Raw genomic sequence first — 71,235 nt, forward strand, 5'->3', positions numbered from 1 at the left:
GAGGCAATCTTAAAAGTAACTGGATTTAAATGCCCATTTGGATTCAAAGGGGTCTGAAAGGCCCTTTGCAGGAGCAGAGTGCACCTATTATTTATCTTGCTTGTCTTTGACTCTTCAACATCAAGGAGAGACAGGCCTTGAGCTTCTGCATCTCAAATGCCCTGTTCTCAGGAAAGAAAAGCTAAGCAACTTCGTACAGCCATCAGCCTGCAACCCTCTAGCTCGTCTAAATAAAAGACCTCTATGAAGAGATGAATCAGATATGATAAAATAATAGTTACAAGCTGTGAGAGACAAACTTGACTGTCCGTTATTCCTTCAAGACTGTCCTTTCAGTTTATGAAATCTGATATTTTCCGTGGTAAACATCTGAGGAAAGAGTGAGAAATTTAGTCTCCAGAACATTGGAGAGTCACTGCCTCCAGAAGGCAGACTTCCTGTTAAGTCATGAGACCCTGAAACTGGAACAGGGAAAGCCCCAGGCATGATATTTCTGTTGTTTTGTTTTGTTTTTGTTGTTTTTAATGTTAGGCAAATAGCTATAAGAAGAGCATTCAGTGATAGGTCTTTTTTGGTTGGTTGGTTGCTTGGTTGCTTGGTTGCTTGGTTGCTTGGTTGGTTTTTGAGACTGGGTTTCTCTGTATAATCCTGACTCTCCTGGAACTTACTCTGTAGTTTGAGGCTGGCTTTCAAACACAGAGATGTGACTGCCTCCTGAAAGCTGAGAATGAAGGTGTGTGCCACCGTGCTTGGCTTTATCCAGTGATTTAACACGGAACACTGAAACTAGCAACTATGAAACTATGAGGCAAGTCGGATGCTCACTTTATATCAAGATGGCACTAAATCTCTAAGCTCATCAGATTCACACAACTGCTCTCCTGAAGCTATGTCTCGTAACCCAAAGCCTCAATTTCTGCTCTAGCTTGAACAGGTTCTCCACAGTCCATGTGTAGAAACCATGTATCCTAATGTGGTTATGTGAAAAATGGTGAGGTCTTTAAGGGTGGAGCCTGGTGCATGGTCCTTGAGGGCACCAAACTCAAAAAAAGGTCAGCATAATTCTCCTGGTTAGTTTAGTGGTCCCTCTCCATTATCTGGCTTCCTATCTTATCTTGCCATTTGAGCTTTCTCGTGTGTTCACCACCATGATGTCATCTGTCATGATGTAATGTAGCCAGGGGGACTATCACCAAAGTCAATACAGGCTCTTTCAATCTCAGCCTCCAAAACTACAAACAAAATAATCTTGTTTTCTTCATAAGTTGTCCATGCTCCAATATTTTGTTACAATAGTGTAAAAAGGACTAACACAGCTCCGGTCTGGAAGCCCTATCAAAGAGACCTCTCTAACTACGATGGTTTGTATATGCTTGGTCTAGGGAGTGGCACCATTAGAGGTGGCCTTGTTAGAGTAGGCATGGCATTCTTGGAGTAGGTGTGTCACTGTGGACGTAGACTTTAAGACCCTCATCCTAGCTGCCTGGAAGCCACTCTTCTCCTAGCAGCCTTCAGATAAAGATGTAGAACTCTCAGCTCCTCCTGCACCATGCTTGCCTGGATGCTGCCATGCTCCCACCTTGATGATGATTGACTGAACCTCTGACCCTGTAAGGCAGCCCCTATTAAATGCTGTCCTTATATGAGTTGCCTTGGTCATAATGCCTGTTCATAGCATCTATCCCTTCACCTCCAGGGCTACTGCTTACTCAGTTACCAACCTAGACTGCTATCATGAGATAGCTCACGGGTGTTCTTATCCCCTGCCTGCATTTCTGCCAGTTGTTCTCTCTCTCTCTCTCTCTCTCTCTCTCTCTCTCTCTCTCTCTCTCTCTCTCTCTCTCTCTCTGTGTGTGTGTGTGTGTGTGTGTGTGTGTATGTGTGTGTGTGTGTCTGTGTGTGTGTGTCTGTGTGTGTGTGTCTGTGTGTGTATCTGTGTGTGTGTATATATATATATATATATATATATATATATATATATATATGTCAGTATATGTTTGTGTTGGTGCACATATGTGTGCATGTGTATGGAGAAGCCAGAGGTCAACCTCGGTGCCATTTCTCAAGAGACATCACCCTGGATTTTTTTGGTTGTTTACTTGTTTTGTGTTTTGTTTTGTTTTATTGGGAGACGGTCAATATCTCAAAACTCTCTGGCCAGCCAGAGAACCCCAGGGACCTGCCTATCTCTGCCACCTCAGCTCTGGGGTTGCAAGCATGTGCTATCAAGACTATATTTTTAAAAATAAATGTAGGTTTTGAAGATTAGAGTCAGTTCTTCATGTTTTTACAATTTGCATTTTACTGACTACGCAAACTATTCACCTAGGCACCCTAAAATGTTCCTTATTCAACTCTCTCCTCACCCCACTCTTAAATTGAGTGTGTTATATATGTCCTGGAAGCCTGGATGACTGGAGAAGGTGGGTTCGAAGGAGAAGGTGAATATGTTGATATGGTTTTTTTTTTTATTATTTTAGCCTTTTGAAGAAATAGCCTTATTTAGAAATAGCTAGCAATAGTTAAAGGTACACATAGTCCATGGTCCAGAAACACCATTTCTACAAAACTCACATGGTCCGTACACTGGAGAACAAGTACATGAATGTTCACAACAGAATGCAGTGAATTACTAGAGACAACCTACACATCTGCATTCATATCCACACACTGAGAAAATACATCAGACCATAGGAACACTGCACTCCACCCAACTGTGTCCTCACAAATGGCTCTCCCAAACACAGAAAGAAAAGAAAGTGATTTGGAAGGAAGAGCATGTAACATGCTACCCTGTCTATCCACAGGCTTGAAGTGTGCAAGCCAGGATACCCACTGCTTAGGAATGCATACCTGCACCAGGAAGGGATAAACACCAAAATGGAGCTAACACTTGCCTGTGACAGGAGAAGGGCACACATTGAGGCATCTGTGGAGGTTTTAACTACTTCCTGACTAACTGATTGACGGAGTTGTTGAATTATGAACTTTTTTTGAGACAGGATCTCACTGTGTAATGCTGGCTAGCATCGAGTTCATAATCTTCCTACCCCAGCCTCCTGATTGGTAGGATTACGGGGGCACACAACACACCTGACTTAGTCAGGGTTTCTATTCCTGCACAAACATCATGACCAAGAAGCAAGTTGGGGAGGAAAGGGTTTATTTGGCTTACACTTCCATATTGCTGTTCATCACCAAGGAAGTCAGGACTGGAACTCAAGCAGGTCAGGAGGTCAGGAAGCAGGAGCTGATGCAGAGGCCATGGAGGGATGTTCTTTACTGGCTTGCTTTCCCCGGCTTCCTCAGCCTGCTCTCTTATAGAACCAAGACTACCAGCCCAGAGATGGTCCCACCCACAAGGGGCCTTTCCCCTTTGATCACTAATTGAAAAAACGCCTTACAGTTGGATCTCATGGTGGCATTTCCTCAACTGAAGCTCCTTTCTCTGTGATAACTCCAGCTGTGTCAAGTTGACACAAAACTAGCCAGTACAACACCCAATAGTGTTTTTTATATTTTGAACTGTGTGGTTGGTACCTCGGTTTTAGTTTATTATTCTTTGTACCTTCTGCATATCTCAAGGAAGGTGGCAATGGTTCTAGATGTTTCTGGAGAAATAAGGGGCTCTGTGCCCAGAGTTTGATTCACTTCTTACACTTTTCTCATCCTTTGTCACTCAAAGTCACTCAGACTATCCCAGGTTTCTGAACTTCTCTGAGTCAAGGTTCATTTGGTGGCAAAGAGGTTTCCATGTGCCAAATCCCAACCCTGAAATGGCAGCAGCAGCACCACTGGGAGTCATGCCAAGAAAGCAATTAAGAGAATAGGTTTCCTAGGAGGAGACGTTACAGGAATCCTGGGCAAGTCCAGGGTGTGTTGATGGGCGCTTCGGGAACCACAGAGGCTAGTCTCAGGATCCTGCTCCCTATAAGCAACTCTTCAGGGCAAAGCAATGGGTTGCATAAATGACTCCCTGCCTCTTTAAGAGACAGACAACTAAAGAACACTGATGGGCAGCTGGAAGGAGGCCCCTCCGACGCCCCAGCCCACCCCCACCCCTGCCCACCTGGCACACCTCACCAAAAGAGGGCACTCCAAGAGATTAATATCCTGACCACACTTCCCTGGGACACCCAAAGGCTGCCCTTTCATCAGCAAACCTGCCATGTTTGCTGACTCTCTGTGAGAACGGTCTTCCTGTGGTGACTACAGACTCAGGGCCCTGGTTCATCAAAATAGTTGGTCAGCATCAAGGACTGAGGGTCCAAGGCCCTATATTTTGTATGGGCTGTAGCAGGGTGGGAAGGGGACAGGGAAGCAAAAACAGGATTTAAGATATATCTCTGATATCACCAGGCTCCCACTGTTCACCGGGACTATCTTCAGTCCATGTTTCCCAAAGTACAATTTTTCGTTGTTTTTGTTTGTTGTTTTGTTTGTTTTGTGTTTTCAGATTCCTGTATCTGACCATCTCCTTCTCATTTTTTCCTTTCCTCCCAAACAGCTCTTTTTAGGATAGAGGCAAACTGTTCTGATTCTTCCTTGGGGAATGCCTCCTATCTTCTTTACCACATTTCTGTCCATTCTTAGAACTTGATCTGCATTACTGACCATAGCCCAGAACAAGACAATGAAAGGGCCTCCTACTAAGGCTCCAGAGGAAGATCCGGGTGGGGCAGGTCACCCAGGGCCTGGGGTGGGAAGACAGCGTGAGAAATGAGTTTGCTCTATGCAGGGCTCGGCTTAGCAGCCTATCCTGCTTGGGATCTGTGAACATTTCATTATAACCTCCTCAGAGCTGTGTGGCTTGGGAGGTGACACGGTGGCATCTGACAGGCCCAAAGGAGTTTGTTGCCAGGATTGCAGCTTGAAGGCTGACTCACCCAGGGAGGGCTGGGTACAAGCCAAGGATCAATGGAAAGACTCTAGGGTCATGCACGATGCCCTTGGCTCTGCCAGCTCAGCCTGCTGGGGGCCTGCCAGGACTCACTAGGCATGCATGGAGAGCTTAGCTCAGGGAGTCAAAACTCTTCTGCAAAACTATCCCAGCTTCTACACACACACACACACACACACACACACACCTCCTTACTAGGATAAAGATGTACTTTCTTCCTACAGAAGCATCACAAAGCAAACTGTTCTTACCCTTCATTAAAAGCCAGAAAAGTTAGGACACTGCTCCTTCCTTCACTAGAAAGCTTAGAAAAACACACAGCAGGCTTGTCCGTTCCTGAAGGCAGCTTTCATGGCCACTTGACTCGATGTTACCTTGGCCGTTCTCCTGAGACTCCAGGCCTGGTTGCACAGCAGAACCAAACCTCTTCTGTTTCCTCCATTGCTGACACCCCACCCCACCCCCAAAACCAGTTCACATGAACTTTACCTTAGATAAGTCCTACTAGCAATTGCTGCGATGGAAACCAGAGAGCAAACAAAAACTACCCCCAAGAAGATAACCATGTCGTGGGTAATATTATAAAGTTATCACAGTATGAAGTTATTACAGGAATCAATTAAGCTTAGGCATTGACCCAAACCCCTCAATGTCCTTCCCAGGCCCCTGGTAGCCCATAGAGTCTTGTAGGTTCTTCTGCCCTTTCCCAGAACCCCTAAGTGCTGAAGCTTTGTGCAAACCTCCTGTCTGTCCTCCTCATCAGTTGTCCAGAAGGGGCTGTCCAGCTCACGGAGAAATTAGTCCCCATGGCCTTGCTCAGCCAGAAAGTCAAAAAGACAAAGCCATTTTAATATTCAGAGTTCTCTAGAGTCACAGAACGTAAGGAATGTCTGTATATTAAGGGAATTTATTGTAATGACTTATAGTCTGCAGTCCAACTAACCCAACCATGGGCAGCTGTGAATGGGAAGTCCAAGGATCTAGCAGTTGCTCAGTCCCACAAGGCCAGTTGTTTCAGCTGCTCTTCTGTGTAAGCTAGAAACCTGAAGAGGTAGGTTCCAACAGATGTGCTGGCAAGTAAGTACAAGCAAGCAAAAAAAAAAAAAAAAAGTGAGCCTTCCTTCTTCCATTGTCCTTATGTAAGCCTCCAGAAGAAGGTGTGGCCCAGATTAAAGGTATATACCACCACCCTGGATTTGGAACTTGCTTTGTCCCAGGCTGGCCTTGAATTTAGATCTGCTTGCCTCAGTCTCCTGGGACCAAAGGCATGTACAACCTTGGCTGAGCCTGAACTTTTCATAGCCACTATGCCTCAAGATCTGGATTAAAAGTGTGTGTCATCCCATGTCGAGATCCAGATGAGAAGTCTGTGTCTTCCAGCCTCAAGTTCTGGATCACAGGTATGCCTTCCATTTCTGGATTGTAGTTCATTCCAGATGTAGTCAAGTTGACAACCAGGAATAGCCATCACACCATCTACTTGTGATTCTAAACTAAAATAAGATAGTCACCAACATCTCAACTACAGCTGTGCCTACACACCAAAAGACTGCTGGATTTCAGGGCACCATAAAGGATAATTTAAACTATGCTTCTCACTTTGTACATAGAAAATGAGGTTCTAAGAAAGGACCTCAGGTTTCTAAATGTTTTGGGGGGGGTTGTTTGTTTGTTTGTTTGTTTGTTGTTTGAGACCTAGCCAAGGACTGCATATTTGCTGAAATTGTCAACCCAACATGGAACTGGGAAAAGGTAAATATTCTGCCAATACGATGAATCTTTTCCTTAGGAAACAAGGTTTTCCCTAATGTGAGTAGCAGAAAGTCCTGTATAGTGGATATGCTGACCTGTCCTTGTGACTCATCCCCCACCCACCAAATACAGACCAAGAAGTCCTCTCTAAGACCCCAGCCTGGACCTGAACTCCTCTTCTGTAAGACTCATGACTTGTTATATACTATCCACCACTCACAAACACTGGGACCAGGGTCTCTTCGTTAGCATTGGTTGGCTTTCTTCTTCACACATGCAGATTCTCAGGACACTGTCCCTTTGCTTTTTGGCCTAAGCTCTACCTCCTCATCATCTGAGATTCCACGCAGTGGGGTGACGCTACCATTGGCCCTGTTGCCCCTGACACCCCACCACAGCATGAAGAATGTGCCCGTGGATGAGATACAGAGACAGACACAAGATGCAAGTTTTAAATATATCCAACTTTATTAGGAGGAGGTTGCTGTCACCTCAGCAGCCAGCTCCCATGTATACACAGTATACACACTCAGCCAGTCACCAGACCCTCTCATCCTTCTGCAGTACACGAAATGCAAAAGAAGCAAGCCCAAGGGGGAAAAGGCTCTAGCAACAGTATCTAGAGTCTCCAGGAGCCGACTTCCACGCTGGGCTCCTTCCAGCCTCCTCCCCAACATGATGAGCTCCATAAGAGGAGGGTATTTAGGTCCAAACCCTCCGATCAGTGCACACAATAGGCAGAAGAGACTAGGGGATCCCTAACCCAAAGTCTTACTGGTCCATAACCCAATGAAGATACTCCTGGAGCCCCCAGAACATCCTTCTCCATAAGTGTGAGACATCACTTTGACTTTTTATTCCATCATTAGAAACCTGTGCCTCCACCTCAGCTCTGCTCAGCACAGGTTGACAGAAAATGTTCAAAAGCAAGACAAACTTCCCAAGTTGTCTTCGTCATAGTTCTTTTCAAAAGAAGAAATTTTAAAACAAAAATAAAAACTATTGTGACAGGAAAAAGAGTGTGGATACCTGGCATGTGTCAGGGAAAAGAGTGGCCATCCCTCCTTGAAATGACTTGTAAAACAGCTGACAGCAATGCTGTTAGAGGCCAGTCACCTCAGTGAGAGCACCTCACTGCCCACCTGCCTGTACCTCGACCCTTTCCACTCAGCCCAGCAGTGCCTCTCTTCACAGGGATAGAATGCCCCAAGCACAGGGCACCATGTTCTCATCAGCAAGCAAGGCTCCCGTTCAGCCTCAGGCCCTGGGGACCTTTTGTCACTACAACTCTGAAGTACTCATTTTGTCGCTATAAATCCGAAGTATGATGTCCTTTGCCAGTGATGGCATCCCAGTCTCAGAGGGTCGCATGCCCTTCCCCCACTGTAGGAGTTCTGTTCTAGGTCTACAGCCCAGAGACAGACCAGGGTTAAAATAACAGTCTAGAGTAGTCGTTCTCAGCCTGTGGGTAGCGGTACCTTTGGAGGTCAATCTACCCTTTCATAGGGGTTGCTTAAGACCATTGGAAAACATAGAAATTTACAGTATGATTCATAACGGTGGAAAAATTAGTTATGAAGTAGCAATGAAACTACTTTTATGGTCGGGGGTCACCACAACATGTGGAACCATATTAAAGGTTGCAGCATTAGGAGGCTGAGAACCACTTCTCTGGGGGCTAAGCTGGTATGTGGATTCTGACTACTAGGGAACATGTTGTAAAAGGACTGACAAAGACCCTCCTCCTCCACAGTGAAGACAAGGGTTTTGGTCTTGTCTCCATCTAGTCCTCCGCTGAGGTCCTGGATGTACTGCCGAGTCTCTGGAGATGTCCTATATACATTGGAGCTTCCAAGTCTTCAAGAATTACCCTGCTATAAGAAACACCTGGATTTCTTTTTGACTGCCATGTCTACAAGAATGACAGATGGGTCTCCAGTGTCCCAAGGTCAGGGTACTGATTCTTAGTGTTTCCTAAAACCTGATCCCAAGGAACCTGAGGAAGAAGATACCCTACCCGACTCTGTCTTTGTATTTAGAGCCCCAGCTGATAGCCAGGCTATGGGAATCAGGAAAGCCACGCACAGACTTATTTCCGTGGCTGGGCACATCCAGCTGAGACTGGTGAGAGCACCAGGTTACTTCTGTCCTAGAGAGCATGATCTGAGGTAGCAAACAATGAAGCCCGTTTACCTACCAGAGAGCTGAAGGCCGGGAGACATAATGTAGCATGCCCACAGGAGACAGCAGGAGCTGCCAGAGTAGAAGGCTGACTTGCCAGCATGTGGGTTCTCAGCACCTCACCCTCCCAGGCACAACCACTCCCTCTCAGTGAGTACCGGGCTATGGTCACTTTGGAAGGTCCCTAGGGCAGTGCATGCTCTTCATCATCAGCCTCTCTTACATGTTCCTTTCTAGATGGCCAAAGTGTCAGAACTCCTTTTCGCTATACCAGGATGACATTCTTCCAGGTCAGACCCCACAGCTCCATACCTACTCATCCTAACCCTACTGAGAGCAGAACCCTCTAGAGCTTTTGTGTTCTCTGCTTCAGCCACCAAATCGTCTCCCCTTTGACGTGGCAAGCATCTGTTTGTCATAGTTGCTCTCTCTTGATCAACAAGTGGTCCCTGTAGTTTCTCTGGCTGCCTTCGAAGCACCAGGGGCCACATCAAGGCTTCCCCAGCTGCTCTAAAGTCTTAACCATCCAGGTTGCAAAATGTTGGTCTTTCAAGGAGGACCAAGATGGAAGATGAGCAAACAGAGAAGTTGCACCCAAATGAACCCAGTCTCATTGTCCCTTTGGCTTCTAGTAACCCCTGAACAGTTTTACTCTTAGGTCCACATCAGTCAAAAAGAAAGAAGGCAGAAGGCACCACCAGACCCCTGCCTTGTTCAGGGACAGCTCAGAGCTCCCGGGACCACCTGAGGGTGCCAAGCTGCAGGCCATGGCTCTTCCAGCAGCCTGTGACCTCCATTATGGGGGCCAAGGTCCCTGAAGTTCTACACTGGAGGCACCCAACTTCCTGGTTCCTTGGAAGCTGGCCTTCAGCACCTTCTGCCCAGCACCCTTCTGTTGAAGCCTCTCCCCACAACTGGCCCGAGGAGCAGGGCATGAGGTAGACTGTGCATTAGTTAGCTTCCCCCTGCCCAGTCCAAGGAGGAAGGAACCTCTCACCCAGACCCATGGTCCTTGTTCTGGATGTGAGTGACACTGTGACACAGACCACTGGCTGCTGTCCTCTGCTCCAGCTGACCACAGCACCAGCACAACAGCGGGTGGAGACTAAAGGAGTAGAAGAGACACCGAGTACCCCTCAGCAGGGTCTCAAGACGCAGAAGTCTAATTCCTGGGGCTTGCGGCGTAAGTCACACTGGTCCCGAGCCAGCAGCCTGCCTCCGTGGACCACACACTTGAGCGGACGCCTCTTAAATCCACGGCCACAGCTTTTAGAACAGGGCGACCAGTTGCCGAGCTCCCAAGTTGGGCAGGGTTCCCCACAGGCTCGCTTCTCCAATGGCCGATGGTCTACATCACAAGCAGAGGCTCCTTGCTGCCCTGGGGAGTCCCGGCAGTCCACTGCTCGCTTCTGTAGGCCACTGCCACAGCTCACCGAGCAAGGCCCCCAGCTGCCTGCCACCCAGCGCGCAGGAGGTCTGTTGTCTGGCTGCTCTACTTGGTTGGAAAGGCTGAGAACACTGTTGCGCAACACGGGGGAACCCCGAGGGTCCTTGGGGCGAGTGGACTTGTCCTCCCGAGGTTCTTTGGGCAGATAGAAGGAATAACGCACACGGGGCGGTGTCATCTTCCCCACGGACAGGACCTCCACGGTGAGTGGCTCCAGGATGGGTCGAGAAGCCTGCAGGCTCTCCACTGCAGTGCCAGTGCCACTATAGCGTAGTACACTGCCTTTTACCACCAGGTCCCGCTCTACAGCAGATACCACAAAGTGCCCATTGAGCAGGTATTTGCCTTGGCTGTTCTTCAAAGCAAGGTAGTTGTCATCTCCAATGAGCCCCTTGTAACCACGCTGACGGATGTCAATGCTGGAGGCGCCAGCAGGGATGGCCACTACAAAATTGTAGCCGTGCCTGGAGAAAAGAGATTGTACATTATACAGATGCCTGAGCTAACGCCCTTCGTCTCCTTTAAAGTAATAACTGCTTGTGGGTTTGGGATACACCACAAAAACAGTGGCAGAGCACAAAGCTGATTGATTAACCAACACCTTCCAAGGGTCAAGGAGGCAGAAAGCTGAAAGTTAGGCCTGAGGTAAGCTGAATGACAAGGCTGTAGGACCTTGTGATCTTTTAGTCTTCCTGTAAATTTGTCTTTTTGAGTGAATCCGAAGTATAATAAAATCATAAGTTTGAAGCTACCATTCCTCCTTGTCTCGTTATTGGTCTTGGAAAAGTCTCAGCATCTCTAAGTCTGTTCCCTCGCCCACTAAAATTCTCGAGCTACACTGTGCTAGCTAGTTTTATGTCAACTTAACTCAGGTTAGAGTTACCAGAGAGGAGAGAACCTCGGCTGAACAAATACCCCCTAAGATCAGGCAGTAGGGAAGGCTGAAGGGCTAATTGTTCTTAATTAGCAATTGATAGAGGAGGGCCCAGTTAAAAATAGAGCCCATAACCACACACACCCCAAAATTGGTGGGGTGGGGGATGTAAAGAAGCCCACAGAACATAAATCACAGAGCGTAGCCCCTGACCCAGAAGACTTGCTAGGCATCAGCTATTGAGTGACGACCAAAAAGGACAACACTCAAGTTCAAAGTTGGTTATTGGATGCATTTCGAGTGATGACCTTGGAGTCAGGGTCAGACATCTTGACTCAGATACCAATTCCCTGTAAGTAAGTCAGCTAGTTGCTGTGGGTTACTTGCATCCTCATCTACACAGGGTGTTAAGGCTCCATCAAGTTCCTCTAACTCCAGATGTATCCATCCCTCTCTCTGCATGTCCCTCAGAACAACAGCAAAAGAAAAACAAAAACAAAACAAAAATAAAACAAAATCCTGTATCTGCAACAACTGAGCTCTGAGAAAAGGAGCTGGGGGACCGCCCTATGCATCACCCCTAGGGGCTGAGTAGAGGATGTCATGTCTAGAGGGGACAGTCCCACTTCAGAAAGATCATCTGGTCTTTCTAACTTCAGCACTTGGACCCAAGAAAGTCAGGACAGGAACTCAAGCAGGACAGGAACCTGGGGACAGGAGCTGATGCAGAGGCCATGGCGAGGTGCTGCTTACTGGTTTGCTCAGCCTGCTTTCATAGAACCCAAGATGACCATGCCAGGTGGCTGGGCCCTTCTCCATCAATTGCTAACTAAGAACATGCCCTTCAGCCTTCCCTACCACCTGATCTCATGGGGGTATTTGTTCATTCAAGAGTCCCTCCTCTCTGACAACTCTAACTTGAGTCAAGTTGATATAAACCTAGCTTGCACAGTATATCTCAAGAATGCTAGACAGATGTTAACAACATTTCAATCCCCCTGAATCTCATCTCCTGTTGAGACTTGTCTTCATGCATTCATCTTGGTATTCATCTTTGTTTGCTGGCTGGCTGGCTGGATGGATGGATGGATGAATGGATGGATGGATGGATGAATGGGTGGATGGATGGACACATAAACAAATGGACGGATTATCCTCCTAAACAGAATATGAGTGGCCAACAGTGATAGTATGTGCATTCTTATATTCACTCTACTCTAACCCAAGCTTTCAATGCCTAGGAGTAACTCCACTTCCACCACCCCCACCCATTGCCCTTGCCTGTATCCTCCAGGCCCCAGAGCTTACTTACATAGGCTTGGTGAAGAGTCCTGTCACCCTCTTACAGCTCTTATTGTCTCCACCACACACACCACATTTGTCAAATTTCTTCTTGGAGCCCAGATTCCCGTCGCAGCCAGCCTTGATGCACTTGCCTTGGACACAGACCGAGGTGGAGTCAGGAGTACACAGCGTACCATCCACCACCTACAGCATCCCCAAAAAAGAAGAGGGAGGTAGCTCAGTGAGAGGCTCCTCTGAAGCCTAGACGCTGCCCAGGTCTATGGGTCTCCTGTCCCTGCATACTCACCTTAGGTGCTAGTACATAGAAGTAGCCAGTCCCATTGGCTCGGCAGATGAGCTTACACTTGTCGCGTGGTGACACGCCTGAGTACTTGGGTACCCATGCCACAGCTAAAGTGAGCCGGTTGGTGCTGTGGTTGTAGCCATTGAAAGCTTCACATTGCTCTTCCCGGAAGCTCTTGCCAGAGGCTGGACAGGGAGAACACACATAAAGACAGCTGAAAAGAGGAGCCCGGAAGGTACAAAAGACAGCATCCTCCCAAGGAAGCTCAGCTCTGAAATCCCCTCTGCCTCCATGACAGTGTGGAGTCATCCCCCACCTCCCAAGATTTAAGCATCCTGGAACACGCCATAAGCAATATGTCTCCACCTCCAGTTATCTAGTCTCAACTCCCCTCTCTAACAGGTGTCCTGAACATTTTTTTTTTTGATGATGAAACCCTTCAGCAGCCTATTAAGTCTCTTCTCATTACATTGTTAAATGCCTTACACAAAGTAACAAGAATTAAACAACTACTGATATACTTTGAAACATACTTCTGATGGATGTATTCTTTGTAATTCCTTTTTAAAAGAGACAATATTCAATGATGGTGCAAATAATTTCTGTGATCTTGACGTAAGGAGGAGCATAATGGCATTTTGAGAATTCTTCAACAATTGAAGTACCATGTAAGAAAATACTCATAGTTTCAATTTATGACAAAGTCACAGATATTTCTACTTCTACTGTCCTTTGTTGCCTAAGTGAAGGAAATATTGGTCTTTAGAGGAAAAGATTAATTTAAAAGTGCTGGGCTGCATGTGGTAGTGCATGCCTCTAATCGCAGATCTCCATAGGCAGATCTTTGTGAGTTCAAGGCCAGCCAGGGGGATACACAGTGAAACCTTGTTTCCAAAAAAAAAAAAAAAAAAAAAAAAAAAAAAAAAAAAAGTGCTAAATTTCTAATTGGAGGGGAAACTAAGTTTTAGACAGAAGCATCATTGAAAATTAAAATGTAAAAATTTCCCATCCTGTTCATGGACTCTGGATTCCTGCTTAAAAGGTGGGCTTGTCAAAAAAGAAAAAGTAGTAATGTAAAAACTATGAAGACTTCTAAAGGCCCACCCCTCCATTCAGTTGGTCTCCCAGTCTGAGCACCAAAAAGCAAACACCTTTGCCAGAGTTGAGTGGCTAACGGAATGATGCCAAGAGCAGTCTGCACTTTTCTCATTCCAGCTCTTTCCTGGGAATTAGGATCCTGACAACAGTATTTGTGACCAAGGGTAACCTCCAGGCACACGGCCCAGAGAGGCCCAGGCTACTGCTGCCCTGTGTCTCACCTGAGCTGGGGCAGGACTCCAAGTTGCAAGATCGGTATTTCACTCTTACTCCCTCGCAGTACTTTCCACCGTTGGCAGGGGTAGGATTGCTGCATTGCCTCCGGGCCAGCTGCACGCCCCCACCGCAGGTGCGCGAGCAGGAACTGTAAGGCTCCCACTTGGCCCAAGAGCCGTCCACCTGTGTGGAAGAGCAGGTTACAGTCTGGCAGGGCCCAGGTGTCAGGTGCCACACCCAGCCCCTCACCTACGGAAGCTCCCAGAAAAACCTATCCGTTCCCAGCCCACCTTACTAGAATGAAGTCCATCTTGTATCATGAGATAAAAAAGAAAGGAGGGAGGGACGGAGGGAGGGAGAGTGAGACAGAGAGAGAGAGAGAGAGAGAGAGAGAGAGAGAGAGAGAGAGAGAGGCAAACAATCTGTTTTAAGATCCACCCAACATTTCGATTGATTTATCAGTCAAACACTACCTGTTCCCAGTTACAAATGAGAGTGCTGAGAAGAGACATCTTAGGTTGTGAGCCCAGAGACCCAAGTTTTACACCTGCCTCTGCCTGCTCCACAGGAGTGCGCTTAGCTGATGGCCAAACCCCCTAGCTCTCACCCTTGACCTGCAGAAAATGAGGCCAGAAAATGAGGCAGAAAATGAGACTGAAATTGGGTGGTCTGGATGAGAGCCTCTGGCCCGCCTCTAAGCAGGTTTCCTGAGTCCTGCCCCTGTGTGCATTTAGTATAACTACAGTCCTCTCCAAACCTTGGTTAGGTGCAAGCACCAGCCAGACCAGTATACAATGTTACCATGGGTGTTCATTCTTACTAGTAAATGTTCTATAGTCTGACTTTTTACCAAACTGATTCTGATCTCCATCAGGAGCTGCCTATGAGGAAGTTTAAGCAGCAGCCTTATGTTAGTTAACCTTCCTAATGTGTGTGCCCAGAGAATGTGTTAGAGAGAACGGAGCAACCCCAAGCCACTGTCCAGTTTTGGAATAAATTATGAAGTGAGTTTGTGTTCATTGTCATTTGCTCATAAGAGGAGAGAAGATTTATAATCTTTGCCATATTTTTTGTAGGATGCTAGTATAATGTCGTCTCGCCCCCTGAACACATGTCAGTGGGGCATAGAGAAGCAGCTGAGCTGTACAGCCCAGCAATACCGCTCTCACTCACAGAGCATGTATATCTACAGAGTGACCAAACTGCATGGACCTATGAAGTATAAACGCTCCCTCCTTCATCCTGAGAGTCCTCTCTGTCTGTTCCTCCCCGATCCGAGCTCCTCTGAAGCCTGCATAAGGGTAACCACCAGCTAAAGTGCTCTCTCTAAGGTCAGCAGTGACCATCTGAAGATCGAGTGACCATGTCCAGGCCTTCTTATCTCAGCCTCTCTTCAGTATACAACACTGCATCTGCAGCTTCTAAGCCAAAACCTATTTGATACAATGTTTCCATATATTTGAACAAAAGCTTTCACTGTGAGTCTTCCAGTCATTCACTCCTTCACTGAATATTTGCTGACTTTCTACTGCATACATGCCATAGGTGCAGCAAGTCCCTGTCCTAAACGCCAGGACAGTCCAGCAAGGGGGACATAAAAAATGAGCTGGAGTTTGTGCATATCTGCTGGGGTTAAAAGCAGGTGGCAGTAGTGGTAACAGAAGTCTTCATGTAAGAGGCTTCTGGGTTCCCAGACACACATCTGCCTAAAAGAGCAATGGGTATGAGCCAGGTAGGTATTACGGAGCGAGCATTCCAAGCAGAGGGAGCAAGGGATGTGGCTAAGAAAGTATGTGCCCGACATGGAGGGTCCAGGGTCATCATAGCAGAACCAATAGGATGCCAGAAGCAGCTGTCTCCCGCCAAGCTAAACATAAAGGCCCTATAGGGTGCAAACAGAAAAGTGGCAGAGTCTAACTCCTATTTAAACTGATCCCACTGGCTGCTCTGTTCATTGCAGTCTGTAAGATCAGAAACACAGAGAGCCGCTGGGGAAAGACTGCCAAATTCCAGGCAAGAGGGAATGTGGCCTGGAACGGTTTGACAGCAGGGAAGCAGTGAGAAATGAGGTTCCGAGTCAATTTTGAACACAGGGTCAATGGGAATTGCTGAGATATCAGATGTTAAGTGTATGAGAAAATGGGTTTTGGCATAAACAAGTGGAAGGTACAGTTGCCAAAGCAGGTTTAGGGGATGTGGTGAGGAGCCCATTTTTATAGCTGCCATGTTTAAAATGTTTATCAGGTGTCCAAATGGACTTGCCAAGATTCATTTAAACATAGAAGTAGTTCAGGGCTGGAGACGTGGCTCAGCGGTACACAGCTTATCTGGTGTGCACAATGCATAACACCTGAGGTTGACCTCTGCCCCCCCTTCTGAGTCTTCAGGGTTTTCATTTAAACTGAGACCAGTGAGCACAATCATACATTTGACTCCAGCCACATTCACCTATGTAGACACACATGTGGCGAAAGAACTGGACTGAGCCAAGGTGGTGACTAATCTGAGAGACTATGACCCAGAGAGACGGGGAAGGGGTCAAAGGTGATTTTTGACAATGGACTGCAGTCTCTTGGCACAACAAGGAAGAAGTGGGGGGTCATGAGAAGCAAACAGAGAAAGACAGTTATGTGAGCAACTATAGGTCCAGACTGAAGAATTGCTGGAATCCAAAATGCTAGATAGAAATAAGTGGAACAATATGCTACCAGGACAGACAGATGTTATGAACGAGGATGCTGAAGGAGTCCCTCAACGTTGTAGTCACTTATAGGGTAACCCACTGGGCTTTGGCTGTACAAGGTAATGTTCCCTATGACAGGGGACTAGACTTCAGTCTACCTGGCGACCTGAGTTATATTTTGTTTTCTCATCATGAATATTTCTTAAAGTCCCAAATTTAGATTTGCCCTGGTAAGGAGGTACAGGTTTGGTTAACTATATGTTCTCAGGTCAAAGAAAAGAATTTTGAGAAAATAATTCCGCACCACACCCATTTCCAGACAGTGGATGGGTTGGGTACTTGGAAAACATTTGTTTGTAATGTTGCCACTTTGCACCTGACCTCTGCACTGTGTCTTCTGCCAACCATGGATGAGGGCAGGAGAGGGGCACTCGTCCCCAGGGGCAAGGATGGTCTTCTGGTTCCTGCTGAGAAAGTACGGAAGCCTTTGCTTCCCTAATACAAAGTCTAAAGAACATAAACTCTGAGTTGCATTCAAATAAGACTTGGGTGCTGCTGGTCCAGATTAATTAATTGCTAGTCTTGTTTATCTGGAAGGAAACTTTGGTTCAATTATATTTCATCTAAAAAAAAAAAGAAGCACAACTGTATCTGAGTTCAGGATGTGTCCGATCACTGAGGTACATGCTTAGTGTTTGCTGCATCTCTTTCCTATGCTTGGCTCATCTGTGTGATCCCACCTCCCTGGGAATGGAAGGGGTTGATGCGGGAAGAAAAGACAGAGCGGAAGAGAGAGCTACTCACGTTAAGACTTTCATCTCTATGCCAGAGCTCCTCCCTGCACAGGAAAGCCCAGGGCTTAGAACTGAGAATCCCAGTCCTGCCCAAAGACTCATCTCCTGTATGCAAAGCCTCATGACATTATCTAGCCTGCTACAGTGTTTCTCCAGTCTTACTGTTAAAAAGAAGATAGGGGACTGGGGGTGGCATGGGGGTTTCGTGGATAAAGTGTTTGCTGTGCAAGTACAGGACCTATATTCAGACCTCCAACACCCACGTAAGTTTGGTGTGGTTGGTGCCTGTGACCTCAGAGCTACAGAACAGAGATAGGTGTAACCCATGGGCTCACTAGAAAGTTCTAGATTCAGTGAGAGTCCCTGTCTCAAAAAAATAAAGTGAAAACCCAGTTGAGGAAAACAACCTGACATAAATCTCTCGCAAATGTACTTGGACAGGCACACACACGTATCTCACACACGCATACAACACACACATACATCATACACACAAATACATACATGCATATCACACATACACATTCACACACATACATCACACATAAGCATACATCACACACATACATCACACTCATGCATACAACACACACACACACACTCATACACACTTGCATATCATACAGTCATACACACACATACATCACACATAAGCAAACCACACACATAACACATACACAGGAGAGAGACAGAGACAGAGAGACAGAGAGAGAGACAGAGAGAGAGATTGGACCATAGACAGCACTGGAGTCATTGCAATGCAATGTGGCAGTCATAGTGTGACCAGCAACTTCCATCAAAACCAAGGCAGTAAGGCAGTGAGGTCCAGGCCCATCCCTCTCCCAGCATTCCCTGACACAAAAGCTCACCCGGTACTTGTTTGGGTTGTGTCTCTCCACGCAGGCTCCCTTGAGGCAGAACTTGCCCTCCCCACAACTGGTGCCATCAGCCCAGGGGAAGTGGCGAGTCTGGCACACCATCTGCCCCTTGGCCTTGCCAGTGCACCACAGCTTTGTACAGTACTGCATATATGGGCAGGGCTTAGAGCCCACCCCAAAGGCCAGCTCGCACTGCTGGCTCAAACTGTAGCTTGTGCCCGGCAGGTCCTCAGGCAGGGTGATGGGCTTGCTGGGCTGGTCCAGGAGGCAGTCACCTGCATAGATCCAAGGACATTTGCTGGGACAAGATGGAAAAGGTGAGGCCTGGCTGGCTGGCTGGCTTATAATGTAAATGGTAGGGAGAAAGTGAAGCAAGGGATGACTAAAATAGATCTGAGTCAGAACCCAAGTCCTTGTCACCTTTCAGGTACAGAGGACATCTAAGGGGGTAGTAAGCATTGCCACCGAGCCCTTCCCACCCAGCCCTGCTCCTCTCCACCACCTGGCTTACCATGCCCACTGTCCAGGAAATCAGTAATAATGGCAGCGCTGCAGGCTGACCAGGGGTTGGCACGGTCAATCTGGATGAGGGTCGGAGACATCATGTGGTTGGCTCTGAGCTTCCCAAACACCTCCTCACACACCTTCACGTTGTCATGGGGCATGTTGAACACATGGCCTGTGGGATGGAGCAAAATGATTCAGGAGGCAGGAGCAAAGATCTGAGAAGAGGCAGGAGGGGTTGCCGGAGGCAGTGGGAAAAGCGAGGAAGCCCTCTGATGGTTTTCAGTATTGTCTGCTTTGTAGATGTCCTACAGACCCCGTGCTCATGTCTCCCATCTCCTCCATCAGGCTGTGAGCTAGGTAAGGATGAGAGTGTGTCACCTTGTCTTGAATGTATTCTCCCCGAAGTACCCAAGTGTCATCCTGGCTACAGCAATTAGAAAAGAATTAAAGCCCATCCCAAGGCAGTTGCTGGCCCTAAGAAAGGATTCTGACATCTCCAGCAGAACGGTCCCCTCCCACCAAAGCACCCAGCACAAATCCAGATCAGCCCAGAGGTAAGCTTCCTTCCCTCCCTCCCGGCCTTACCCAGCTCATGGGCAGTGGTGAAGGCTGACGGAAGCCCATCGTCCTCGATGACAGAGCAGCTTCTCTTGGGATCACACATGGTGCCCACATCAGCCATACCCAAGGTGTCACAGGTGGTAGCCCCGCATAGGTCCTGCCAGGTGGAAGAGACAAAACACCAGACTAAGGTTAGAAATGGTGACAGAAGGGGCCCGAAGAAAAGGAAGGGCATCCAAGGGGCATTTACAGTTGCCAGCCGGCCAGAGCTTTCGAGCTAAAGGCTCGTGGAACTATTCATGGAATCAATCCAGGCCAAAGGAGATGGCCCCAAGAAGAAAGCTGTGTGGTTCACAAAGAAGAATGTACCCTACCCAGGGAAGTCCTGTGGGCGGAAATTAGGAGGTTCAAAATTAAACTACAAGGGCCACATCTTTATATAGAGAAAGTCAAAAAAAAAAAAAAGTGACTCCCACAGAAGGATGAGGTTGTGATCAGGGCTCCAGGAGGCGTGCTGGGGTAAGAAGCAACCACATTCTCCATCCGCAGGCAGCTCTGAGCAGTCTCTATTTTTGTGGAGTGACTGACTTTTGGACAACTATGAATTAAGTTCAGATTCCCAGCCATAGGTTGGTCAGCCAAAGATCTACCCCCGCCAGAGACTTGGCTTCCTTGGGCTGACAAGGAAGCAGAAAGAGGTGGACCTGAGCCACTGTGTACACACAGTTAATGAGCTACCACAGCTCAAGGGGAACACGGACTCAAGGGTTGCTAGGGATAGAAGGTAGAGATCATCATCTAAGCAGAAGGGTCTCTCCTTTGTATCTAGAGGCCTGATGCTACAGAAGCTGGGCCTCCCAGCAGCACACTGCATTAGCAAGTACTTCCAGGGGATGCTAAAGCGATTTCCAGGGATGGAGATCCCAAAGACCTTATTCAGCACTATAGGCCATGGATTCGCCTAATAACCTTGAGAACTAAGAAGCTGGAAATGGGGTAAAACACTCATGCACAAATTGTCCCCCTGAGAAGATGGATGTTAACTCTTTTCTATGCTGTTGTCTTTAAAAGATATGGAGATTTGGTCCTCGAATCAGCCTTAGGAGGCAGATATATTATCTTATCTATTTGCAAACTAAGGTGCATAATTAATGATGGATGGGCATTGTTCACGAAGTGCCAGCACCATGCCTGCCTTTCACATGCGTGACCCCATCTAACCCTCACTGGCTAATTATCCCCTCCCAGAGACGAAGAAGGTGATGCTTCGGGAGTCTCACATCACATATAAGAGTCATGAGCTGAGGGTCTGTGTGACGGGATTTGGATGTCCCCACCAGTGGCTCAGCAATACTTGAGAATAAGATGTCATGTTCTCCTGTGAAATCTAGGTGAGTATGCATGCAGAAGTCTACTCAATTTTGTTCCGTATGTGTGTATGTGTGTGTGTGTGTGTCTGTGTGTGTGTGTGTGTATGTGTGTGTGTGTGTGTCTGTGAGTGTCTGTGTGGTTCTCTGTGTGTGTGTCTATGTGTGTGTGTGCCTGTGTGTCTGTGTGTGTGTGTGAGTGTGTGTGTATGTCTCTATGTGTATGTGTGTATACATGTGTATGTCTCTGTGTGTGAGTGTGTGTGTGTATGTATGTCTCTATGTGTATGTGTGTCTCTATGTGTGTGTCTGTGTGTGTGTGAGTGTGTGTGTGTGTGTGTGTATATGTCTCTATGTGTATGTGTGTATGCTTGTGTGTGTAAGTGTGTGTTTGTATACATATATATGCTATCCTGGGGAGAGATGGGAAGCAAAGGGTTAGTGGGGCCAGAAGGCATGGGTCATAGTACAAAAAGAATCAGCAAAGTTTAATCCAGAGCACTCAGAAGTTTACCACCCGAGCAGTCAAACAGGCAGATGATAGTCACACCTCCTAATGAGTTAATTGTTTTTCTGGCCGGAGAAAACCATGAGGGTGACCAGCCTGAACCCAAGCAGTCAGAGTCAGTGACAGGCACTGTGAATGCCTGACCTTTGTTTTACTGCCTGTGTGAGTGATGCACCTCTTTCACTTCCAGGAACTTCACTCGAGACTTCAAATTCACCGCCTTGCCTTGCCTTGCCTTGCCTTGCCTTGCCTTGCCTTGCCTTGCCTTGCCTTGCCTTGCCTTGCCTTGCCTTGCCTTGCCTTGCCTTGCCTTGCCTTGCCTTGCCTTGCCTTGCCTTTCCTTTCCTTTCCTTTCCTTTCCTTTCCTTCCCTTCCCTTCCCTTCCCTTCCCTTCCCTTCCCTTCCCTTCCCTTCCCTTCCCTTCCCTTCCCTTCCCTTCCCTTCCTTTTCCTTTTCCTTTTCCTTTTCCTTTTCCTTTTCCTTTTCCTTTCCTTTTCCTTTTCCTTTTCCTTTCCTTTTCCTTCCTTTCCTTTCCTTTTCCTTCCTTTCCCTTTCCTTTCCTAGTGACTTTCTCTTTTCAAAGGCTTCCTGTTCTAGAAAGCCCCTCCCTCTTCCCCAGAGCCCTGAAAACTTAAGAAATAACCACTATCAAAATATCACAGACAAACTTGGAACAGGAGAAAACATGGAAGATATGGAAGAAAAACATAGTAACGGAACAAGGGTTAGGCAAAGCATCATATGTCCCTAGACATCTAATCATAAGATCCCAGTTGGTGGAGAGGATGATCCGGGGATGTCACCCCTATGACTGAAGCCCAACGCCTATAAGACAACCACCTTCTGTGGCTCCCAGGCCACCCACACACTCAGGCAGGCCCCAAGCAAGAGAAGTGTGGAGACACAGAAATAAGAACCTAGAGAACTGGGTCTCAATGCTAAGAGGCTGTGTGTCTTTGGCCAAGTCCCTCCTTCCCTCAATGCCTCAGTTTGCTGCCCTGGGGGAGAGCCAGTTCTCAACTAGAACTTGAACTATTCAATGACTTAAGGCCTCTCTCCTTCCTTCTCCAGTCTAAGTGCTCAGCTACCTCTGGCACTGTTGCTTATGACAAGAACACAGAGCACGGCCTACTTTTAGAACCATAAGGAACCTTCGTGCTGAGCAGTTTAACTCACAGGGAAGCCCAGGCTCCTCTGCCTCAACTGTCACTGCACTGCCTGTTGCCACCCAGTCCCTCAGAAGTGACCAGAGCAGAGCCAGCACTGACATGAGATCCTAACGCCCCTGTAGCAGCCTCTGCAGCTGTGAGGTCCCCATAGCAAGACATCTTTCCTTTATAGAAAGTGGATCCTCCCTCCTACACACAAGCAACTGTAGGGCCTTCCTGGCCAGGAGCAACCTGTTCTTTCTGTCCAGCAGCCTCAGCTTTGTGGATTAAACAAAAGGAACAAGGAGAGCCAGCAAGGTCTGTGGGGAAGGGACAGAGGTCCCCCGGTCACCAGCATCCTTGGGGTTGGGTATAGCAGGGGACAGAGGTTCCCCCAGTCACCTGCATCCTTGGGGTTGGAAGACAAGCTGCTAGGGCAGAGGTTCTGTCCCCTTTCACCCAATAAAGGAAGCAAATGACAAATCTGAGATGGAGAGCTTTGAACGCCCACAGGCTCTGGGCCCAGTTGTACCTTGTTTATGGCATGGAATGTCTCCACCCTTCTTGAATGAACTCACAGCCACTTGAATTGCTTTAACCTTCTTAGCTCAGGCACTGACTCTAAAAGGCCGAGACTGTCCTATTTCTTTCTGCCCAGAAGACGGCGGCGGCATCTCTCAGCCCGGTCCCTACCTGATTCACTCTGTCTGGAACTTTGCCATTTTTCTTCACTGTCAGAGTTGCTTGTCCCAGAGGATCCAAGAACCATAATCTTAGCCAAAAACGTAATCCTCCTGTACTCCTTTCCTGGCTTTTCCTAGTTAGGTTTGGCGCTTTAAGTAAATAAGGCTGGCACTTTGTGGTGGTCAGATCCCCGTTTACCAGAGTTTCTCCCCACACAGGATTGCTGCCAAAATTCCCCTCTCACGCACTTCCTCACCTCCTCTGTTGCGCATGGGCGTACTGAGATGCTGTTTCCCAGCAGCATGAGAGAGAACGGAAGGGGAAACCATAAAAATCAAGCACGTTATTTTTTTTAATTTGGCAGGAAAAAAAATCTATGTGTTCTTATGTAACCAAGTTCATGAGCCAGGGTGCATCATGAGAGCCATATTCTAGCATCCACAGTGGTCACAGAACATCAAAACCAGCCTCTCACTCTGCTGATGAGCTGGGGTAACACACCTAAGGCCATGTACTATCAAGTGAAGCGTAGGGTTTCAAATTCATAGCTTTTGATACTGGGGTCAACACAGCAGTGCTCTTTGCTCCGAATTGTATCTTACTAGGAAGGATACCATGATCACCAATTAGCAGTGCCCCTGACTCATTTCCCACCCCAATCTGTGCCGTGTAACACCATTTTGGGGGGTGGGGTCCATAACAAAATCCATTTGTTTATCATTTCTGATTATGTATTTGCTTTTCCAGAAGTACAATCTAACAATTCAGAGCTTATCCAATTAAGTTAAAAGGGTTTTAGAGGAAAGCTGGGAAGGTGGGCTGGTACTACTAACAAATGTGGTGTGATCTTCATGTAAATCCTTCCAGATGTAGAAAATGGTATTACTGCAAGAGACCAGAATAGTCAGAGGGACAGGAATTGTCTCACTGAGGAAGAAAAAAAACCAACACTTGCAGGAAGGCTGGACCTCTCTAGAAACTAGGACTTCAAGAGGAACACTTGTCACCTCTATGATGACAGCTAGCCATCACTGAGCTGCCACGGGGTCCCAGATGCTGCTGTGGCATGAGTTCTACCTCAGTCACTCATTAAATCACCCTTTGAAGAGAGATGCCATTACTAAGGCCTGGTTTATAGAAGAGACCCACATTGCATAAGTAATTATCCAGGGGTTGCAAAGATTCCGTGGCCAGGCAGATTAGAGTGGAAAGGTAAGGAGTAGAGGCCCTGGGCTGAGCTCTACCAGGATTGTTTATCGCTTCAGGAGTACATCTACTCTGAGATGAAGATGCAGAAGGTCCTCTAGAAGGAGTAGATCACTACCCTAGGTCACCAAGTCAAGACAGTGCTGGCGACCACAGATAAGGAGATCCCCAGGGAGAGGGAACTGGCTAGAGTAAATGCTAACAGCAGCATCTGATGTAGGCCATGCTGACTGAGCAAGCTGCTGGCTCCGTGCCTCACACCTGCATAGACACACTGACCCTGTCCCGGCTCTGCACCCTGTCTACTGACTCCAGGGTGGATTAACATGCTCCTTGACGGGGCCCTACCTTTTGCTAAGGCAAAGCCTGGCGGCAGAGAGCCAAGAAGAAATGCCAGAAGAAATCAGCACTGAAGGATGACAGCCTGAAAGTTGGATTAATGGTCCTCAGGCAGAGGCAAAGTACTCAAGAACCCCGTAGCTTCAGGCAGCCCGCACTTTCCCCTGACCCCTCCATGCACTTGATGAGCCACCAGACACATGGACCTGTGTGGGGCTTCAATGATGTGATGGGATGCCTTCCTTAAAGGGATTGGCAAGAACTGGCACCCATAATCCCCACACAAACACAAGCGTATTAGTCAGGCAAGGATCATGTGCTTGCAAGGGCAATGAGATAGAAGACTTTAAATCAAGACTATCCCAAATTTACATTTTGGCAAGGGAATCTGTATGTACTTATTGAAGAACAAGAAGCCTAGCAAAAGCAGCTGCTCAGGTAATAAAAATGATAGCTGCTACCATTGGATGGCTATGCTAGATGAGAAAACAACTTATCCTCAAAATAGCCCCCACAAGTGGAGTCTCGTGCCTTCTACAGTTGAGGAAAGTGGAGTTCAAATAGCTGACTCACAGTCCATCGATAAGAAGGCCAAGTGCTGAGATTCAAACTTGGGTCTGCTCAACTCCAAGCCAGAGGCCTTTCCATTGTGACATGTGTGCGAGTCAAGAAGTCAAGACACGGTGGGAAGAGCATTGAGGTGTGGAGGGAAGAAAACAGCCACAGTGAAGTTTAAAGGAAGGTAGAGAGCAATACCTAAGGTAGGAGAAATCGCTTTTGTTAATTAACCCAGTGGCTAATTTAACAAGTTAATTAATTTGAGAGATGGCTCAGTTGTTAAGAGCACTTTCTGCTCTTGTAGATGACCTAGACTCAGTTCCCAGGACCTACATGGTGGCTGACAACCATCCAGAACTCCAGTTCCACAGGATCCAGAGCCTTCTCCTGGATTAGGAAGGTACCAAGAGCACATGTGATGCTCATACACACATGTGGCAAATGCACATAAAATAAATAATGTTTTTAATAAAAGGAGTGGGTGAAAGGAAGCCATCATTCCAACAGCTGAGACAGGAGGTTCAAGGCCAACCTGAGCTGTGTACTAAGAATATATAAAGTAAGAATCTGAAAGGTATGAGGAGAGAGAAAGTGAAGAAGGGCCCCTCTCTCCTGAGAGCTTCCAAGGTCTGACTTCAGAACAAAGCCTGATGCAGTAACAATTCCTTCTTACCATGTTGGGAGGTGGATATACACAAGTCATCATTTTACAATTCATGGCTTTCAATCTGAACCCTGAATGCAGACTACCTGCTGCAAGTGCTCCATTGTCAGGCTCTGAAGATCTAAAGATCCTGCTCTGCACAATATAGAAAACATCCCACTCCCTGCCCAACACACAGCATCTGGAAAAATGGCTTAATGGTTAAGAGCACATGCTACTCTCACAGAGGACCTGAGTTCAGTTCCCAGCTCCCAAGTCAAGCAGCTCAAAACCACCTACGACTCTAGCTCTAGGGGATCGTATATGTCTGACCTCCAGGGGCAGATACACTCATTTGCCCATATGCGTACGTACATACGTACACACACACACTCCTCCCAACAAAATATGATACCACTCAAAAAAAAATCAGTGCCAGGCTTCAGGGTTGTGAACGGGGAAAGCTGGGAGTGTGAATGAAGACCATAAGACAGTTGAGTCCACCTGGATAATCCCAAAGGAGGAAGAAAGAGAAGGTTAAAAAAGGGAGGGAGAATGGTGTGAAATGACACCAAGCAGAGAGAAATAAAATGAGTGAAAGCAGGAGGAAGACATAAAGTACAAGTCATAAAAAGGAAAATGAAGTCATGTCAAAAGAGGAAATGTCACAAATAGTGAAGGCAGATGGAGCAAAGAGAGGTCATTTATAACTCAGAAGCAGGCTTCTCTCCCCACTCCAGCACTCCCCAGCCCCCCCCCACACACACACACACAGAGCTGCCCGAAAGGAAGCACTTAACATATTATGCTGTGATTGACAGTTCTTTGCCACACTGACAGTTCCTAGGAGGCCTTGGGCCACACCTTATTAGTATGCACAGCTCCAGCCAGAATCGTACCTGGAAATCTGTTGATGCTCAAGAGGATGAATGAGCGAATGGACAAAAGCCATTTGTGCCACAAAGGGTTACTGAAGCAGCAGAGGCACTGGGCCTGAGAACAGGGAGAACTCAGCAAATCAGGGCCTAAGGAGTCACAGCAGTAAGTACCTGGCATCTGCAGCCCCCATGCAACGAGAAGCCAGAGAGAGACGTTGCACTCTTCATAGAAATAAATGAGAAAGACTCTGGCTCTGACTCTCGATCTGTTCCTGGGCTGACCTCACCCTGCTGTTATGAGCCTGGAGGCTGGCTGCTTTGCAAAATCAGATGTGCTCTCTTTGTCCACGAGCTTACTCTGAATCCTTACAGAAACTCTTCCAATTGTCAAAACACTTGCTGTATGATCAATGTATTCTCTCTTCCGGACAGCTAAGGTTCCTGGAGACCACATTTGTCTTGGTCTAGAAAGAACAGCTGTTTGCCCGTGTGCTCATCCAATACTGTACCTTCCCCGGGGAGATTTGGGGGGAGGAGGGGTTGTGCCTCAGGAATGAGATGTTCCTAGGACTCTGAGAGTACAGCAGGCCCCAAAAATCTGTGCTGGTGAGGAGGTGGAGGAGGAGCTGTTTATCCAAGCATGACACTCGAACCTTGTTGATGGGCCTGCCAACACAGACTCCCTGCTCTCTAGCTTTGCCCTCTAAATACCTAAGAGAAAAACAACTTCTCACACTCACATCTGTACATCCCCGCTCCTGAGCCAAGTGGTCATGCAGCTTTTACCCATTATGCACAGATGACATGGCCCACTGGGGGCCACCACTGAGAAACAGAAGCTGCCATGCTGTTTGATTGCATCTTCAAAAAGGCCATCTCTTCTGATGGTGTGGCCTACTTTCCCAGCGGGGACTCTTCTTCTCAGGGTGGGTTCCAAAAGTCAGCCTTAACTGGACTGAGCTCTGTTACTCCAGAGCCAGGGGGTGACCTCCACAGGGGCATCTCAGGTAGCGGATGGGACAGCAGCTGCTTTACCCATTAAGATATCCTGTTCTTGGCCTTCGCTTTCTCTCCCAGCAATCTGACTGCAGAGCTGGTCTGGGCGCAGAAGCTGAACCCTCTTCTGCAGTTTCCCGGTGACTCAAGCAGGGCTTCTAGGGCTGGGGCTGCAGCCGCTCAACAGACCTCAGTTGGAAGAATGAGCACAAGGAAACAAGGCTCAGGCCAAAGACCTCCCTAGAGAAACCAGGTGGTGGGAGGAGAAGAGGCTGGGAAAGGAGGAAGTTCCAGCGCAGGAAAGGACTAGCTGTGCCAAATGGGTTACTGTGGAAGACTCCAGCTCCAGCTCGTGGGCGCCGGACCAACTCTAAGTGGCCATTTAGAAACAAGGAGAGTGAGAGCCATGGAGGTAACAAAGAACCCTGTGCTGTGGCCAGAATGTTGTGGTTATGATAATAATTTAAAAAAAAAAAAAAAACGAGTGCTGTAGGGATTCACATCACAGCCCCCCAAAACTCAGAGAAAGCAGGGCACTTGGATAACTCTATTTCTCCAGTGTTTAAAGAATTTCAGAAATCCAGATCTTCCCAGCACCCAACTTTTAGGTCAACACGTAGGGACCTAAATGTTCACAGGTCAATGGCTTCTTAAGATAGAAGATCTGGTAAAGACACGAGGAAGGCAGGGCTCTCTTTCCACATCTGGGTCCGTCTCTCTAGTCCCATCTTCATATCTTTCCAACCCTGCAGCTAGAATGCCCAAATGCTCTTGACTAAGCTCACACCAACTTGCACAGCAAGGGCAGAGCAGGTGTCCTGCCCTTGAGGAAGGGTCTTCCGACTAGGGCACGAGCAGTCTTCCCTGCTCTTAGGATACAGCTAGCTAGCTGGACAGGTCACCATCTACCAACAAGGATCTGAGAAAACTGAAAGGCAGTTTCGCGAGCTTAGTTCTAAGTGAAGCTCCAAGCAAAATGGTTCCAGTTCCAACCAGGTGGCCTTCTAAGACTGCACGCTAGGAATCATATGGACAAGGCCCAACAGAAAAGGATGCAGAGAGAAGCGGCGGTGGAGTATATATGTAAGTCTGGCCTTTCATAGCAACTCTCAAACTATTACAATTATCCCCTCCGTCTCAGTTCAGGATTCCCAGACCCAAGACAGAGAAAGGATGACATGTTGCCCACTAGAAATGCAGCAGGCACTGACCTTGAATCACCTTCCAGGACTCCATCCAGCAAAAGTTAGCCTGTTTGGAGATGTCAGAGAAAACTTAGCCACCCACAGAGGAAAAGGGAAGGAGTTCCCATTGCCACCATCTACAACACCATCCTCATAGCGCCTCCTATCGATCTTGAAGACAAACTGCAGCTCAGGGGCGGCAACTTCCTGGGTTCCAGCCCCTCAGCGCCTGATCCAGAAGGCGCTGATTGGCTGCATCAGGACAACACCTTCGGAAAAAGCAGGATCTCCACCAACCTCCCCAGAAGCACATGAGATGGAGCTCTGCTGAGCCTAGGGAGAGGACTCTGTGTAGAACTTCCAACGTTAGAATTCGAAAGGGACCAATTTAAAGGGGGACATTGGGTGGCACAAAGGGGCTTTGGAGATCTAAACTCAATGATCCAAAAATTAAATAAATAAATAAATAAATAAATAAATAAATAAATAAATAAATAAATGGGGTTGAATCCAAAGAGGTGACAGATTAACTCACCTGTCTGGTGAAGAGGATGGCTGTGTCCCAGTACTCAGGGTGCTTGTCGCTCACTTTGTTCAGCTTTTTCTGCCAGGCACAGAAGTTGCGCAGAGTCAGGGCCGCGTTGCCTGTGACCTTGGGCCCAGTGTCACGATCCCCTAAGAGTAGCACCTTGACCACCACGATGTTGATAGGGTTGAGGATGCTGGGATGGCGGTAGAGTCGCGCCGCCGTGGCCAACAGCGTCAGCAGATAATGTTCCAAATCCGCGCCGTGAAACTTGACCATTGACTCGTCCGCCACCACCAGTGTCTCCACGTACCGTGGTATAGACACGAAGCGCTTGGCGCGCCCAGACCTGCGGCGGTTGTGGCTCTCCCCCGCGCCCGTCCGCCGTGGCTTATAAGGGTCCAGAGCCCTCAGGATGGCGGGGTTCCAGCCCGAGGCCACCCCGCAACGAGAGGTGGGGTCTCCGGAAGGCCCTACAGGAGCACCCCGGCGCTGGAGAAGGTGTGCGCCCTGGCTGTGACGCTGCGCCTCTGGCGCGCTGGTGTTAGGCAGAGGGCTAATGACATACTCCGCACCTCGGTAGCCAAAGGCTCCGCGGAGACCCCCGCATAGGCTCACAGCAGCAAAGGAGTCTGGCTCCGCGTTCACATACCCGGAATAGAAGCAGCGTCGCAGGTCTAGAGAGCTGCCAGTGAGCCTCTGCAGCGGGACACCTAGATACTCAGTAGCAAAGGCGGGAGCCAGGAACTGGGCATCCGGCGTCAGGTGTAGATAAAAGTCCTGCTGAAAAGCTGTGATCTGAAAAATGAGACCCTGATCCCCGGAGTCCTCCGTACCCCTCCTGTAGTAGTGGCGGCCATTGATGTCCGGGTCCCGTCGGATTGGAACGACCACCTCCCACTCTGGCTCGGAGCTGCCAGCAGGTCGCCAAGCGAGAGCCAGGATTGAGATGCCCAGTAGAAGCATGGCGCCGGGCCGCGCACAGATGCGCTCTGGGATGGGACTTAGCCCGGCTCCCACGGCAAGCACTGTCCCCTTGTAGCCCACACACCAACGCCCGGGACAATGGGCAGTTCCCAGAAAGGACAGCCAACCAAGTCCGCGAGACTCCTCCCAGAGCAGCGAGCGTGCACAGGGCAGCCCGCGCCTCCTACCTGTTCCTCCCTGAGCAAAGCGCGCTCTGGGAGCTTTAGTACGATCGCTGTCAAGTGCACAGGCGAAAATTTGCCGTGGAGAAGTGACGCGAGGTGGCGGGCTGCTTCGCGAACCGCAGCCGCTAGCGGTGCAGCAAACTAGGCGCTGGGCGAGCCTATTAAAGGCCCCCTCCTCTTTGGACTGCCCAGTCAGCGCCCCTCCCCTAACTCCCCTCCCAGCCTCCCAGAGCTCGCTGCCTGGAGCCTCCAGGGGCCACTGGAGAACTCGGTCCCGCCTCCTGAGCAAGAGCCACTTGGCGGGGAGGGAGTGGCGTTATGCCGAGGCAGGAGGCGTGGGCTGACCTAAGAAACGAACGCTGGAGCCTATTCACGTTTTTTGTGCTAGGTACCCCAGTGCGGAGATGCATCAGTTACTACTGCCTGGGTGGACATCTGTGAGCTCTCTGGGTCTTAGCCTTCCCAAGGCAGCTGGGTCCAGGAGTCTGGAACCAAGACAGCACTGACCTCTTTTTCCAGGCCCACCTCTTTCCTCCAGTTGCAACAACCCCCACCCTGCTTCTTAACCATCAAGTCTCCAAAAGGACCTCAAACCGAGGAGGGCCCTTTAAATATCCTAGTGTTGGGAGAACAACCTCCGAGAAACACAGCCAGCCCTTCTTGAACCCAGCCCCCACACGGGCTGCCCTGTGGGGTTAGCACTGTGTTGGATGGGCTAGACAGACTGCCAGGCTTCAGTAATTCTGCCAGGCAGATGTTAAATGCAGCCATTATTTAAAACTAAATTACATAAGCTTATAATTAAATAAATTATATTTTAAAATAAAGATGATAAACTCAAAACTCCATCTCTTCCTAATTATCTGATGGCTGTCTCTGGTCTTGAGCCACTGAGACCCTCAACCCTTCCCCCATCCCCCAAGCCCAAAGCTCCCAGAGAAGAGCAGAGGAAGATGGGAAAGCAAACAGCCTTCTACTTAGTATCTCCATCAACCCATACAGCCACATAGCAATTGGCTTTCAAAACAGGTCCTGGTGAAGTTACAGCTAATGCTGGTTATCAGGGCTTGAAGAGAGGAGGCAAGCCCTTAATAAGCATTTATTAGCATCCTAGTGCCTGAAACAAATAGTCAAGCAAATGCTGGTTGTCTTCTAGCAGGGAGAGCCAAGGGACTGGTGGGCAATGGAAGGTAGACCATGTACCCTTTGTATGTATTTTGATCCTTACCCAAGTATAGGGCAAGGCACTGGAGTGGGAGAGTGAGTGCGGATCCGCTGGAGAAAGCACAATCACACTGTAAAGTTCCCATCCAGCTTGGAGAGAAGGCTGGGTACCGACTGATACGCCGTGGCACTAGACCTCAAGGTTCTCATATCCTTACAGAATCTGGAACTGGAGCTATAAAGCTCAGTGGTTCAGAGCCCTTGCTTGTTCTTGCGGAGAACCCAGGTTTCAGTTCCCAACATCCATAGTGGCTCACAGAAATCCATAAATCCAGTACATGAGGATCTGATACATTCTAACCTCTTTAGGCACAGGCATGCCCAGACACACATACAGACAATGCAGTCATGTACATAAAATAAAATAAACAAATCTGCAGAATTTCCTTTTTCCCCCCTCCATCAAAAAAAGAAACCCAATAGAAGAAGGAGGCTTTCCTGCCTAGTCTTTCTTGATAACCAGAAAAATCTTTGAAGGAACAAATTGCCCTGGCTTGCATTGGAAAGAGAACAGTAGAAAGAAAGGAGTGTGACCATTTTAAGGATGAAGAAGGTGCTGAGAAAAGATTGGGGAGTTGTATTGAGAAGTGGCTGCTCAAGGAAACAGGTTCCGTTGTCCTCAGAAAGAGAAAGCTCGTCAGGTCCACCACTGAAGAGCCTGCTATCTTCCCTCCATAAGGAACCTTAGACAGCCCTCCAGGGCCTTACAACAGGAAGACGGATGCCCAGAATCCTAGTGAGGCTCCCCCTTGACTGAGACAAAGGATCTGAAATTCATTAGGGTGAACGAGTAAGAGATGGGTGTTTATGCTCTGTAAATGAAAGGGAAAGTAGCCATATAGGAAGAACGTGTGTAAAATGGAATTATACTTCACAAAGGCCTTGTGTCTGAGTGTTCAAAGAAGGCCTATAATTAAGAGCAACTCAGCAACGAAAAGTCATTTATTTAGAGCAAGCAGTTTCTTTCCTACACCCAACAGTCTTGATGGTGGGTTACAAGATTTCCAACCACATCTTACTTTCACTAGGATGGGTTTGAACAAGGTCTTGCTGCCTGTCAATCAACTCAGCAAGCCCAGGGAGAGGAAAACTCCTTCCCTCCCAAGAACTTCAAATCTCCCTTCCCCAGTCACAGCCCAAAGAGCTCATACATGAGCATGGGACCTGACCGTGTAGAGTTATTCAAAGACTCTGGCATGGGTTTCACACATGCTACAGGCTAAGCACTGCACCAAAAAAAAAAAAATGTGTGTGCATTATCTTTTTTAGTATTTGGAGGACAATTCTACTCAGTCACTTCTGCCAGGGGTTTCTAGTGAGGAAGTCAAGGCAGAGGGGCATGGGGGGTGGAAGGCACAGACTAGTAGAAGCTAGGAGAACTCGAAATCCACAGTGCTTTTATTACTGATCGGATTCTCAGAGTCCGGATTTCCTTGTCTGTCGAGTGAGCAGGGATCAAACTAGGTAAAGCGTCTTCTGCCAGAGGACTTCATTGAAAAGCACTGACCTCTAAAGATACTTCTACATCAGGATTTATGGCTATTTGACTGAGGCCTATAGATGGCAGTGTCACGCAGATAAAGGCAAGGGATCAGTAACATACATAGATGGATGGATAGATAGATAGATAGACAGATAGATAGATGGATAGATAGATAGATAGATAGATAGATAGATAGATAGATAGATAGATAGATAGATAGACAGATAGAAAGAAAAATAGATCATAGATAGATAGATAGATAGATAGATAGATAGATAGATAGATAGATAAAATAGATAGGAAATCAATGGGACTCTTTCCATGTATGATGAGAGAGAGAGAGAGAGAGAGAGAGAGAGAGAGAGAGAGAGAGAGAGAGAGAGAGAGAAGATTCACAAAGCTTTCACCAGATACCACCTGCACATTCTTGGATACATTGCAATATTTTCCTATGCTTCAGTTTCTCCATTGTTAAAATGTGGGAGGGGTCAAGGATAATACCTTAGCTCCAATAGTTGTAAAAAAATTGAATAACGACTAATATCCAATATATATAAAGAACTCAAGAAGGTGGGCTCCAGAAAATCAAATAACCCCTTTAAAAAATGGGGCTCAGAGCTAAACAAAGAATTCTCACCTGAGGAATACCGAATGGCTGAGAAGCACCTGAAAAAATGTTCAACATCCTTAATCATCAGAGAAATGCAAATCAAAACAACCCTGAGATTCCACCTCACACCAGTCAGAATGGCTAAGATCAAAAATTCAGGTGACAGCAGATGCTGGCTAGGATATGGAGAAAGAGGAACACTCCTCTATTGTTGGTGGGATTGCATGCTTGTACAACCACTCTGGAAATCAGTCTGGCGGTTCCTCAGAAAATTGGACATAGTACTACCGGAGGATCCAGCAATACCTCTCCTGGGCATATATCCAGAAGATGTCCCAACCGGTAAGAAGGACACATGCTCCACTATGTTCATAGCAGCCTTATTTATAATAGCCAGAAGCTGGAAAGAACCCAGATGCCCCTCAACAGAGGAATGGATACAAAAAATGTGGTACATTTACACAATGGAGTACTACTCAGCTATTAAAAGGAATGAATTTATGAAATTCCTAGGCAAATGGATGGACCTGGATGGCATCATCCTGAGTGAGGTAACAATCACAAAAGAACTCAAATGATATGTACTCACTGATAAGTGGATATTAGTACAGAAACTTAGTATACCTGAGATATAAGATACAATTTATAAAACTGAAGAAGAAGGAAGACCAAAGTGTGGACACTTTGGGAACAATCACCCATGGAAGGAGTTACAGAGACAAAGTTTGGAGCTGAGACAAAAGGATGAACCATCTAGAGACTGCCATATCCAGGGATCCATCCCATAACTAGCCTCCAAACGATGACACCATTGCATACACTAGCAAACGTTTGCTGAAAGGACCCTGATATAGCTGTCTCTTGTAAGACTAGGCCAGGGCCTAGCAAACACGTAAGTGGATGCTCACAGTCAGCTATTGGATGGATCACAGGGCCCCCAATGGAGGAGCTAGAGAAAGTATCCAAGGAGCTAAAGAGATCTGCAACCCTGTAGGTGGAACAACATTATGAACTAACCAATACCCCAGAGTTCTTGACTCTAGCTGCATATGTATCAAAAGATGGCCTAGTTGGCCATCACTGGAAAGAGAGGCCCATTGGACATGCAAACTTTATATGCCCCAGTACAGGGGAACGCCAGGGCCAAAAAGTGGGAATGGGTGGATAGGGAAGTGGGGAGGGAGTGTATGGGGGACTTTTGGGATAGCATTGGAAATGTAATTGAGGAAAATACGTAATAAAAATATATTTTAAAAAAATTGAATAACTAGTACTTACAAAGGCTACAACAGTGTTTAAAATATGTAAAGACTGCCTCCTAAAATATTATCTACTAGTACTAGAGATGTTTCCTGCAATCGCCATCATCATCATCACCATCACCACTGCTTCTAAGCCTTACTAAGCCCTTCAGTTGGCATCACAGCCTTCTGAACTTTTCCATATTCCCAACACGCAAGGGAAGAAAGCTTATGGAAACATCCTCCCTCCGCTCTGCAATGGACTCCCTTGTGTCTTCAGTTACCCTGTCCCCATGCTAGGACCTCACAGGTACCTCTTGCTTCTCTCTGTCCTCTATGATGTAATTATCTTTGGGCAGTAAAAGGTAACACACACACACATACACACACACACATATACACACACCAAGAGAGAGGTCAGGAGCCTAACTGTGTTGTCACTTGTAAACAAACATCTCAGTCTGGTCTTTAGTACCCTTGAAGTCTCAGCTCCTCCCAGGGATATCTCCAAACCACCCAACCTAAGTGTCACCATGCAGCTAGATGGCATACTTTGTTTAGAGCATTTAGCTCTGTTTTTAGAAATGAATTTTCTTTTTTTTTTTTTTGATTTTTAATATTAGAAATGAATTTTCCTATTACACTTATTTGTGAGTGTACACATGTGTTTTGTACACATGTGTGACTGCAAGGCAGACATGTTGGAGGTCACAAAACCCTCAGCAAGAGTCTGTTCTCTCCTGCCACTTTGTGGGGTCTGAGGCTGGCTCTCAGGCATCAGGCTGGTACAGACACCTCTATCCACTTTGGCCCTGGATCTTCACTCTGTTATTTACACACACACACACACACACACATACACACACACACACACACACATACACACACACACACACACACACACCTCTGATGGAATGAGAGAGCAATCTCGTGTGTCTTGCTCACTAGTCTATTCCTCAGGACCTGGCATACTCCTGAGCCTAAACTAACCTACTCTATGCTCAGCTTAGTGAGCCACATATATATAATTGACAAGCTATTTTACCTACAAGATGGAGTAAACCTGCCCCATGATGTAGAGTCCCCAATACACTGCTCTTGCAAATCTCCGTGCCCTTCCCCCCATCTCTCCAACACAATCTGGAGCCTGCTACCTCATTACCTTACCCAGAACCTTCATTTCAGGGTTGAGACATCGCAAGTTCAAATGAGAAAGTTGGATTATATAAAGCCAGCCAGCCGGCTGCCTTAACCAGCTCATGAACTCACCTCTCTTCACACTACCTTAACACCTGTTCTTACCTAACCAACTAGCAACGTGGCTGCTTCATGTAGCTCTTACCACATGAGTATCTCTATGGAAGCCATTTCTTCTGCAGAGAATATCTTCTTCATCTCTCCTATGTCCATCTATAGATGACTGAAGCCCCTCCCATATGGAACTCACGCAGAAAGGTTCTATTCGCTTGGCCTTTTCTAATTACATTGAGCCATGTCCTGAGACAGGGCTATAGGCATCATGGCCTGGAAAGTCATCAAAATCATGGCTCCTTTTCCTTCTATGTCAGTCTCCATGACGGTCTCCAGCACAGAGGTTGACTGCGTGGCTGAGCCCAGTTTGTTCAGGAGGTTCCAGGAAGATCAGTTCATATGAGAAGCACTGAGACCAGATGCAGCCACAGTCGGGTTATATTTTACTCCCGTCAGAGGCTAGGCTGGTGATTTTCTAACATGAATACCAAAGATGACTGTGTTGGCCTGGGGCATCCTGGGAGTCCTTCCCAAACTACCAAGATGAACCAAGGAGTGTACCATGGAGACTAGGGCAGCAAGCACTGTGCTGGTTTGATGAGATTTTTGGAAAATGATTGGAAGCATTTTGATTTCTCAGATTGGAGACTATAAATCATTGGCTGGGATTTAGACCATGCTTTACATCACCACATGTAAGTGGATTTATGAACTTATCAGTTCATTCCTGTATCTTTATGTCTTTATCATTCTTGGTCAAAGATCCCTAAAAGTCACCAAGTAGTCATCTGTTCATCATGGAATCTACACCAAAGAGAAAAAAGCAAAATAAACAGGATGTAGATTGACCCAGCCTTGTTGAAGAGTACCTTGGAGGACTGAGGGAATGTTAAACCATGGAGTTGAGACCTCCCACTGGCTTCTACAACTGCTTGGGCCCTCCACTACTCTCCTTCCAGATGTAGAGGTTCATCTAAGTCCCTATGAATTATAGCTCTGGGCCTGGGTCCATTCTTCATTGCTCAAGAAAATGTTTAACTCTATTTTCCCTCCGAGCCACCCACTCCTGTTCTTTTCTCTGGGTTTAAGAGCTTAAGTAGAAGGTCCTCTGGCACTTTCAGTACTAGTTCTTTTGAATGCTAGATGAGGACAAAGGTTTCTGCTTTGGCTTACGCAAACTCAGCAAGTAATTTCTGACTATGTCCTCCTTCTGTCCTAAATTCCACTCATATAGTCTTAAATGCCAGCCACCACCCCTGTAGCTCCCCAACTCAGCCATTTATTTTATAGCGTTATGTGTACACACCCCGATGTCAATTACTTTGGACTTCTTGTCTGTTTGATACACAGACACACCTTTAACTTTCAGCTGGCTGGATGCCTTCAGAGGAGATGGACTGAAAAATAAGCTCTCAACTCCTACCTAAAGATTTCAAACGCAATCCAATTGCCCTGCCCTACAAGCTCCTGTCTCCTCTGCTCATCCACGATACTCTTTTCTCCCTACCTCTATCCACAATAGAACCTTTGAGATTGACCTCAAGCCTCAGGCTCCATCTGGATAGTAATGAAGGACAAACTCTAGACATTAGATGAAGCTCCAAGAGAAAGTCCACCTTGTCCTCTGGAATGGTAGGAGAGCAACATACTGGGGAGTGGGAAAGGGGAAATCAGAATGGATACAACCAAGCTATATTGGATACATATATGAAATTGTTTTAAAAAATTAAAGAAAATCCTTAAATTTTCATCATTCTCCAGAAGTAAATTACTTTCCTCCACCAACCAATCTTTCTTCCTAGCAAAACACTAGGAACATGCAAAATTCTATACAATTTAGAATTCATACATATTTTCTCACTTTACCCTTTAAATACTTTGTGGAGAGGACTGGCAGGAGTCATTAATATCCCTCCTTTGGGTAAGATAAACTTAGTCTTGGGATAGCAAGAGGACCCAGTAGATAAGGAAATTTCTAAGCAAGTCTAATGACCTAAGTTCCATCCCAGAACCATAGTGGAAGGAGAAAATCACTCCTGAAAGTTGTTCCCTGACCTCCACAGGCATACCATAGCACACACACACACACACACACACACACACATTAAGCAAAAAATTAAATCAGAGTCATAGGACACAAATCTCTCATTAAGGAGTAGCAGAATTAGAGCCAAGGCATGTATTTTGCATTAAGATCTGCACAGGGGCTCCTCAGCCCTCATGTTTCCATGTTCGCTCCCTTCAGTATCCATCCATGGGCAGCTCTGCATCTTCCTTCCAGTCACACACCCCTTAAACACATACAAGTTGGCTTACTTGGAATTCCTCTGAATCCAATGAATTGCCTGGCTCAACAATTAACACAAAAGTCTAAAGTGGCTTAGTCTGCCTTCTTTGGAGCTTCTACAGAAATCTATAGTGAACCCTTAGAATAGAATGGCACTGTTCAACTTGGAGTCCAAGAGAGTATTTTCCATGGTATTTAATTTAATTTCCCTCTCCATATCACACCACTGAAAGGACTCAACTTACAGAAATCCAGCACAAAGATTCTTAATGATTCGGGAAGCTCAGAAATCATCACAAACAGTGAGGAGCCTCCCCCTGAAAGGACACCCAGCACACACACACATAAATGTTATCCATAGCTTTGGGACCCTGTAGCCCCTCAGAAGCCCATTCTTTGACTTAGAAGGATAGCCAGCCCTGTCCATGCTCAAGAAAGTAGAAAAAAAATCTCTTCTCCAATGGAAGACTAATTGATTAGATGTTTGGAAATGATAAAGATTTGTGCACAGCACAAGCAAACGGGCTAGTCCTTCCACGGTGGAGAAAGAGCAGAGAGCAGGCCGATCACAGTTCAACAGAGGTCCGAAAGCCAGGGCCCAGGCAGCTCGGTCTGACGCTGCTTCGTTTGGAGGCACTAGCTACATGCTCCAGTCTCCTGGAGTCTTGAGTTCCTTATTCTGTTCCTCAGAGACAATATTCTTATTGACACATCGGATCGGCAGAGTGAGTAGCACCATTTGGGACTCATAACTAGAAAGTATGGAACAGCTCTCACTTCAGGAGTTGGAAGTTTATTTGTTCTGCCAAGAAGAACTGGGATGAGTTGTGGATCCTTGCTCACTCCATTTAGGTAAAATTAGAGAGTGAGGCATACATAGCCTGTGCAAACCCAGAGTCAGCCAACACTTCCTTGTCACTCCCCCCACTCCTGACTCCCCAGAGCCTGCCTGCCTCCCTCTGTGCACACATTCACTGGCTGCCCCTCTTCCCCACACCACTATGCTTTCTGTGGCTCTCTCACTCTTCCCCTGCATCTTCACTCCCTTTTCTCAAAACTGTGATGCCAGCATTTCATTCACACTGATGTGAAAGTCATAACAGCTCGAAAATCGCTCCCCTTGGTATGTATTTATTTACAATACCAATCAAATCATTTCTCAAAGCCAAGTTCTAATGGTAGAACCTCAGATAGTACTCAGAAAGGACAGTCTTTAAGAGGGAAGAAGAAAGAAGGGCCCTCCTGGGAAGAGTCGCTGTCAGCACACAGGCTGTACACAACACTGAGACACATGATTCTCACCAATGAAGACCAGCAGAAGCGAGCGAGACATGCAGAGCCGCCACTGAGCCCACCTGCTAACCACACTCCATCCCTCCAGCCTTTTCCTGAAACCAGTAGGGTTGTGATGGGAGGCTTGCAGTAAGCCAGTCTCTGCCCTCACATCTTTTGTCGGGCAGTCCATTATGAACTGTATGGTAGGATGCTCATCTCTCGGACATTCTCTCTTTGTCACTAATCTAATGGATACACGTTGCCTTCCTCCCAGCTTCATTTCTCTCCATTTCACGCCGGGGTAGGGGGAGGGAGGGAGAGTGAACACGGGTACAAGCCTCACAGAGGGCCGAGGTGAAAGCACAAGCCCAGCATGGAGATGGAGTTTACTACTGAGTACCCCACAACCCCAGATGAATGAGTCCTGCAGGGGTGGATTCTCCCACCTTCAAAGACACCGGAAATCAAGGGGCTGAAAACCAGGACTGGGGAAATGGGTCAGTCCTGAAAAACACAGGCCGCTCTTCCAGAGGTCCCAGGTCTGGTTTCCAGCACCCACATGACAGCTCACAACCACCTGTAACTCCAGTTTCCAGGGACGGTCTGGTTGCCACAGGCACCAGGCACACATACTGTGTACAGACATACACGTGTGCAAAACATCCATGCCACTCTCCCTCTCCTTGCTGGGATTTGTTCTGGCTTGACTTTGCAGGGGGCAAAATTGTCATAATTGTGGCAGGTTCACATGTGCAGCTACATGTACTGTCTGGAGGACACTTTTCTTTTAGTCACCCACCACCTCTGCCTCCTACAGTCTTCCCACCCATCCTTTCAAAAAAAAAAACATTGGGATTTGGAAAGTGGGGACACGAGGCAGATGCGTCATTTAGGGCTGAGAATTCCACAGTCTCCCATTCTCTGCACCTCAGCCAGTTGAGGGTCTTTGCGATGATCACCAACTAGTGCAATGTAGCCATATCATTCCCTTGCTTTAAAGCCCTGGATGCATCTAGATTGCCATCCGGAAGAGAGTTCACAGTGTGCAGACCCAGGAATGTAACTTTTCACACGCTGTCCCACCCCCACCCCCACCCCCAACTTCTCCAGCAATGTTCCTCAGGAGTCTCTCGCACTGTGGGTCTGTGAAGCTGCTTTCTGTTTCTAGTGCTGAGGAACTATGTTAGGGCCTTGGACATGACAGACAAGTTGTTCTACCACAGAGCTGCATTTCTAGCCCTTGGTTTTTTAATCAGGATCTTCCTACATAGTACCGCCTAACCTCAAACTTGCAACCCTCCTGCCTCTGCCTCCCTAATGCTGGGATTGGAGGCTTGCTTGCTACAATATATCCAGCTAATTGCTTCCTTTTATCAGGCTCACCTGGTACTTTAAGGTCCGCGTTTGAGAGAGCATCTACATGCGTGCAGCTGTGCATTTCTAAAAGAATCTCCTTCTAGTGCCTAAGAAACTATCCATTCATTAAAGTTAAGAAGAAAGGCAAAAACACACAGATGGAGTCTTTCACAACCTGCTCTCTTCCCATCAAAACATGGCTATTTCTGGGCTCAAATAACTTAGTGATTTTGTCCACTGGCAGCGTTCACTCAGCTCTCATTCTCTGCACTGGACTTTTCCATACAGCTCCACTCCTGCACCTGTCATGTCATCTGACAGTTACTTGACTGTTTCAAGAAAGACCAGGGGCTGTCTTGATGAAACAATCAGAACAGCAGGAATACCTTTTCGCATTTCTTTGTCCTGATGTCTAGAGCCAGTTCCGGCGCACAACAGATTTATGAGATGATTAAAAGTGATTAAAAGATGATTAAAAGTGAAGATACAGGTGGGGAGCAGCTGGGAGAGGGAAGGCAGGAAGGAACAAAATGCAGAAAGAAGAAGAACCTGAAGAAAGTCAAGGAGGAGAGAGGAGAACGAAGTAGAAGCCAGGAAAGTGAGCCTTGTCTCCTATCACCACTCTGTGTGTGTGTGTGTGTGTGTGTGTGTGTGCGTGCAAGTGGATAGTAGGTAGGTTGAGTGTAAGTGAGAACTATACACACACATAATGCAATAATCCAAGAAAAGTCTTCAACGTTTGAAGCTTCAATATTATTTAAGTCTTTGTAATGATTATTCAAGAAGCCACATCTGGCTCTCCCTCCTTCCTCCTCTACTTCGTGAGGCTGGAAACCCCGATCTCTTTCTGTGTCCTCAGGCCTGGCTCCTTTCCCAGTCACCTCTAAGACAAACAAAGGACGGCTTCATGTTCTCAGTGAGTTCGCGTAAACTTCGGCAGTCCTTTGTAGTCAGTAATTATGACTAAAATCAGAAGACTTCAGATTCTTCTGTGCTGGAAGACTCTTTTAATGGAAGCAAGTATAAAGGGCTGAAGAGATGGCTCTGAAGTTAACAACACTTACTGTCCTGGTACAAGATCCGGGTTCATTTGTCAGCACCATATTAAAAGACTCACAGCTACCTGTAACTTTCCAGAGTAGCTAACATCCCATGGCCTCTTCAAGAACCTGTATGCATATGGCGCACATAAATGCACACAGGCATGCACACACATACACGTAAAATTAGAAAATGAAAACTGTCTCATTTTTAAGAGAAGACAATCATAAAAGGAAGTGGTCAGAATGAAGGTGCACAATCCGCTATGCCAAGAACAAAACTGAAATAAATCAATACCGCCCCTGCACTCTGATGAGCCACGTTCTGCTGGCAGCCCCGTCAATGGACAGATATGGGTTCTTTGTCACACTCTTTGCACAGATGTGGCATGGAAACAACCTGCACTGAGAACCCAAGGTCTTGCCCTAGTCTCCCATCAACCATGGGACTCTGGCCAGACTTTGTCAAAAGTATCATTCCATATCTGTGAGAAAGGGTATCTCTTAGGTCCCTATACTGTCTACACCTCTCTTCAAAATTCTTTAATGACAACAAGCAGGGTGAGAACCAACAGACTAGGCTGTCTGGAAAAACACTTAGGGAAAATATAAACCCTGCAACATAAGGAAGACTGGTGGACAGGTGAAAGATTTTCAATAATTATGATGTCTCAAGATACAACAAATAATAAAAACTAGATTTTCCTACCCAGAATCAAAAGAATGTCCCACTATTCAACAATATTTGATAATTCCAACGGTAAGTCTTACAATATCATCTTCTATCCGCTTCAGAAATCCTCTTTTTTGAACATTCTTACATGTATCTCTTGTTATTGTTTGAATACTTCCACTGGCTTATTAAAATTACAAAGTTCTGCCCAGAAGCAATAGGCAGCCCAGTTGCTGAGGACACCGAATGTGGCCCTGGACTCTCCCATGCTCCACTGACAGGACCTGAAAGCCCTTCATTGTCTATTTCTCTTGGGTCTCTCTCCTCTGCTCTCTTACAACTTGAACATCCCTAGTGGTTGTTGCTCTCAAGCCTAAGTGTTCCTGACTGACTGATTCTCTGATGGTCCTCAAAGCGGAAGGTCGAATGAGAATTCCAGTCAACTGGGCTTGAGAGTTGGGTGGAAAGGTAGTGAGATTTATTCCAGATGTTTTACAACTGTTCTCCCAGGCCAGGTGGGTAAACAGACAATGACAGTGATGGTGGTGGTAGTGGTGGTGATGATGGTGGTGGTGGTAGGGATGGTAGTGGAGATTTATACACCATTACTTGTGCCATGGCACTTCACATTCTAAATTACAGTAAATATATTCATAAATATAATAGCTTTTACCTCAGCTCCCTTGATCATTTTGAGTAAGCACCTTACCCTGTCTGAAAAGCTCATTCTCCAGCCTGAAGCATTGAGCTCCTTCCATTCATCCTCCCTGTTCTTTCAAAACAAGGCTAAATGAGTACAAAGTCGGGAGTGTGTGTGTGTGTGTGTGTGTGTGTGTGTGTGTGTGTGCTTAAATGGTTATATGGAAATGAGACCATTGTTTAAGGAGGTTTCAGACCCTCTTGTAGCAGCTACAAAAGGGTAAATGTAACAAGACTCCCATCTGGTGGTTGCAGTAGGTAGTGGCACTTTAGGGAATTGTATTGCTTAGATTAATAACTAACTGGGTGCACTGCACAGGAGCCAAGGCATTCTTGAGACCAAAGTGGACTCAGGCACTGAAAACATCTTAGCTTTTGCTGCTTGCCTTGAGTTGAGAGACACTGGTCTTAATGAAGACCAGAGATGGAGGTGAAGAAAGGTTAGCAGAAAGGAAAAAAAAAAAAAAAAGCACACGGGTTCCATTAAATTAGATGGGCAGTTTACCTCTTTCAATGAATGGCTGCCAGGAATCTGGTGAGCATTCAGCTTTCTGATCTGTAAAATTAAGAAGGAATGTTCTTTATAATCTCTCATGACATCATCATAGCTACTTCTAGAAATACCAAGTTCCAGAGCAGCGCCACCTTCTGGTCACATGCAGCCACGTGACTATTCTCATTGTGTCCATAGTTACTGCCTAGCTACTGCAGTAGCTCCACTATCCAGGCAACTCTTACAAAAGTCAATTACATAGTAATCACAGATTGTAAGCATGGATGCATTCTATCTGGAACCCTGGACAGCTTTGTGTGCGTGTGACTTGGAAGGAAGGGATTATCCCTTAAGCAACTTTGTGCACCCTTAGCATACACTGAAGACACAAGCAGAGCTAGTGGTACCTTTGTTTCTCTACATCAGTTAAACTCTTGTTAGGAAGGAAAAGTCAGCATCACCATAAGGTCGTTTGTGGACACCGTCTGAACATAACACTGAAGCCGGATGAGAGCAGGGATTGTCCAGAATAACTGCTTCTTTGCTAGGGTGGCCTTGAGAGCACGAACAAATGGTTTTGGAAATATGGAATTCTATTCCAGAGGTTTCACTTGGGACTAAGAAAGGACTGAAAAGATAAAGGTACACATGGAACCTCTCCTACACATGACTGATGTGCAGACAGAAACAGAAGGTGTGAGTCGGTGCAAAATTGATGCTGGAGATGGATGCAGCATGCCTGAGATGAGTGTTCAATGGCAGGACAGAGACAGCCTTGTGAAGTCCTTTCTCCAGTGACTGACAGGTAGAGTTGTGGCCACCACATGATAGTTTAAATGACAGAAAATGAACCTATTTGTGGCACACAAAGGTTTAGAAAGAATGAACTTTGCTGACTTATGTATAAGGGCCATGGCTGGACTTTGAAAGAAGCCATTTTCTTTCTTTTTTTGAAACCTTGACAGAAGGGCCAGGCTCCAGGAAAAAAAAAGAGAGAGAGAGAGAGAGACTTCTAAGTATCTTCCCAAGGAAGGACATTGATACATTGTATCCCAACATTCCTTTCTAACTCTCTAATAGGATGGATTAACTCGGTGTGAGATGTTCTTCCCCCAAAAATGTTCTATTTAATTTGCAGTTTGCACATGACTTTGGTGACGAATCCTGACCAACAACTGTTATTCAAAGAACCCTAAGCACTTCATTTACATCAGCACCCCAAGCCTGCACATGACCTGTGTAATTCCCTCCTCTGATCAGTGCTTAGCAACAGCAAGCACTCAAAAGATGGCAGCTATCTCTAGTAAGGAGCAAACGAGACCAAGTCAATGAAAATGAGCATAGAAGACAAAGCCTCAGCCACAGTTGATACTTGGTGTTAAGGAAAAAGCACAAATTACGAAGGAACCTCTAGGGCAATGCAGTCTCTATCTTCCTGTAGAAGGTACCATAGCATTTATGGCCTTTACACAACTTTGGGTAAATCACTGAAACCTGCATTTGTCCTCTTCTTCAAAATGCAAGAGGAAGTGGGTTAGTTGACCACTAATGTTCTGCCCAGTTTTGAAAGAATCTGGAAGCCTAGAGACTATTAGAATTTAGTGTACACTACAAATATATGGAGTAAGCACCTTACTGGTGATAAACAGAAATAGCATGAATTAATTCAAAGCAAGGTATAGAGCTTCGAAGACTGTTCACCAGTTGAGAGAGCTTTCTGCATACTAGTGAGCACCCATGCAAGCCCCATGTCCCTCCTCACCAGTTCCAAGGGAGATGGGGACAGGAAAATCTCTGGGGTTCGCTGGCTTCCAGCCTAGCCAAGAAAAAATAAATCCCAGGCTCAGGGAGAGACCCTGCCTCAAAAGAATTGGCAGAGCATGGTAAGGTGGGATAGCCAGTACATTGGCAGAGCATGGTAAGATGGGATACCCAGTTCTTTCTTCTGGCCTCCACACATGTGTAGAATATACACAGATGCACGTACACTCACACAGACACACACATAAATAAATGAATATTTTTCAGAAAAATGAAGAGGGTGAGGAGAACGACCAGCAGTTAAAAAGCGTTGACTGCTCTTCCCGAGATCCTCAGGTTGATTCCCAGCACCCACATGGCAGCTCACAACTACCTGTAACTCCAGTTCCAGAGGATCAGATGCCTGCTTCTGACCTCCATGGGCACACATATGGTCCATATACATACATGTGGACACAACACTTATACCTATAAAGTAAATAAATCTAAACATACTTTAAGAAAACTAAAACACAACTTAAAATGTACAATAAGCCTACAGCATAAACCAATACAAAAGCAATTAATTATTTAAACACTAATTAAATAATTAATAGATGTTAAATATAGACGTAAAAACAAAGCAAATATATCTTAACTTCTCAAATAATTCCACATTCATATTCATAGCAAAAAAAAAAACTTATTTTGAGCTTCTTACTTGCTGAGAATCCTGTATGTGGCATCTCATCTCACTCCATATTTAAGAAATTTAAACTAACACTGTTTAGCCAACAACATTTCTATAGAAAAATCCAGATAGTGAATGTTCTAAGCTCGTTCAGCCCTATCCTGTATAGCTCAAATGCAGCCAAAGGGTCCGTGAATGTCTCTTGCCAGTAAACTCTATTATGAACACTGGAGTTTGAATTTCATGGCATTTTCAAGATCGTGGAATAGTAATCGTTTATTTTTTATATATTTACCACTTAAAATATGTAAAACATTTTTCTTTAGCATGTGGAATATACAAAAGCATCTTAGTCCATGCACCGCAGTTTGTCAAGCCTTTTGGCAATTATATTCTTTGAGGCTCAAGACGGTAATGTAGGAACTCCAAAATCGGGCCATTTGGGATTTTCCATGGAGGGCTGGAATAGTGTTTGTTTTGCTGTGTGGACTTCACCAACCAAGCTTCTCAGAGTCCTCTCTGCAAGTCATCTGCCATCCCTGCGAGGCTTGGGTTAAGCATAACTAAGGTACGGATGACACCTTGTGGTTGCATTGCGAATGGCAGGCACTTCCCTGGAAGTTACCACAGGGGCATCAGGAGGAATCCAACAGGTCTCTACCTAGCAGCCAGGCTGCCTCCCGAGATAGTTTGCCAGACAGCAATTTTTGTGTGGTTGTAGTTGTAGTTGTTGATGAAATTGGGCAAAGATGAAGCCCAGTTCGGTGTCTGCCTTCAACGTAGTTCTTTCTGTTTTACAACAGTAGCAGCTGCAATTTCCAGAGATTTCCCAAATGAAAACAGAAGCAACACTTAGTTTCCCCGAGCCTGGTTATAGCCTCTAACATCTAAAGAGAAAGAAGAAGCTGGGCGCTCCAATAAAATAGTCACAAAGAAGAAAGAAGGCACTCGCACATGTGAAGGACCTAACTACCAGAAGTTGAAAGCCAGGCACGAGGTCACAGCACATACCTTTTTGAGGCCAGCCTGGGCTATGCAGTGAGTCCCTGTATCAAGAAAAAAAAAAGAACAACAACCAGGAAAAAAGAAAAAGGAGTTCCACACTGGAAAATACTGAACAAGGAACTTAATGGCTAAGACCAGTAATTGAAATGTCACCACAGCCCTGAGGCAAAAGGGATTGCTCATTTAACCGTACAGGTCACACTGTCCCAGGGATATTAAACTGTTGAGGGATGAGCATCTTGTTCATTTTTGGTAGAAAACAGAGATGCTTTCCATTCCCCTGCCTCTAGGAGTGTTTTACCCAAACTGCCAATTCTCTATACAGCAAAGGAAGGAGATTCAACCACTCCTTTGCAGTCCTATAAAAGTGGAGAGCGCTTGCGGCGCTGGGGCCTTTCCTTACTTTCTGTAGTGACACAAGTTACTTTAAGAGACTCCTCTTTGGGGGCTGGTGAGATGGCTCAGCTACTGACTGCTCTTCCAAAGGTCCTGAGTTCAAATCCTAGCAACCAAAAAATCTGATGCCCTCTTCTGGAGTGTCTGAAGACAGCTACAGTATACACACATATAATAAATAAATTAATTAATTTAAAAAAAAAAAGAGACTCCTCTTTGTAGGTAACAAGTCCCAAGGAGTCTTTTGCATAGGCCAATCCTTCACAGCTATAGAAATGGATTGGGTCGGCTAAACAAAGAGAATGTGATTCTGAATCCAATCTAGACCTGCACCGGTACTAGAGTGGATACAAAGGTTGTGGCTTGTGGTCTTAAGACGGTCATCACTCTCGCTGGATCCCACTCTCTTCTGTAGGAAGGTGGCAGAGTGAATTATCTTCCCACATATTTATATGTATTTGGAGCTGTGGGCAATACAGTGTAAGGGACCTGGCCACCTTTCCCCATGTCAGCAAGGCAACTGGCAGAGCTGTGCATCAGAAGACAGACTGGTGAAGTACTTCCTCCCATAGGAAACGAGAAATGTAGTGGTATTGAATCCATTTTACTTTCCTGGTAGTAGCCTCTCACTACCCCCACCCACTATGCTCAGAAGCAAGCAATAAAGCAACCTTGACCAGGTGGCATTTTTAAAGTTCTGAGGTGGTCTTAATGGACAGCGTGACTTCAGTATGACTTTCCTACCTCTCACTTTGTATTTGACCATTAAAGGCTTTGGAACCTTCCCACAAACCTCTTTTAACACTGCCAGGTTTGTTCAAAAAACTGAATACTGTCTCTGAGGCCAGTGCAGAGTGTGTCTGTCCCCAGCACCTGGCTCTTGCACAAGAAGAAGCTAGTGTCTCTCCCATCTAGGACTCGCCTTCAGGGGGACTGTCCAGCATTACAGGAATTGGCATGGGTCTTCACGTAGTCACGTAAAAAGGAAAAAAAAAAAAAAAAGCTGTAGTTGACACTTAACTACTTAACTATCGGGAGGGGCTCACTGACTCCTGATTGGTTTTACATTTCATCCCTTTTTTCCCCTCCTCTCCTTTTCTGTTTCTGTCTCTGACCCCAGGGGAGGGGAAACGGGAATAGTGAGCGATCAAAAATAAACCTCTTATGTCAAAGCCGGGAAGGAAGTATAAATACGAAGGGCTCGGCAGCCCACTCGGTGTTTCCCGAGGAAGGAGGCGACTGCACGGGAGGACGCGCGCTCGCGGCCCGGGGCGCCAGCTGCTCGAGTTCTGCTAGGTTGGCTGGCGGGCGCAGGAGGAGCGGGCTGCGCGATCCAGAGGGGCCGCCAGGGGACCGCCGCGCCTGCTGCCGCTAGCAGAGTCGGCCTCCCCATCCGATTGATCATTTTTCCTGGACAGAGCGGCCCGGCCGCCTCGGGCCACCAGCACCTGCCCGTGCGCGGCGATCTTCTTCCCTCTCCTGCGCTCCGCAGCACTCTGCCCCCATGCTCCGCGACCCCACCGCCACCCGGTGGCCGCCCCTCCTGCTGCTGCTATTGCAGCTGCCGCCGCCGCCACTCGTCTGCGGCGCCCCGGCGGGGCCGGGAACCGGGGCGCAGGCCTCGGAGCTAGTGGTGCCCACGCGGTTGCCCGGCAGCGCGAGCGAGCTCGCCTTCCACCTGTCCGCCTTCGGCCAGGGCTTCGTGCTGCGCCTGGCGCCTGACGCCAGCTTCCTGGCGCCGGAGTTCAAGATCGAGCGCCTCGGGGGCTCGAGCGCGGCGGCCGGGGGCGAGCCGGGGCTGCGTGGCTGCTTCTTCTCTGGCACAGTGAATGGAGAACAGGAATCGCTGGCAGCGATGAGCCTGTGTCGCGGGCTGAGCGGCTCGTTCTTGCTGGCAGGCGAGGAGTTCACCATCCAGCCACAGGGCGCTGGGGACTCCCTGGACCAGCCTCATCGCCTGCAGCGCTGGGGGCCCGGACAGCGCCGCGAAGACCCCGGGCTCGCTGCCGCCGAGGTTTTCCCCCTCCCTCAAGGACTGGAGTGGGAGGTGGAGATGGGTAATGGGCAGGGACAGGAGAGAAGTGACAACGAAGAGGACAGGAAGCAGGACAAAGAGGGGTTGCTCAAAGAGACAGAAGACTCCCGCAAAGTGCCACCACCCTTCGGATCCAAAACTAGAAGCAAGAGGTTTGTGTCCGAGGCTCGCTTCGTGGAAACACTTCTGGTGGCTGATGCGTCCATGGCTGCCTTTTATGGGACCGACCTGCAGGTAGGACCTTCCGCAGACCTTGACTAACAGTCTATTGCTTCTCGATGGTTTTCAATTCTTCCCTTCCCACGGGGGGGGGGGGGGATATCCCTCGCGCTACCAAGCCCAACCCCAAAGGGGACTTTCTTCTTTCTGAGAAACAGCAGTAACTCCATTAACTTCTGCCTTCCCGGCTTCCTACTTCCCAATCCCTAAATCCCTTCCAATTTACAGTAGGTAGAGGCGCTGGCTCTGGCTCTTCCCAGCATCCTGAGTCTTCCACAGTTCCCAGGCACCTGCTTCTCCCAAAGGGAGCCCTGTCCTTCCTGGTCCTGCTTCCCGTAATTCTCTACTATCTGGGACTCTCTGAGACTTCCTAGGAGAGGAAGCTGGGCTGGGACAAGGTAGCTGTGACTGTCTTTGGGTACAGAACTGAGGTTCCTGTAAGTAAAAGTCGCTAGAGGGAACCGGACCTGGAAAGAGACTGTCCAATTTCTGTATGCCCAGCTGGTTCTGATCAAGGGGCGTGGGGCTACCTTGCCAACCTGGCGCTCAACCCCGGCAAAACTTGGCAGTGTCAACATCCAGCTCAAGAAGGAAGGAGAACAGAATTTCTGCCTGGGGGCTCAGCCCAGAAAACTGAAGTTTCAGTGAGAAAGGCGGGGGGGGGGGGGGCTGAAGGGTGAACTTTGTCAGTTACTGTATTCAAAGGAACCAGGGCTGAGGTTGGTCCGCCCGGTGGCCACCCTCAGCCCAGAATCAGCTTCCAACTGACCTAGGCTGAAAAATTGAGTTCAAGACATTATTGCTAGTAGCTGAGCATTCTTTACTACATGCAGTTGGTGCTGACTCAGCAAGAAGTGCTCCCAATCCCTCCCTCAAGATAGGGCAAAGATCTTACCAGAAGCAGAAATGATAAGGGTCCCATTTTCTGGAATAGATGGAACCATAAACGTTAGCTCAGCTAGAGGAAACCGACCTGTCCAGAGATCATAGTTTCTCCAGCGGAGGATCCCAGCACTGCAGCAGCCCAGTCAACCCTTTGGCAGTGAGAATGTCCTTGATCAGGTCTCTATCCTAGCTAGCTAGATTCAGCCTGTGCCTGGATCTGTTTTGGGTGTGAAGGGCATGGGCGTTCCCTTGGTAGAGTGGCCAGGCAAAGAGACAGCACACCTTCTGCTTGTCATCTGGTCTTTCCCACCTCCTGTGATGAAGAGCTGTTTGAGGAGAAAGTTCCGGTGAAAGCCATGTGGGGAGGACAGGAAGAACTGTGGGTGAGTGGTCCACATGATCGCTGTTCTATCTACTGCACAGACCAATTAAGCCTGGGACAGGCTCTCTGCACGGTCTTGTGGTATTGGCTCTGCTCAAAACACTGCAAGACAGCTCCGAGCCATCAGCTCCTTGCGGTTTGGCCGTGCTGCTGCCATATTTGTTTCTGCCTGCCTTAAGAGGAGGTACCAACCACTTCTTCTGACTCTTTTCCCCCCAGTGTGTATTAGAGAAGTAGAGAAGGGTGAAGAGAGGGCTTCCCAATTCACCAAGACCACTACATCTGACTCTAGGCTTCTCCAGGAACAAACCCAAAGCTAAAAATTATATCCACCCCCAAATTAGATGGGTCCCTGGCATCTGCTTGAAATCCACAATGTAGAAAGACCAACAAGAACACGGAGAAATTTCAAGACGAGTCAGTTTTTTCAGAATGCAGAGCCAAAGTGTCCTCCCCAGAAGCTCTCAACTCCACAGTTAAACAGTGAGTTGTTAAACATTTCCTTCAAAGAAGTAGTTGGCATCTCCAAAATCCACAGCTGCCCAGGTTCCAGTATCCCAGAGCTACTGAAGCAGAACATCTGGTTCAGAGCCAGGTTATGCTGACCTCTGCTTGAGGTCCAGGTGTGCTGCTCACACAAGGTGACTTTCTCTGGAAAACCACCAAGGCCTGGTGCTTATTCAAAGCCACCTCCTCCATTCAGAAGCCAGTCCTTAACTTGTAACCTGGAAGGAGGCTCTGGGAATCCATCAGACAGATAGAAGTTGCTTTGGGGTGTCTTTGGGTAACGGGGTGGGGGTTGATGATGACAATAAGAGCCTTTGGCTCTTTAAGGAACTTGGACAAGGGGGCTGGAGAGATGGCTCAGCCGTTAAGAGCACTAACTGCTCTTCCAGAGGTCCTGAGTTCAATTCCCAGCAACCACATGGTGGCTCTCAACCATCTGTAATGGGGTCTGATGTCCTCTTCTGGTGTGTCTGAAGGGAGCAATGGTGTACTCATATGCATAAAATAAATAAATAAATCTTTAGGAAAAAAAAAAAGGAACTTGGACACAAGGTAATCTGCTCTAGTCTAAGCATCTGTGAGACTGTCTTATGATGAGCCCCTAACTCTGAACCCAGATAAGAAAGTGGGAGGCAGGGGCCCCTCTTGTGAAGGGATTAAGTGAACTCACTTCCAGAATGCTGGTAAATGTCATTGTCATTTTGCAATGACACCAGTCTGGATCATAGCCAATTCTTTATGAAGCTTTGAAGGCAATGGTGGTTTCTTTTCAGAATGGAGCTTGGCACTTTGATGGGGTATCTTGAGCCTGCAGATTTTAGGAGCCATACCACAATGTGGACAGTTAGGAGAGGGTGAACAGAACCACAGCTTTTTCTCACGAGAAGATACCGTATTACAGTACAGCAACAGAGAATGCTGGACTTAGGCTCAGGAAACCTGGGGTGTGGGGCAAATCTAGTTTGCTACACTTACCAGTGTGACCTTAGGAAACTCCAAAGTCCCTTTTAAGCTGTATGTTCTTCTTCCTCTGTCTCCCTCACAAGCACTGTTTTGCTGAGGTCATGCATATAAAACCATTCTGTAAGTGGAGTGTGCTCAGTGAGCAGCTGAACCTTCCAGAAACTGGGCTCTTCGTGAAACAGTCTCACAGATGCTCAGACCAAGTCCAAGTGCCTTGTGGTTTCTTAGAGAGTGAGGGGCTTTTATCACCATCAACCCCCACCCTGTTACCCAAAGCAACTTCTATCTGTCTGATGGATTCCCAGAGCCTCCTTCCAGGTTACATGCTAAGGACTGGCTTCTGAATGGAGGAGGTGGCTTTGAATAAGCCAGGTCTTAAAGTACCAGGCCTTGGTGGTTTCACAGAGAGAGTCACCTTGTGTGAGCAGCACACCTGGACCTCAAGCAGAAGTCAGCATAACCTGGCTCTGAACCTGGGTCCTGCTTCAGTAGCTCTGGGCAGCTGTGTTTTCTGTCAGACTTGGGAAAGGGGGCGCTTTCTGAAAAGAGGGACCACCTCAGGAGAGTCCACTAACTTTGTCTACATCTCAGACACTACTGAGTGCCCCCTGGGTGGACTTGGAGCAGAGCAGAGTTCCAGCAGTAAGCAGACCTGAGCATCCCCAGATGCAAGGTCCTGGGAGCTGATTCTAGGGAGAGTCTGTCACAGTCATCTCCTGTCCCTCTACCTTCTGCAGTGAATGTTCCCCGACAGGCCCTAGTTCTATAGTTATCCTGTACCCTGGTTTGCCCAGAGGAGTCTCTGCCTGGTAGGATAAAAACAAATAGTGTCATCTCTTGGTGTCAATAGTGTGCTGGTTTGGGTGACGCACAGGTCTAGGCTTGATCAGCGCTGTATTTATGCCAGTTCTCGTGGGAGAAAGGTATGTTACATTAATTATGTTCAGCCCACTACCAAACAATTGGGTCCTTTCCATCCCTTGCTGCAGTGGAATGACCAAAGATACTATTTCCCAAAGAAGATGTCCAGATATCCAAATGTTGGGTGTATGCAGCTCGTGACAGGGCTGGCTTATTTGCTTGCAAGCTTTGGGTTTGATTTTCCTTGTGGCAACCAAGAGAGATGGTAGAGTAGTGGCCAGGACCATAGCCTTAGGAGGAAAACAGATGTAACTGAGAGTTCCAAGGCAAGTATCCAGCTCTCTGTACCTCAATTTCTTCACCAGGAAACTGGGAACAGTCATACCCACATCCTAAGACTGTCCTGAGAACGTAACAGAACATGAAACACACCTGAGCCAGGGCCTGGTGGATAGTTGATGTTCCGCAAGGCCTAGCTATTCCTAGAGTTGCCTTTGATGATTGAAAACATTTGACAGAGCCGGCATAATGTTGTGGCGACACATCACTGGGATGCTAGCAACTGCCTTTCAGCTTTGCTGACCCACACGGCAGAGACCATCTTTTCAGACTGCCTCGGTTCTGAGTGTTGATGGCTGGCTTTGGGCAGTTCTGAAGAAGGGGAGTTTTTTGCAACCACACCTTTTGCCTTTGGGAGGACAAGGTGTGATAAGGTGTGAGTCTCACGCTTCCCTCTCCCTTTGCGTCTCCCTTTCCTCCTCACAGAGCTATCCTAGCCCTAGAGTCAGATCAGGAAGGAGGACTAAGGACACCACAAGTGGACATACATTGCCACTCTTCTGATGTCCCCAGGCACACCACACAGGGCTTAGTACCCACTGTGTGGAAGCAAATGAGCAAAATACTACAAAGTACAGGTGACATTGTGGCCAGGATGAGAAACCACTGCTAGTGCACTTTGCCAAAGCTCAACTTCCACAGAGTCCCGGCGGCAGGCTGTGACTGCCATCGGGGCACCCAGGGTCCTGAGGAAGGGAGTTTTCACTTTTTTTTTTTAAGATTTATTTATTTATTATGTGTAAGTACACTGTAGCTGTCCTCAGACACTCCAGAAGAGGGCATCAGATTTCGTTACGGATGGTTGTGAGCCACCATGTGGTTCCTGGGATTTGAACTCGAGACCTTCGGAAGAGCAGTCGGCGCTCTTTTTTTTTTTTTTTTATTACGTATTTTCCTGAATTACATTTCCAATGCTATCCCAAAAGTCCCCCATACCCCCCCCCCACTTCCCTACCCACCCATTCCCATTCTTTTGGCCCTGGCATTCCCCTGTATTGGGGCATATAAAGTTTGCAAGTCCAATGGGCCTCTCTTTCCAGTGATGGTCGGTGCTCTTAACCACTAAGCCACCATCTCACCAGCCCCTGGAAGTTTTCACTTTTAGCTCACAGAATTTTGGGTGTACTGAGAAGGTCCCCAGAAAAATGCCACCTTTACCTTAGGAAACTTAAGTTGCTTGACTCACCTTGACTGTGACAACCTTGGTCTCCTATCACTCTGACATAGTTCTGGAGGTTTCTGCCAAACACCAGGAACCTCACTCAATAGGGGAAGAATCTCATTCCCGCTCTTGAGCTCACAGTGTGTACTTGTGTGGTAAGCAGGGAGGTATAAATACACACCAGGTGGTGGATCGAGCAAGCCATCTGACCTGTTCCTTGACTGGCACCTGGGCCTGCTCCCTGTATCAGTAAGTCAGGGCCATCCTCAGGACCTACAGAACAGATGGAGAATCAGAAGCACACAGACTCCAAATGACATACTTATCCCAAGCTTAGCAATTCTTATTCCTGGAGAGCTATGAGATGAACCATGATGCAAAGCTCCTGCCACTGTATCTAGATGATGGAGCTGGCCAAGGGAGATAGCGGGGATGCGCTGCTTCTTGGCGAGTGCTCAGAGGAGCTTCTGAAAGGTGCACTGGACCACAGAATCTTTGTGGTCCTCCCCTATGCAGATTATCTTCTGAGATAGTCATCAGTAGGAAAGAACTTAAGCTGTATTCATAATCAGCTGTTGCCTGGAGGCAATGACTCCCTGGCCTTCTCAGCTGACCGCAGCTCAGTATCTGAAGAAAAGGATCTCCTGTGTTCCCTGTGCTGTCCTCTCTCCAAGTAGCCCGTTGCCTTCTCCCTGAGGGACTAGGACATCATCTGTCACTCTAAGTCAGGTCTGACCCGGTGAGCTTGAATATACAGGCCATTCTCAGTCCCCCAAATCCTCAGCTCCTCATTGTAAACCACCTTCTTGAACACCCAGAAGTCAGCATCTTGGTCCCAGACTGTTTTAAAAAAGATCTTACCCTCCCTAGTTTTCATACCACAGAACTGGGACTCAAGAGGAAAAAATCCTGGAAGGACAGTTGCAGATCTCTTCAGAAGAGATCCCCAGGGGTTGGTCCAGTCAGCTCCTAGCCTCACTAGACAGAACAGAAGACTGTCTGTCCTCCCTCAAGAAGCAGGGATGATTTGGCCAAGAACTTGTCTCCCAAGCTACCATTCTTCAGGACTCACCCTTGGTTGCATAATGATGTGGTTGCATATTTCCCCTCAGCCACCCGACTCAGGGAACAAATGCCAAGTTGCAGCCTTGCTGATAAGATGTTTACATCAACCTAAACAAGCTGGCGTGCATGGCATGCTGAGCCACCTGAGCTCAGAAACCTGCCAAGCCGTTTGTAGGAGTAACGAAACATCTGGTCTACCGCCTGCAGGATGAGCAGACAGGTCCCATGCACAAATAATGAAATGCATCTGGAACTCCCACGTATGGCCTTCCTCAATGGAATGTCCCCTCCATAGCCTTCCCTCCCCTTCTACTCCCACCTTTTAGACCACAGGAGGAGAGAGAGAGTGAGAGAGAGAGAGAGAGAAGCTGAGGTCGGTGAAGCTCCAGGAAGCAAAAAAGGCAAAGCATACAAACAACTGTTCAGCTGGCTACACCATGGGCTCGAGGCATGCCAGCTTGTCACCCGCTGTCTCTGCCTCTGAAAAATAATCCACAAGGTCCCCAAAGCAGGACAATAAGCTCTCATCTGGCCTCTCCTCAAAGCTTTGGAATCCAGCAAAAAAGCAGTTGGCAGCTCAAGGATAGGCCAGAGGCCAACTAATGACGTAGGAACATAGGCCTTTCAGTTGGCCTGGGGGAACTGCAAGCAGGTGGGATCCTCTGCATTTGAGTCTCATTAGGCCCTCTGGCTTCTCTCGAGCTCCAAGTAGAAGTGAATAAATGCTGGGAGTGGGGGTGGGAACTGTTCATGAAGAAAGCAGAAGGCTGAAGTCTAGAAAGGAGAGTGAACCTCAGACACACACACCTGGGCTGGCATTTTGGCTCTAAGAGTAGTGTGATCTTCAAGAGCTTGGATGACTCTTTCGTTTATAAGCAGAACAGCAATGCCTGATCTACAGTTGCTATGAGAAGTCAATGAGGTGATGTGTCAACCATGGCCAAGGACTACTGCAGAGTAGCTGTAGCTAAGGGTAATTATGAGAGCAACGTTCTCAGAGTTAACAGTTCTCAGTTATCCTAGTGAACATCAGGAAAATGCTCAGATAGATTCTAAGAGGGAAATTCCACTGACTGTAAGTCCTCAGGCTGTTGCTTCTGGAGTGAAGCCAGGGAAGATGGGGATGTTTGGCAAGGAACCAGTTGGTGTCCTGGGCAGTCAGAATAAGCCATCCAACCCAAGAGAACTTTTTATTTGCCGTTCCAATGCAGCAGCCATGTTCCATGTACAAATGTTGCTGGTGCAATAGAAGAACCATGTGTGTTGAATTTTAACTAATTACTAGGAAGTCGGACACCCATGAGATGTTCAATGTGTAAGTTTTGTGATCAAACAGGACTGGGTTCAGATGACAGTACATTAGCTTTGTGATCTTGGGCCAGCCACTGATGCTTGGTATTTTTCTCTGGGGAAACAACACCAAGTCCTTAAATGTTTTACTAATCTTCATGGGATGCTGAATGTCTATAAAGCTCAGCCCAGAGCCCAACATGTGTGAGATAAGTGTCTCCTAATGAGGTAGTAGGTGTGGGCAGCCAAGGCCATGAAAGTGATTGGCATTCTCGCACTGTTGCCCCTTCTGGTAGAACCACATCCTCACGGTGATGTCAATGGCAGCCCGAATCTATAAGCACCCAAGCATCAGGAACTCCGTCAACCTCGTGGTGGTAAAAGTGCTAATAGTGGAAGAGGAAGGATGGGGCCCGGAGGTGTCAGACAATGGGGGACTCACACTGCGCAACTTCTGCAGCTGGCAACGGCGTTTCAACAAGCCCAGTGATCGCCACCCGGAGCACTATGACACTGCCATCTTGTTCACCAGACAGGTGTGTGGGCTGGTTCTAAAACCCTGGGGAGGTGGAAGATAGGATGGGCAGATCAAAGGGAGGGCTTTGGAACCTGCCCAAACATGGGAGCTGTCTCCCTGCTGGCCCCAGCTGGACTTTGGAGGCCTCTTGCTGGAATGAATAGAAGAGGGTCATGAGGCAAGTGAGGGGCCTCTGCAAGGGGAGAAGAATCTAATAAGGGCACTTTTCCAAATATTTGTGACCAGCTGTCTGCTGAGGTCATACCAAGAGGCAGCAGGCTCAAGCAGCCCTGGGAGAGGTCTGGAAATGGAAATCGGAAAGGGCTCTGTCTTCAGTCTGGTTAGGCAATGGTCACCTAGGGATTCCTGGAGTTTTTACATAGGAGGGTGGCTGTGGTGACTTAAACAGCTTTCCTGAAGGCCAGTGGGCACAGCTGAGTGTGTCTGGCCCAGGCCACCAGTCCCCACAGGAGCCACAGGTGGAAATGAAGTGGTGTTATATCCATTCTGCGACTGAGGTAAAAGAGGCCCCAAGAGGCTGTACAGCAGTAGTGCTGGAAGTTAAGCCCAAGCTGTATTACTTCAGGGCTAGTCTCCGAGCAACTGTGAAGATCCACCTCCTCCCAAAGTAGGCTTTTGACGTCCCAGTCAGGCCAAGTGTCACCCACTGCCCCACCACCACTGCCGTGTGTGTGTGTGTGTGTGTGTGTGTGTGTGTGTGTGTGTGTGTACTCGTGTGTGTGCACACACATGCACATGTGGTGCTAGTGTTAATGTTGGTGTTGTCTTAACAATGATATGTTTCTTGGGCCCATCTCCAGGTTAGAAAAACAAGAACAGGTGAACCAACTGTCACAACCAAGACAGAACAGCTAGGTGGAATGCCTAGGCGCTGAGCTCTACTGGTTATGCCATTAAACATACACACACAGACACACACACACATTAGAAGACTCAGTAACACGTATACCATCAGGCTTATCTCTCAGAAGACTGAGTGGGACACTGGGCACTTACCTCTGGTCTCTGTGCCTATCCCTATAACCCAGCACGTTCTCTCTTCACCAAACAGAACTTCTGCGGGAAGGGAGAGCAGTGTGATACCCTGGGGATGGCAGACGTTGGCACCATCTGTGACCCCGACAAGAGCTGCTCAGTGATCAAGGATGAGGGACTGCAGGCAGCCTATACCCTGGCCCATGAGCTAGGTAAGACTTGTCACATCAGAGCTTGCTTCAGATGTCAGCAGAAGCTTACCTCTGTCAAGTCCACAGCTGCCTGGCTTCTGAAAAGCAGGCGATCTCACATGTAGCCATTGACGAAGTAGTTCTATGTATAGACATACTATACTTGATGTTACCGACTCCATTCCTATTCCGAGCATAAAACCAAAGTGCTAAATTGGTGTCCTGGGACATCAGAAGCATCACCCAGAGAATGCCAAAACAGGGGAGGCGTGTTCAGTTACCATGATGATCTAAGGAAGCTAACTAGTCAGGCTTCATGGAGAGATGGATTATGAAGAGAGAGCCATATTAGACATCCAACAGTAAAAGGGAATGTGAGACACTGAAAATAAGTCCCAAAATAAATGTGCTCAGGGAGCCCCCACGGCCATGCCGAGGAGAGATGGTAACAGGAACCGGTTGCTGAGACCATCAACACTGCTGGCCACTTAGGGAACATATGGGCAGGACAGGGGCCCTGCGAGTATGAACAGCACAGCTCTCTGCTCCCCTCACCCCCAACCAGGGCACGTTCTCAGCATGCCCCATGATGATTCTAAGCCCTGTGTGAGATTGTTTGGGCCCATGGGCAAGTACCACATGATGGCGCCATTCTTCATCCACGTGAACAAGACGCTGCCCTGGTCTCCCTGCAGTGCTGTCTACCTCACAGAGCTCCTGGATGATGGTCACGGTATGTCTCACTCAGCTCCCCGTGGCTGCAGAGCCTCTTCCTTGGCTGTTGGCACCTGCTGTGGCCCGGGGACTCCCTGCAGCTGTGCGTTCTCACAAAGCCCATAGGGCAGGAAAAGACTTCAGAGGCATGTCATTTTAGAAAGGCATGCTAAGCATCCTCCCAGAATGCTCCTCCTTGCCCCTCCCACCTCCCCACCCCCCATCTTCCCATAGCCTGAGCTCTGGACTAACTTAGATTTATTCCTTCCAACGCAAAAGGAATTAGTCTGAGAAGGTTGTCCAGAGGTGGTTGAGTTTAAGCAGAACATAGAGGAATGGAAGACTGTTTGTAGTTTGGAAGAACAGAGAAGAGAATGTTCCAGGCTGGAGTGGTAGACTGAATGGCAGCTCAGAAATGACAAAAAGGATGTGGGCTAGTCATATGAGAGCCAGGATCTAGGACAGGGGTGCCCGGTTAAAGACGTTTAAATCATCAAACAAAGCAGGGAAGCAAAGTATTCTAGATTCTTCTGAAGAGGCAGGGATATAGCCAGTGCAAAAATAGCATGATCGTACAGATGTCAATACTCAGATTTACTTTGCATGTCAGGGTTCTTAAACTTTACGTAGGATGTGGTTTTATAGTGCAAGAGGCTGGCAGTCACAAGACGCATACTGAATGTCACAGGAAATATATCCAACACATGCTGGACAGCAAAGGAAAACTCATCCTACAGAAACATTTGCTACAGTTGCCCAGAATTAAACAAGCTCTGTGTTCCTGGTTGGATGTTGGTGATATTTACATCAGGGATGAAGAAACTGAGATGCCTAGACACCAAAGTGCATCATTCAGAATTGGAGTTTAGTGGAGGAGCTCAGTGCAGGAGGCCAAACTGAGCTGAGAGCAAAGCCTTGCCCTTGTCCTAACTCATCTGTTTCTTCTACTCTCAGGAGATTGTCTCCTGGATGCCCCCACCTCGGTTCTGCCCCTCCCCACAGGCCTCCCGGGCCACAGCACCCTCTATGAGCTGGACCAGCAGTGCAAGCAGATCTTTGGGCCTGATTTCCGACACTGCCCCAACACCTCTGTGGAGGACATCTGTGTCCAGCTCTGGTGCCGTCATCGGGATAGTGATGAGCCCATTTGCCACACAAAGAATGGTAGCCTGCTCTGGGCTGATGGTACACCCTGTGGCCCTGGGCACCTGTGCCTGGATGGTAGCTGTGTGCTCAAGGAGGATGTGGAGAATCCCAAGGTGAGGAAAATGGAGAGGAGATAAAGGGAGGAGGGGGAAGCAAGACGGGGAGACAAAGGCTCTACACATGAGAGTCAGGAACTAAGATGTTTCAGGCCAAGCCAGAAGTGTTACTTACCAGAAAACTCAGTCTTTCAACAGAACAAATGGTAATTGTCCCCACGCGTGGGGAGCTTTGAGGCTTGCTCATGGCCAATGGGATGTTGCCTGGCTCCTCGAAGTTCAGTATCTCTCCTTGGTGCTGTTTTGTAGCTGTTTTGAGGTCTCATGCTGATTGGTAAAGGTGTGAAGACCAGAAGGTGGACACTCAGTAAGTGAGAGCCCAGAGGAACCCACTATAAATAGAGAGAGAGATGAAGTAGCAACATTGCATAAGGGCTGAGTATCCACAGCCTGCCATGTTTGAGCTGAGTTCCTTAGTAGAAATCAGAGAGTAAGTGTAATGGTAAGAATGTCTACTCCAAGAGGAGGAGAGAAGGGATCCGAGTGGCCTGTGTCCAGAAAGAGAAACCTTGGCCCAGTACTGAGGAAACTTGCAGAAACCCCAAGGCAATGCCAGTGAGGGTTTTAAGTGGTTCACTTCTTCTCCCTGCTCTTAATACATCCAAACAGCAAGGCTGATCACATTTCTCCTTCTGCAAGTCATGGGGCTTTCGTGATGAAATACCATCCGATGAGTTTCACAGCCTGGGTCCTGCCCAGTGCTGAATCGCCACGGTGGCCCGAGCACGTTCCAAGGGCTGTCCTCGGTGGCATGCTCTTGGTGCTGATTTGGGAGCCTCCCTGGGCTGTGGAAGCCACACATTCTCACCCAAAGCCTGGGCTGGTGCAGTGTCATGGATTCCAGCTCAGCCACCTCCTGGTCTCCCCATTCCTTCTTCTCATGGTGTTGAAAGAGAAGAAGGTTCCAGCCACCTATCTCAGAGGCAGAACTCTGAGGGTGACAAAAAAACAGTCACAGGATCAGTCTATCCTTAAGGTGAAAAGGGCAGGACTAGAAACTACCCTTTGTCTGCGGTATCATGCCTCTGTCAAATGAATACATCACTGCTGTAGGATATTATATTTGGAGCAGAAGAATGGGAGGATTCTATGACAATTATGGAAGTGGTTTCTTTCTGTGCAGTGGTACATTTTTAAAGCTTGCTTGCTTTCTTTTTCTTTCTTCCCATATTTACTTTTACAGTCTTCAGCTTTTATTTTTATATGAGCAAAATGTTCTTTAATAATAGGAAAAAAGTCATTTAGAACCCTTGCTGGAGCTGACAACGGAAAGGCTTTGTGGGGATTATGCACTGTTGGTTATTTCGAAGAATCATTGTCTTGATTCACTGCTAGGGGCATATGTCCTCCCCGGGTGAGGCAGCTACAGTGACTCCAGACTCCTCCCATTGCGGACACCATGGGCACCAATGGAAACCTACTGTACCAGACCCAAACTTACCCATAAAGGACTCTCTCAAACTCATTCAGCAGCTATTGTGTTGGGCACTTGGGTAGGGTAAGGTACTGTTTATATATTCTGTGCACTCACAACAAACAAAGCTAGCACCACCTCTGTGCTCATAAAGTCACATCCAAGTGAGACACACTATCATTAACCAAGCAATCGAAATAATTTGCAGGACTCCATACATTCAGATGAGGAAGTCAGGCCCAAGCAGCCAGGTGGCATAGAGGACTGAAACCTGTTCCCCTTTGGTCCTGATTTGGTGGCATTATGTGTTACAGGCTGTGGTAGATGGAGAATGGGGTCCCTGGGGACCGTGGGGACAATGTTCGCGCACCTGTGGTGGAGGGATACAATTTTCGAACCGTGAATGTGATAATCCAGCGCCCCAGAATGGAGGAAGATTTTGCCTGGGTGAAAGAGTCAAGTACCAATCATGCAACACAGAGGAATGTCCACCAAATGGTAATTACCTGCCAGTATAGGTACAAGGGATCCCAAGAAGGGGATAGGGAGTCTCCCCACGTACAGAGCTGAGCCCTCATCCAGATTTACGTAGGCTCTGCAAGATGTCAAGCTTGGGAACAGTCCTCAGGCACCCAGGACTGTTCTTACTTTAGGGAGAGGACGGTGATATCAAAGAAGAGATTTCTCTTGTCCTGGTCTTCTGAGCTGTTGAGAGACAAAGCGTGTCACCCCCAAGCAAATCTGAGAGGGACCTTTGAAGAGGGATTGCGAGGAGAGTAATAACCTTCTCGGAGGCATCTGAAACCTTCTCTATGCTGATGGCAGCCTTTTCCAAAGCAAGTGTCAGAGCCAAACCTCCAAGGTCTCTCCAGCCAGCATTCAGCCCAGGCAGGAGGGAGGGATTCTGGATGTGATTGATTCCTGGGTACATTCCTTCTGAAAAGAGCTGCCCGTCTTCCCTTGGAGCCCTAGCAACTGCCTGACAGAGCCTTTCCCAGAAGGAGCACCACCTCTGCCTCCCCTTGCTCATTCCTACCCCCTAGGTCATGCTAGAAAGCACACACATGAATTCAAAGTGGAGAAGGGGGAGCAATAGCCAATTTAGAAAAGGGAATCAGAAATTTTTTTTTTTGGCCTCCACCTCATCCAAGTGCCAGTTTGGGCAGCTCCAGGAAGCGCTGGCAGCATGAAAAGGCAAGGGAAGCTTTAGGAGAAATTCTCCCAGCTGCCAAGATAGATGCCCTGGCCTTGGGCTGAGTATCTAATAGGGAAATCTGTAGGCTCTGAAGTTTTGCTGACAGGGAGGATCAGCAGTAGACACTCTAGAAATTGTTCTTGGGTACTAATGAGAGTTTTCAAGGTAGGCATGAATGATAGGTGACATAACTTCACATGCACTGAGATCAGCCATTTCTATCAAGTATCCGCCAGTGCCTCTGTGTCTGTAACTATAATTGACACAGAAGATATAAATGCACAGGCGTGGTCTCTGTCCTCAAGGACTCTGCAATATGACTAATGATGAGCTCTTTTGCAAAGTAATTGTGGCTTACTATGGAAAGCAGCAACCCTGAGTGTATGGGGAATCAGGGAAGGAAGCTCAGAGAGGGAAGGCCAAGGAAGGTTCAGACGATGATATGCTGGTGAGACAGGAAGTTATGTGCCAGGATGAGGTAGGTATGATGAACCCCATCAATTGCTCAGGAGGAGCCAAACAGAAGTTGCAGCATGTCAAAGCCAGACCAGAAAGGTCCTTAAAGACTGAAATAGCATGTGTGGATTGTCCATGACAACTGTCCCATCGGGTCACCCTGATGCTTTTTCAGGTACAGCCAGGACCCCCCTTTGACAGTATGAGCTCACAAGCTCAGCACTGTACATCTGGGTTTAAAAGTCTCCATGGGCCATTCAGATATATAGCAAGGGCAGAGATGCATGGTGGGAGGAGCAGGCTTCACTCAAGATTGGTACATGGAAAACACATCTGAAGGGAAGATTGGTCTGAAAGCTGTACACATATGTCTTCATGTATGAGCACTGGAGAGGCTCACGGGAAGCTCAGTACTGGGTCCCTAAGGCATGGCGTGAGGCCTGGGCTTGGGATTATGAGAGTTATATGCAATCATCTGAAATGATAAATTTTCCTGAATTTAGCAGAAGACATCATGGTAGATTAGAAATCGCACAGCGAGATGCTTGAATGTCCAGGATGCTGGGGTGCCAGTCTCATTATAATGAATACCAAACCAAACCAATTATCGAAAGAATAAAATAATTCTGGTAGGGAGTAATTATAGTACCTGCAGATGGAGCTCTCCCATAGATAGTCAGAATCAATAAAGTGAGCTGTAGAGGCAAGACCGGGGCTAGAAGTGCCAGTAAGCCTTTGCCACATGTCCGTTGTTACTAGGGAAATCAGCATAAAGTATAAACAACAGAGTCCTGAAAGTACAGCTCGGTATCAGGCACTCAGATGGAAAGGATATTTGTACCAGAAATCCCAATGTGAGGCTGGATGGTTCCTTTTCTTGGACCTTTGAGAAAAGGTCACACACACACACACACACACACACACACACACACTCCCCCCACCCAGGTATGTCTAGAAACAGTGGGCTTGTGCCTGGGTCCTTGGGTTGAGTCCGAAGCCTAGAGAGAAAGAAGGCCTGGATTCGTATCTTTCTCTACCATAGTACTTCAGCAGGTAAGTTACTCCGAGGCGTCCCTTACTCTTCTCAGGAAAAAGCTTCCGGGAGCAGCAGTGTGAGAAATATAACGCCTACAACCACACTGACCTGGATGGGAATTTCCTGCAGTGGGTCCCCAAGTATTCAGGAGTGTCCCCCCGAGACCGATGCAAGCTGTTTTGCAGAGCCCGTGGAAGGAGTGAGTTCAAAGTGTTTGAAGCTAAGGTAAGAATTCCCCCGAACTGTGACAGAGATTCGAGGACAGACATGTGTTGCCTTCTCCATCTGCAGATGGCTTCTGTGTGCTGCCTGCCCCCTCTTACCTTTCCTTTCCCAGGTGATCGATGGCACTCTGTGTGGACCGGATACTCTGTCCATCTGCGTCCGGGGGCAGTGTGTTAAGGCTGGCTGTGACCATGTGGTGAACTCGCCTAAGAAGCTGGACAAATGTGGAGTGTGTGGGGGCAAAGGCACTGCCTGTAGGAAGGTCTCCGGTTCTTTCACCCCCTTCAGGTGAGTCTACTAGAGGTTGCACCTAAGCAGAGGAACATAAAGGGTTTTGAACACCGATGGCCTCGAGCTTAAATAAAAGCTGCTAGTTAATAGTTGTGTAGATGGGTGGGGGTCTTATAAAGACTTCAAGACTCCATTTCTGTACTGAATGTCAATGGTTGCCTCTTCTCACAGTCATTGTCAAGATCTACTGAGGTGGGAGGTGTGGGGCGCTTGGAATAGAATCTGGTTTTGAGGAGAATGGGATGGGGCAGCTGTTATTTCACTAGGGCTGGAGGCCACATGGATGGGAATGTGTCAGCTCTGAGTCACTGAGTAACACTGGTCTCAGCCACAATACATTTCCCTTAGGCATGTTATAGAGAGGACATCTAACCCTAAGGCTGGTGAGCCCTGGCTCTCCATGCCTAGATCTTCATCAGAGAAGAGAACCCAAACCAGCAGCTCAGCAGCCTTGTGAATCTAAGGGCTTGGAGAGAGTCTCACAGCCAAGCCAACCCACGTGCGTTAGAGCTCCTGGGGTGCTCCAAAGTGCTTTCTTTCTACCTGGCAAAACTGTTATTCCCTACCTTGGGATTGAGGGACTGAAACAGGAAAAGATTGACTCTTCTAAGGTCCCACTGAGAGTTAGTGATAGAGAACTTAGATTTCTTCTTCTTCTCCTTCTCCTTCTCCTTCTCCTTCTCCTTCTCCTTCTCCTCCTCCTCCTCCTCCTCCTCCTCCTCCTTCTCCTTCTCTTTCTTCTTCTTCTTCCTTCTTTCTTCCTCTTCTTCATCTTCATCTTCTTCTTCTCCTTCCTCCTCCTCCTCTCCCTCCTCTTCCTCCTTCTCTTCCTTTCCTTCTTCCTGCCATGCTAGAGATTAAACCTAGAGCATCTCTGGATGGCAGGCCAGGTTCTTTATGTACCAGGTGATTGTTCTCAGCTGTCCCTTACGCTTCCTGGAGAGTTCTGGAGAGTAAGGTCAAGGCCAGGTACTTCCATCTCTCTGGTATCAGGTGTAGTCATATGACTTTCTAGCATTCAAGCCTTCTAGCCAGCTCCAGTATCTCAGAGTTTTTGTTCCTTTACTGACTAGTTTTGTACCTAGTGAAGCTTGCTTGCTCCATCCTTCTCAATATCCCTCCTCTATCTCCTTTTCTTCCTTTCTCCTTCACTCCCCCCCCCATCTTCTTCTTTACATATATTATGGTAGTATATATCTCAAAAAATAGAACCAGAAAAAGTGGGAGTGTTTTTCAACTTTAAGCTCAAATAAGTAGGGAAAAAACCATGAGCTATTCAGGTCATGGGTATCTTAGTTATTTCCTCTTAGGTCCTAGACATATGACCTTGGATAATTCCCCTAAACTTAGACTGGACACACAAAAAGAATAGCAGAGAAGCCACCTGATGGCCTTTCTTGATAGTTTATCCCGACTCTCTATAGCCCAAATTCCCATAGGAGGACAAGGAATCAGGTTTCAACATAAATCCCTATGCTAACAATGCATTGACGCCACTTCCCCCACTACTATCTATCACTAAAAACCATGGTGCTCCTGGTATTTGGGCACACTCAAGAAGTGGCTCCAAAGAAGCAAGCTTTATCTTCCATCCTTCCCAAGTCTGTAATAATCAATACTAGATGCAGGTTGACTCAAAGAGACAGTGTCAGTCCTCTCTCCTGGTTGGGCTCTGGCATGAGGAAAGGGCTCTTATTTTTTCCCAAGAGCTTGAGCTTTGGGTCTGAAGGTAGCCGCACCCACTTTGCCACTACAAATTAGCAAATGTATTTCAGTTTTCATTTGAGCCAAGGAGGGGCTGTGTGGCTTGCACTCTTCCCCTAGGCTCTTCTGTGTTGCTGTCAAGATCAATACATCTAACTGCCTCAATCTCCACAGATGAAGCAGAAACCCATAGAAAGCCCAATGCCCCAGACAGCTCTGTCTGCCTTGGCATCTAATCTATTTTGAACTTTGAGGCAATTGCTTCATTATTTGCTAGTTGGTTTTTGTCTGTTCACCCCTGACCACCTGGGGGACCCATTTCAGTTCCCAGGCTGGGAAGCCACCAACCCTAACAGAGTTTTTCTGTCTCGATCATAGTTACGGCTACAATGACATTGTCACCATCCCAGCTGGTGCCACAAACATTGACGTGAAACAGCGGAGTCACCCAGGGGCCAGGAACGATGGCAGCTACCTGGCACTGAAGACAGCCAATGGGCAGTACCTGCTCAATGGCAACCTGGCCATCTCTGCCATAGAGCAAGACATCTTGGTGAAGGGGACCATCCTGAAGTACAGTGGCTCCATGGCTACCCTGGAGCGGCTGCAGAGCTTCCAGGCCCTGCCTGAGCCTCTTACAGTACAGCTCCTGACTGTGTCTGGTGAGGTCTTCCCTCCAAAAGTCAGATATACCTTCTTTGTCCCCAATGACATGGACTTCGGCGTGCAGAATAGCAAGGAAAGAGCAACCACCAACATCATTCAGTCACTGCCCTCTGCGGAGTGGGTTCTGGGAGACTGGTCTGAATGTCCGAGCACGTGCAGAGGTAGCTGGCAGCGGCGGACTGTGGAATGCAGGGACCCCTCAGGTCAGGCCTCTGACACCTGTGATGAGGCTCTGAAACCTGAGGATGCCAAGCCCTGTGGAAGCCAGCCGTGTCCCCTCTGATCCCCTTGGTGGAAATCTCTTAGGCTTATGGATTTGGGCTACTGGTGTAACAGACAAAGGTCCCCTCCAAGGTGATACTACATATCAAGATGGCACGGCCCTTTCAGGCCTTCTATTACTAGTACCCTTTGGGTACTGCCTAATTCATAAGGAAGAGAGAAGAGGGTATAAAGGTAACAGATTGTAAAGTTGACTGTCTGGTGGACTGGACCTTGCTTATGACCAAGAAGTCGGGATAGGTTAAAAGGTAGAAGTGCACTTATTGAACCAAATGGGAGATTTCAGAGCCAGTCTCTTTGCAAAGGACTAGCAAAGCTAAATGAAAAAGAAGAATTTTTTTTTCTATTTGGTTTCCCCAATAATCAATCTACCTCACAGCAGGGAAAAATCAGTATACAAGAGGTATAAGGCCAGGTGTCGGTAGTGAACGCCAAAGCAAGCTCCATAGGTATCTCCAAGCTATCTTCAGAAATGTCCGTGGCTGTTTTCAGTATTAAAATCTGTTGTCTAAAAGGGCAGCAGTGTCCATCACAGGGTTATAGAAAGCCACTTTTCTCAGGCTGCCACCTGCTGGGGTGGACCCATTTCAAGTATTTATGCAAATATGTCTCCGAACTAAAGTGTGATCTTACACCAATGAAATTGTCTAGTCTGGTTCATTACTTCCTTGGAAGAAACCCAGCATCCAAAGACAAGGGTTAAACATAGCTTACCTGGAGTATACACAGGGAAGCTGCTATTTTCTCTGGGTATCTTCAACTATCAGTAAGAAAGTTCTAAAAGGCCTGCTAAATCCAGCTCATGCAAGGAGCTGCTCATCTGTGTGATGTACATCAATGTGGTTCTCAAGCCCCAGTGCCTTGTAAAGGGCTCAGTCCAGCGCGATGGCTGAGCAGGCTGTGGATCTACATGCCCAACAGCCGCCAAGTGCTCTGAAGGCTGAGGTTTTAGAGACTGCATTCCAAGACCCCCACATTTGAGAAAATTCCAATCTGTAGGTTATGTTCTTCAGTGCTCTGGGATCCCTACGTTTTCACTGATGTTCGTTATGTTTTCTGATTTTGAGAGAGGATCTCATGGAGTCCAGACTAACCTCAAACTCTCGATGTAGTCAAGGGCAGTCTTGAACTTCTGACCCTCTATCTCCACCTACCAAGCGCTGACATTGCAGCTATGTACCACCATACCTGTTTGTTTGTTTTGGAGGCAGAGACTTGTTATTCCGGAGAAATAGTATCGCTCTACTCAGCAAGCTGCACTATCAGCCCTCTTATGTGCTGACCTGCTCATTTAAGCCAACAAAAGGTCTTTTAGGATCCCAGAATTTCACCCCCTTTGCCTAGGGACCATCACTCTAGAGACATCCATTCCTGCTCAACACCTGACCCCTACCACATTTCATCCTTCTCTTGAAACTCTTGTACTCCAGCTTCCCAGTGAGTGCTATTAATCTGGAACAGTCCCTACCTATTACCCACTAGAACTCTCCCCGAGAGCCTCTAAAATCCTGTCTTCCTACCTCTTCTCTCTCAAAGTTCAGAAGAGCTCCCTGGCTCAGTCTTCCATATAAGGAATTCAGTCTTTGGTCACAAATGGATGAGATGACATGGATATTTAAAAAAAAAAAAAAAAAAAGAATCCTAGGAGCTGAGGAGATGGTTCTGTGAGTAAAGTGCTTGGTGTACAAGTGTACAGCCAGGAGTCCAAAGCTCCTGTACCCATGGAAAAAGCCAAGTGGGCTGGGCAGCCTGCCTGGAATTCCAAAGCTCAAGAGGCAGTAATGGGGAGCTACAGGCAGACTGACTAGCTAGAGCAATGTCATCGCGTCTCAGGGTTTAGCAAGACGCCTTGCCTCAGTAAAGAAAGTGAAGGGCAATCAAGAAAGATAGCTGACATCAACCTCTGACCTCACATGTATAAACACAACACACACACATACATACACACACCACAAAGATGTATATATACCAAAGAGAAAAGGAGAAAAGACAAGAAAGAAGTGGCAATTTAGCAATAGAAGGGAAATACCTCAATTTACATTTTCCTGGTTTTCATTACCCTTTTTTCCTTGCTTCCAAGTTTCTCTCAAGACACAGGGACAGACACAGTGCTTAAATGGAGCCCTGGCATAACCATGAACTTAGATCCTTGGGACACAAGGTAAAGCCAGTAACACTGCAGCTACTACTGTCCTTCTCAACTGGTCTCTAGACAGTTGACATCTACTTGCCTACTTGGTGACTTTTTCATGTCTGTCTAGTTTTTTAGTGAGTAAGAGGCAGGGCTTACCCAAGTATAAACAAGCATGTACACACAGGCACATTGTCACTGATAGATAAACTGGAGGACTTTCCCCCTTTGGTGTGTTCCACTTTGCTCAAGCATCAATTGCTAAAGTCAGTCGATGTGTGTTTCTGCAAGTCTTCGTGCCCTTCCGATTCTCATT

The 71,235-nt window shown here is 47.4% G+C and overlaps 2 protein-coding genes across 2 annotated transcripts; one reads left to right on the plus strand and one right to left on the minus strand.

The window, feature by feature from the left end:
* Nucleotides 1–7,120: 7,120 nt before the first annotated feature.
* Adamts15 (ADAM metallopeptidase with thrombospondin type 1 motif 15) lies at nt 7,121–30,775 on the minus strand. The gene is made up of 8 exons (XM_021172773.3): nt 29,526–30,775; nt 19,504–19,636; nt 18,923–19,090; nt 18,403–18,686; nt 14,062–14,239; nt 12,746–12,927; nt 12,467–12,642; nt 7,121–10,744 (listed from the first exon to the last, which is right to left on the minus strand). The coding sequence occupies exons 1-8, from the start codon at nt 30,480–30,482 to the stop codon at nt 9,970–9,972; spliced, it is 2,853 nt and encodes a 950-aa protein (XP_021028432.1). The 5' UTR covers nt 30,483–30,775; the 3' UTR covers nt 7,121–9,969.
* Nucleotides 30,776–49,380: 18,605 nt separating this feature from the next.
* Adamts8 (ADAM metallopeptidase with thrombospondin type 1 motif 8) lies at nt 49,381–69,414 on the plus strand. The gene is made up of 9 exons (XM_021173272.2): nt 49,381–50,400; nt 58,136–58,375; nt 59,429–59,564; nt 60,109–60,276; nt 61,212–61,516; nt 63,248–63,431; nt 65,673–65,845; nt 65,958–66,133; nt 68,219–69,414. The coding sequence occupies exons 1-9, from the start codon at nt 49,636–49,638 to the stop codon at nt 68,787–68,789; spliced, it is 2,718 nt and encodes a 905-aa protein (XP_021028931.1). The 5' UTR covers nt 49,381–49,635; the 3' UTR covers nt 68,790–69,414.
* Nucleotides 69,415–71,235: the final 1,821 nt, after the last annotated feature.

This window comes from Mus caroli, unplaced genomic scaffold, assembly GCF_978045245.1.
Source record: "Mus caroli unplaced genomic scaffold, Mus_caroli_1 scaffold_11, whole genome shotgun sequence".
NCBI classification, from domain to species: domain Eukaryota; kingdom Metazoa; phylum Chordata; class Mammalia; order Rodentia; family Muridae; genus Mus; species Mus caroli.

Excerpts from the sequence above, each read along its gene's own strand:
- Adamts8 (XM_021173272.2), top strand. The coding sequence starts at position 49,636 with ATGCTCCGCGACCCCACCGCCACCCGGTGGCCGCCCCTCCTGCTGCTG. Across the intron at positions 61,517-63,247 it reads AGGATGTGGAGAATCCCAAG|GCTGTGGTAGATGGAGAATG; the intron begins GTGAGGAAAATG and ends TATGTGTTACAG. Across the intron at positions 63,432-65,672 it reads AGAGGAATGTCCACCAAATG|GAAAAAGCTTCCGGGAGCAG; the intron begins GTAATTACCTGC and ends TACTCTTCTCAG.
- Adamts15 (XM_021172773.3), bottom strand. The coding sequence starts at position 30,482 with ATGCTTCTACTGGGCATCTCAATCCTGGCTCTCGCTTGGCGACCTGCT. Across the intron at positions 19,091-19,503 it reads CACCACTGCCCATGAGCTGG|GCCATGTGTTCAACATGCCC; the intron begins GTAAGGCCGGGA and ends TCCATCCCACAG. Across the intron at positions 12,643-12,745 it reads TCTATGTACTAGCACCTAAG|GTGGTGGATGGTACGCTGTG; the intron begins GTGAGTATGCAG and ends GGGATGCTGTAG.